This window comes from Ochotona princeps, chromosome 17 (genome assembly GCF_030435755.1).
Source record: "Ochotona princeps isolate mOchPri1 chromosome 17, mOchPri1.hap1, whole genome shotgun sequence".
In the NCBI taxonomy this organism is placed as follows: Eukaryota; Metazoa; Chordata; class Mammalia; order Lagomorpha; family Ochotonidae; genus Ochotona; species Ochotona princeps.
Window position 1 is genome coordinate 21,048,200 of NC_080848.1, and position 61,437 is coordinate 21,109,636.

A 61,437-nucleotide genomic window follows, 5' to 3' on the forward strand; every position below is an offset into this window, starting at 1 on the left:
AGCTGGGTCACCTTTGGTGGGATGGCAGGGCTAGGACTGCGGGTGGCTGGGTACAGTCGTTGAGCTCTCCTCTCCAGAGTTGGGGCAGGAGCCCCCCCCCCCACCAGATGTCACCAGGAAGTCCCCCAAATTGCCCAGCAGACCGGCAGGGCTGGAGCCACCACCTCCTGGGCGGGCACCTGCCAGCTCAGGTTGGTGAGGTAGCCAAGGGATGCTGTGGAACCAGTGCCACCCACCAGGCCTCACCTGGGCCAACAAGATGAGCAGGTGCCAGCCAGCCAGAGATGTGGCCCTAGATGAGCAGGGAACCTGTGCTGGGGCCTGGGAGAGGCTGATGGAAGAGGCCATTCTGGCAGATGTTCCAATCACCATCTGTTTCCTACTTTGTTTTTGGCACCAAGCAAAAGTACCCTGTTAAAGCAAGCTATTCCCTGTGGGCAGGTATCATGCCACCTGGGTACTGTGTGAGGGGATGGGCTCTGCAAGGAGGGCTGCGCTGGCCTCGGCTTCCGCCTTGGCTGAGGAGCTGGCGCCATCTCGTGGCCGGTATGAGGAAGCCGCATTCCCCTCCACTGGGGAAGGCCAGGGCCCATATGCCCAGAGGTATATCTTTAATATTTATTCATCCTAGTTTTATTTATTTGGAAGGCATAGCTCCACAGAGAGAAATACAGAAAAAGAATTACCATGCAGTGATTTGTTACTCAGTGGCCCATCAAAGCTGGGCCAGATCAAAGCCAGGAGCCTTGAACTCTATCCAGGTCTCCCAAGAGGGTGGTAGGGGTCCCAGCACTTGGTCCACCTCCCACTGCTTTCCCAGGTGTGTTAGCAAGGAGTTGGAGACAGACTTAGAAGCAAGGTAGCCATCACCCTACCAGGCCCTCCTGGGATGCCCACCTGACAAAGAGCAACTTAATCGTCAACTCTACCTTTTAACTTCTAATTTCCATACATTCAAGTTGCAGCTATTTATTTTCTTTTTAAAAGACTTATTTATCTGTATTGGAAAAGCAGATCTACAGAGAGAAGGAGAGACAGAGTGAAAGATCTTCTGTCCACTGGTGTACTCCCCAAGTGGTTGCAACAGTTGGAGCTGAGCCAATCTAAAGCCAGGAGCCAGGAGCTTCTTCCAGGTCTCCCATGCAGGTGCAGAGGCCCAAACACTTGATCCATCTTCTGCTGTTTTTTAAGGCCACAAGCAGAGAGCTGGTTGGGAAGTAGATCAGCCAGAGTATGAACTGGCACTACAAGGCAAAGGACTAGCCAGCTGAGCCATCGTGCTTGCCCCTAAAAGGCAGATTTATCGAGCTAGAAGGAGAGACAGGGAGAGAGGTTTTAATGGATTAGAGTGGTCGCTGGGCCTCTGCCCTCCTATTGGGACGAGGCACAGGCGTGCCTAAGGAAGGACTCCCAACCTGTCTCCCGGCATTGATTGCCGCAGCCACAGCACTTGGAAGGCTTAAGGCACTGATGAAACCCCTCTCCCTTCCCCCCTCCCAGCTGCAGAATGGTACACCAGCTGGGGAGTCATTTAGCAGCCACCTGATTTTAAAATCTCGTCTGGACATGGGCCACATCAGATGACAATAAGATGTCATGTCTTTCCTGGTCCTCAGCTCTGCCCATTCAGCCCTAGTGCCACCTTAAGTAGGCTTGAATTCAGCTGAACCACTCTTTTAGCACCAAAGAGAAAGAAATTCTTCACCAAGCAACCAACCAGCCAATGAGTCCTCTCCCAGACCCAATGCAAGTCCTCTTCGTGGAGGGACTGAGGGAGAAGACGGAATCACATCTCCCGTCACGGCACCCACAGGAACTAAAGTGACTTTAGCTAGGGCCAAAAGGCACAGAGGCCACACAGTGAAGAGGGAGAATTCCCAGCACGCACCGGACCCACGGACCCACTCTCGCAGCCCAGCGGCTCCTTACCCAAAGAGGAGAAAGCAAAGAACCATGTCCCCTCACACCAACAGGCAGCTGGTGCCACAGCAGGGGGATGAGAGACAGTCACCAAGATCCAGTGCCCTTGCAGCTGCTGGGATGTCCCTGAGCCAGCAGCACAAACAGTTCTGAGCTGAGGTTCAGGTGGCTGCTGCCTTTCCCTGATAGTGGGAGAGGGCTGGGGCGCTTGAAGAATATGCCCCGTAGCCCCCTTGTGTTGGCTGGTTTGGTTCCCAGACGATAAGCAGGCCGTGCTCTGGCCTCTCTGAAGAGCCCACTGACCATGAATTTATTTCGAGAAGCCGGCCCCACAAAGAGAAACGTGCTGTTTCCTTTTGATGCTTAGTTCTGAGTTTGAAGGGTCTAGTGTGATAGCTAAATCCTTACCTTGCAACCACTGGGATCCCGTATGGGCGCCAGTTAGTGTTCTGGCTACTCCACTTCCCACCCAGCCCTCTGTTAGTGGCCTGGGAAAGCAATAGAGGATGCCAAAAGTCATGGGACCCTGCATTTGTGTGGAAGACCTGGAAGAAGTTCCTGGCTCCTGGCTTCAGATTGACTCAGCTTAGGCTGTTGCGATCACTTGGGGAGTGAACCAGTGAATAGAAGATCTTTCTGTCTCTCCTCTCTACAAAACATGCCTTTCCAATAAAAATAAATCTTTAAAAAGAAAGGAAGGAAGGAAAGGAGATCACACATTGGTCGTCCATGAGTTCAATTTCCAACTGCCTGGGGTTGGGCCAGGCTGGAGCCAGAAGGCTGGAACTCCAGCCCATCCTCTCACAGGGGCAGCAGGAGACCACTGCCTCCTTGAAGGCACATTAGCAGAAAGCAGGATGGAAGTGGGGTAGTTAGAGGGTGCACTGGCATTGATACAGGATATGGATGTGGGTGGCTTCCCTGCTGCACCACGGTGCCTGCCTCCTCTTACTGTAGGAACCCCCGTCCACCCGCACCAGTGGCGACACTCTGGCTGCCACCCTGTCCCACCCATCCTTGTCCAGAAGTGGTTCCTTGCTCGAGCATGAGCCAGGAGCCTCTTCTAGGTCTCCCACGTGGGTGCAGGGTCCCAAAATTTTGAGCCATCCTGGACTGCTTTCCCAGGCCACAAGCAGGGAGCTGGATGGGAAGTGGAGCAACCAGGACATGAACCGTGCCCACATGGGATTCCTGTGCATGCAAGGCAAGGATCCAGCCACTGAGCCGTCATGCTGGACCCCCTGGCTGCTCCACTTTCAACCCAGCTCCCTGCTAATATGCCTGGAAAGGCAACAGAGGATGGCCCAGCCCCTCTCACCCACCTGGGAGAACTGGATGGATCTCGGGGCTCCTGTCTTCAGCCTGGCCCTGTCCCAGCTGAAGAATAAATTACCAAAATGCAACAAATGGAGGATATTCATTCTCTCTCTTTCTCTCTCTTGGCTACCCATGCAGAGGATCCACATTGAATTCTGCTTTGGTTCCTGGTTTGGCTGTTGTGGACATTTGAGGAATGACTCAGTAGGTGGAAGACCTCTTACCCTCTCTCTGCTTCATTGTTTTTCAAATGCAATAAAAACGAATAAACGAAACACTCATGTTCAAAGAAGATACTTCCCCAGCTGCTTGTGCCTTCAGCTCAACTGGGAGCTGGCTGGTCCCAGCATGATCTGTTGGTTCCAGGCTCTCGGGTCTGTAAACGCAGCACAGGAGCCAGGGGCTGCAGATGTACACAGTAAATCAGCAAACCACCTGTGCGGGTTGAGGGTGGGAGGGATGGTCCAGAGGGAGAGGGGAACATAGCCCAAGGGCAGGGCAGCAGGGGCGAGGTGCATGGCAACAGCTGCGAGAGGGTGGGCAACGGTGCAGAGCTAGCAGGTATGGGGAGAGACGCAAGGAGGCCGGATCTGGCTGTGCAGGTGGGTGGACGTTATGAGGACCAAGAGGTTTTCACTGGTTGATGGTAAGAGGGGAAGGTGGGAGGAGGGCCCTGCAGGCTGCGAACAGGCTGAGGGGTGAGTGGGAGTGGAGGAAACGGAGAAAACAGGCGTGGGCGAGGTCAGAAGGCAGTGAAGTGAAGCGGGAGCCAGAGGGGATTTGGCACAGTCGCTGGGGGGGTGAGTGTCATTGGGCGCTGGGCTGTTTGGATGTGGGGTACATGGGCCCATTAAGTGGGCTGTGACCAACAGCTCCACCTGCAGGAGGAAGGAGGGCAAGGATCCGGAAACTCAAGCATCAGCCTTCCAGGGCACCAGAGTCGGTGAACCCAGAACAAGGTGTACCCCGCTGCTGAAGGCCTCTCTGGGCGCAGAGGGGCTCCTGCGCTGCTCCCTGCCATTTCTCTTTCCTGCGTTTTGACACAGCAGGAAATCGAGGCAGTGGGAGGCAAGTGGTAGATTCTAGGTCTGCAACCAGAGGAGGGGGTGCTGCTCACTAGGCCCCCACCTGCACTCCTGGCTAGGGGAGGTTTGGGTGGAGGCTGCAGAGGAAAAGCACCCGGTCCCTCAGGTTAGGTGGCACCCTCACTGGGGGCGTTTCTCTCCAGTGGAGCCCAGGACCCTGTGCTGGGCAAGGGACCTGGCCTGGGCGGAGGCTGGCATGGCAGCTGGGAGGGAAGATGTTCATGAGGGGTGATCAGGGGGCTTCTGGGGAAGTGCGTGGTTCAAGAGACTTCCAGGCTCGAAGTCTCAGGAAGGCAGAGGGAGGCAGATGGGGGGTGGGTGGCAGCAGGGAGGGTTCAGAGTGGGAGAGGCTCAGGGTTCTGACCAGCACTGGATGTGGCCCGAGGTGGGTTCCCTGAAGCCTATGGGCCTGGACAGAGCTGACGAGTTGGCCCTAAAGATATTTGGGCTATAACATTCTGATGCAGTTAATAAAATAAAATCTAGATACAGAGAGAGAGAGAGAGAGAGTGCTTCCTGGCTCATGAACAGTAAGACTTAATATTGGCGGGCCCGGCGGCGTGGCCTAGCGGCTAAAGTCCTCACCTTGAAAGCCCCAGGATCCCATATGGGTGCCGGTTCTAATCCCGGCAGCTCCACTTCCCATCCAGCTCCCTGCTTGTGGCCTGGGAAAGCAGTCGAGGACGGCCCAATGCATTGGGACCCTGCACCCATATGGGAGACCCGGAAGAGGTTCCAGGTTCCCGGCTTCGGATCGGCGCGCATCGGCCCGTTGCGGCTCACCTGGGGAGTGAATCATCGGACAGAAGATCTTCCTCTCTGTGTCTCCTCCTTTGTGTATATCTGGCTGTAATAAAATGAATAAATCTTTTTAAAAAAAGACTTAATATTGGCTTGTTTTTTATATTTATATATTTGAAAAACAGAGTAACACACATACTGGGGGGAGGTAGAGACAGAAAGAGATCTTCTATCCATTGGTTCACTCTCCAAACAGTGGGTTCAGGGCCAAGCTTAAGCCAGGAGTCTGGAACCCAATCAGAATCTCCCCTAAACCCCTCCCCAGGAACATTAAGAATATGTATGTATTTATTTATTTGAAAGGAAGATTTCCAGAGAGAAGGAGAGACCGAGAGAGACATCTTCCATTCACTGGTTCACTCCCCAAATGGCCTCAATGGCTGGAGTGGCCAATCCGAGGCCAGGAGCCAGGTGCTTCTTCTGGGTCTCCCATGTGGGTGCAGGGTCCCAAGGCTTTGGGCCATCCTTGATTACTTTCCCAGGCCACAAGCAAGGAGCTGGATCGGAAGTGGAGCAACCTGGATACGAACTGACATCCACATGGGATGCATGGGTGTGGAGGTGGAGGATTAGCCAGTTGAAGCATCACACCACAGTGGAGCAGCCAGGACTGGAGCCAGCCCTCTGATGCGGGATGTGATGTCGCAAGCAGCAGCTTAACCACACCCGAGTCCTGGGCTCTTAACATTAAGATGTCAGCTTTAAAAAAAAAAAAGAAGTCAGCTTTTCCCAGCTTAACCTGTCCACCCGATGCCACCTCAATCAAAGTGCCAGGGGGTGAACGCACACACTGATTCTGAAGTTTAAAGGCACAAGGACCAGAATATCCAGCGCAAAATCAAAGAAACACAAAGTCTAGGACCAGGACTGCCCTAGTAATCAAGACAGTGTGACACTGGTGACTGAACAGACAGAACAACAGGACTGAATGCAGATCAGCAGGCCTGGAAGCAGCCCCACACTGTGCCAGCCAGTCCAGGGAAGGCAATTCCAGGGGGAAGAATCATTTCACCAACAGAGGGTGCTAGAATAACTGGGGATGGCAAATCAGGAAGCTAGAGCCAGCAGGGGACACCTCTCCCCCAAGTCAGCTCCAAGTATTTAGCCCAGACCTAAATTCCAAAGGTCCAACTATCAGGCTGTGGAAGAGAGCTCAGGAGAGTCTCGGATCCTGAATTTGGCCATTGGCTTGCAGCTGTCACACCAGGGGCACAGCACATACCAGGGAACATCGATGAGCAACTTGTCAAAGGGACAACCTGCTCGACAGAAGCCTCTGTTAGAAGAAAGCACACGGGGTGGGGGGGTGCGGGGAAGGGGAAAGGGGAAGCTCTTCTGGGAGGGAAAGATGGTGTTTGTCACCAAGGCAGCTGGAGGAGGAGGTTTGGCTTCTGTTCCCCCTGCTAAGTGCTGGAGTACCCAGGAGGACCAGGTAAGATTTATTTTTTATTTACAGAGAGGAGAGACAAAGAGAAAGATCTTCCATCCACTGGTTCACTCCCCAAGTGGCCGCAATGTCCAGAGCTGAGCTGATCTGGAGCAAGGAGCCAGGAGCTTCTTCTGAGTCTCTGATGCAGGTACAATATCCCAAGGCTTTGGGCCATCCTAAACTGCTTTCTCAGGCCACAAGCAGGGAGCTGGATGGAAAGTGGGGCAGCCAGGACATGAACCGGTGCCCATAAGGGATCCCAGTGCGTGCAAGGCAAGGATTTAGCTACTAGGCTATTGCAACAGACCCCAGATAAGATTTCCATACAGAAGTGTCAGGAGGTGCTTGCCAGATCCCAGGACCCAGACAGGCGAGAGGAGCCCCATCTGTGCCTCAGTGCCCCCTAGAGCACTCCCCGGGATGGGCTCCAGGTCCTCTACACACAGTAGTTTTTGGAGAAGTCCACAGCCAATGGTCTCCACCAGCTCGGCAGTGTGTAGGCACTGCGCAGTCTGTGCTCAGCATGGAGCCCTCCAGTCAGCAGATGCCTCCATCCTGGGCCTGGACCAGTGGCTGCATTGTGGCGTCCCGAGGCTGCCAGGATGGTGGCTGTAACCAAGAGCGCTCTCTCCCATCACTTTGGGGCCTGCTGGAGCTGTGGGATGCCTCAATGGCCTAACTCCTCCAGAGGCTAGAGAAGGCCTTCTGGGCCAGGTATGTGGGCAGGGTTAAGCAAAGACCCCAAGTCCTTCCTTTGTGCTTCTCTTCGCCTCAGGCTGTGGAGGCAGCCTCACCAGCAGCCTGGTGCAGGAGTCACCGGCTCTGTTGAGAAACGGTCAGGCAAGTCCACACTGTTCTCCTGCCCTGGGGACTCGTGGGAATCTCTCCCACAGCCTCCAGGCCTGAGATGTTGAAAGGACTTTGGATGTTGACATTGGCTTTGGCAGGACCAAAGGCTTGAGGAAGAGCCATGCAAACAACCTTCCACGGTTTTAAAAAAAAATGCAACAGATAAAAACTCAGGGAGACATTTGTTGCGAAAAGAAATCAGATACATCTGCTGTGAAGAATAAAATAAGAATGAAGCAACATGCCACAGACTAGATAAAATATTTGCAAGGGAGAGAGACAAAGCCCGTGCAGTGATTCACTCCCCTCCCCACAGATGTCTGCAACGGTTGGCCCAGGGCCAGGTCAAAGCCAGGAGCCTAGAACTCAGTTTGGGCATTCACTGCTGTGCCAGACACATGCCCACATTTTCCTGTTTCTTTATGGGAGCTTGAGGCAGAAGTACGTAATAGGATTTGTTTGTTTGTTTACTTATTTTACTTTATATAAATGAAGGAGGAAGGCTGGACATGTGCTTACCCAACAGCTAACGCTGTTGCCTGGATAACGCCGCCGGTGGTGGCTTTACCTGCTATGCCACAGCACCAGCCCCTGTCTGTATCTTCATTATACAGTGACATACGCTTGCAGAATTTAAATATCCAATCAAGGGTTACAATCAACTGTTCTGTCAGGACAAAGCCATAAAGTCCTTGTTTTTCTCATGCATATTGTTTAACTCGCTGTACTGTGAATTAGTATTAATTGCCTTTAACCTGTCTTATTGTTCAAACAAAAGCATTGATGACAATATCCAATAACAGGGATTATCGAATAAACACCTGCTCTGTGCTCATTAAAGCAATAACTATGTATTATATAAAATATGTGAACTATTACAGCTGTTTCTATTTTTTGCCTAGGGCGTCAGGCTCTCTAAAAAGCTGGTCCCAAGGGGGCTAGCAGACGGGCAGCCTCTGCCAGCCAGGGCTGGATGGCACTCACGGCTTGGCTTGCGGCTCCGGTGATGTCACCAGGTCCTCTGTTGCTTCCCGCCCCCAGCTCTGACGTCACCCTCGCCACGCTGAGCCTCCGGGGCACCTTGGTGAGGCTCCCATGCACTGCTTCCCTCTACTCCCTGCCCCAGGACCTCATGGTGTCTCCCTAAGGCAAATGCCGAGCCTGGGTGACGAGCCTGGGTGAGCATGCGAAGCGCGGCTGGAGGGAGCCAGCCCAGTGCATCGCTCAGAGAGTGGAGAAGTTGGCCCTGGCTTTACCGTAAGAGGGCAACCCCCTGAGCCAAACAAACACGTATCCATTTCTTTCTTTTTTTTTTTTTTAAAGATTTTATTATTATTGGAAAGCCGGATATACACAGAGGAGGAGAGAAAAAGAGGAAGATCTTCCATCCGATGTTTCACTCCGCAAGTGAGCGCAACGGCCGGTGAGCGCAACGGCCGGTGCGCGCCGGGAACCAAGAACCTCTTCCGGGTCTCCCACGCGGGTGCAGGGTCCCAAAGCTTTGGGCCGTCCTCGACTGCCTTCCCAGGCCACAAGCAGGGAGCTGGATGGGCAGTGGAGCTGCCGGGATTAGAACCGGCACCCATATGGGATCCCGGGGAGTTCAAGGTGAGGACTAGGCCAGGCCGCCAGGCCCAAACACGTACCCATTTCATCACTTCCCGGACTGTGCTGGCTGGTGAGGGAGCTGAGCTAGCGACCAAGGACAACCAGGTGAGCCTCCTGCTGTGTCCCCAGCCCCAGCAGTCATGAGTGTGACAGAGAAGGACTTCATGGACCCCAGAGCCTGCATCTGCAGTGGTCCTCAGCTCCTTGCAGAAACCCCGCACTCCTTTAACTCTCCATTCTGCAGCCCTGGTACCCTCACCCCTGACCCCAGAATACCATGTGCTGGCCACTTCCAGTCACTGAAACTACACGTTTGGCAACCAGGCTCACAGACCTCAGCCCTGAAGCCCCTCCTCCTCTTGCTTCCAACCCAGTTATCAGCTGCACCTCCCTCGCCAAGGCCAGTCCTGCCCAGAGCTCGTTATTTCTGAAGATTGAGAGAATTCACTTGGGGTGGGGTGGAGTGGGAAGGTATCATGTCTGTTGGTTCCCTCCCCAAATGGCCATCCTGGCCAGTGCTGGACAGATGCTAGGAGCCTGGAACCACATCCGGGTCTCTCACACAGGTGCAGGGACCCGAGAACTTGGGGTCATCCCCCACTGCTTTCCCAGGCAGGAAGCTGACTGAAAGCGGAGCAGCTGGAACTCAAGCTAGTGCCTCTAAACTGGCTGTGGCTTAACTTGCTGCCCCACAGTGCTGGCCTTCCTCACTACCTTTAAGTCCCCATCATCTCCACCCCTCCTCCCTCTGCCCCTTCCCTGGGCATCCTGTGCCAAGCCTGCTGCTGTCTACATTCCCAGTAGCAGCTTCACTTCTCCAAGGCAGAACTGGCCACCCAGGCCCCAGTGTGAAGCATCTCCCAGCCTCTTCCACTCCAATCCCTATGCACCCTGCAGAGTGGACCCCACAGCTCTGCCCAGGCTCGGGCTCCCAGCCTGCTGGGATCTGGGTGTTTCCCTAGGAGAACACAACTCCCTTTGTCTCTCCCTGCCCTCAATTGGTAAAAGCCTTCTGGTCTACCTCAGAGTTACTACAACCCCTGTGTTTTTTCTTTGCTGCTTTTCGATACTCTGCATTCGTTCACTCATCCATCCTTTCATTCATTCTCGGGGTAGACCTGGCTTGTGCTCACATGTCTGTGCCTTGCTGTGAGGGAGCCTCATGGAAGGACACAGTGCCTTCACTTACCCATCCGTCACTGCAGAAACCATGGCGTCATTGGAGCAGCCATGGCGGCCCTCAGCCGTGCGGCTCCAGGTTTGTCACTCACCATGTTGGCTCCCAGGGGTCAGAGGAGCAAGTCCGCAAGTCGGTGATGGCAATGCTTGGCCAACTTTGCACAGGCTTAGATAGTGGTGGTTTTGGATTTTGCAGCTCATATGGGATCTGCCCCAGCAAGACAGCAGCCATAGACTAGGTCAAATAAACACCTAGCCTGGACTGCCCCATTTGGGATCAACTCCCAGACACCCACTCTCACCCTCTAATCTTACTCTGCCATGTCCATCCCCTCCTGTGTTTTGCTGCCCCTTTCAGGCTCTGTCAGCTCCTCGAAGGCCTGAACTCAGCTTCCTTCTTGCCTGGAGCTCTCTGGCTGCCATCACTCTACATGGACACAGCGACTGATCTGCACTCCAGGCAGCAGCCAGCAGGTGTTCAACGTGAGTCCTACTTCCCTAGCTGAGCAGGCACACTGCATGGTGGGAAGCGAGTGTAGCTGGGTTCCTTCCACTCTGGCCAACCACTCTATTGCTGCTGTTTCTCTGGAGGACCCTGACTAATAACATTGTCTCTGCATTTGTGCTGGTATTGTGACACAACAAGTTAAGCTACCACTACCTGTGATAATGGTACCACTACCACTACCCCTGCATAGCACAACAGAATGATCATTTGCACACTGGCCACCCTGTTTCTGATCTAGCTCCCGGCAAATGCCCATGGCAAAGCTGCAGATGATGGCCTGAGCTGAGTCTTGTTTTGCAGCCCAGGGACTGATGGCTTTGGGGGAACTGGGAGACAGCTGCCTAGGACGGGCACCGGTGTCCTCCCAGAGTCCCACCAAAGTCCCCTTGAGGGGAAGAGGATGCCTGGAACCTGGTACCTGCTGCTATCAGATGGGCGGGCTGGCAGTTCTAGGACTCCTTCAAGACTTCCAGACAATTTTGCTGCTTCCTGGCACTAGAGAAAGTCCTGTATTTAAAAAGGCAAAGGAGATGGGCCCAGCGAGTGGCCTAGTGGCTAGATCCTTGCCTTGCAACCACCAGGATCCCACATGGGTGCCAGATCATGGTGCAGCTGCTCCACTTTCCATCAGGCTCCCTGTTAGTGGCCTGGGAAAGCATCAGAGGATGGCCTAAAACCTTGGGATCCTGCGTCCATGTGGGAGACTCAGAGGAGACTCACGGCTCCTGGCTTCAGATTGGCTCAACTTCGGCTATTGCGGCCACTTGGGGAGTTGGGGAGTGAACCAGTGGATGGAGGATCTTCTTCTCTGTCTCTCCTTCTCCTTATAAATCTGTTATGCCTTTCCAAGAAAAAAAAAATCACACAGCCATGTCTCCTGTGCCCAGACCAGGTGTTCACCGGTGTCTGTGTTTCTGAGCCTGGCAGGTGCTCTGTGACAGGCAGAACATTGTGTGGCTTGGATTCCCAGTGCCCCACTGGCTGCACGGAATCTGCCCCTCCTGTGCCATCCAGGCGTGTGTCCTTGCAGGAACTGAGACCCGTCCTGACTGGGTGTGCAAGTCAGTGGAGAAGCCTGAAGGAGAGTGGAGAGAGAATTTCTGCCAGTCTGGGTATCGCTGGAGGAACTCTCTCATCCCTCTCTCTTTGCTTGGGAGGTCTGGATATTCTGGAGGATAGGGTGAGGAGGGGGGACAAGGTGGTCCATGAATCCAACCTATCTGCTACTTTTTGGCGTCCACAAGGTGGGCAGGGACCTACCAGCGTCCCCTATCCCCAGCACACCTGCAGTTACCACAGTCGCCACCAGGTGGCAGGATTGCCTACTGCCAAGGACCAAGACCACAGCAGCTCAGGTTGGCTGCTGGGTTTGTTTATTCACTCATCATTGATTTATTCAGTCGTCATTCATTCATGGTTTTATTTCCCAAGTGCCTCTGGCTCCTCCCCCACCTCTAGGTGCCAGCAGGCATGGTGCTAGGTGTGAGGAGGAAATGCACACGACCCAGGCAGGGGTTGTTCTAGGACCCAGCACATATCCCTTCCATCCAGCAGCTGACAGGAATACCTGGTGAGGATCTCTGAGGGTGGCCAGGGGCCCCCGGGTCAAGGGGCTCCCACTGCAGCCACGGGTGACTCTGCCCCCTGCCCTGGCTCCTGCAGTAGTGGTCAGAGAGCCATGGGCCCCGAGCGAGGTTTGAATCAACTCCCGGGACATCTCTGGTCACCCGCAGCGGATCTCAGGTGCAACCACAGGGTTCTCCCTGGGGCTGAGGTTTTCTGCATCTCTGTTCTTCCTTCAACCAGGCCCAACCTCAAACCACTAGTCCGCCTCCCCTCCCTGGCCCCCAGCCCCCTCCCTTCCTCCCATCTTCTGTGTGCATCCGGGCAGCTTTCTCAGAAGTGCCCAGCCAGCAGCAGGACTGGCACTTGGGACAGGCCTGGGGCCCAGGCTGGGTGGGTGGGCCTTCCTCACGTTTTGTTCCTGCCCCTCACCTCCACAGAGCACCGTCTTGGCCGTGGCCCCTGCCCTTGCTTCAGGCACTCAGCTTGTGTGGGGCAGACCCTCCAACATGGGCTGAATCACCCAGGGGAGGTGGGCAGATGCAGAAGGCTACAGGGACTCATGGCAAGGCAGGCGCCAGCCCACGTAACTGCCCTAAGCAGAACCATGGGACCCCTTGGCGCCACCTCACTAGGACCGTGGGAGCCTTGAGCTGCTCTGGAGGGACTTGAACCTCTGCCTGTGCAGAGAGGCGTCCGATGTCTTCCTGGGCCAGCAGCTATGGTACCTGGTCACTGCTCTGCCTGGTTTCCCTCCTCCCCTGGCTTGCCCCAGCTTCCTGTAATCAGGCCCTGTGCTTTCTGAGTCACAGCCTGGCTCAGCTGGAAAACATCTGGCCATGCCCACAGCCCTGGCATCCGGCCAGTTTGCCCCCCATGAAGGGTGCCTCCATGGTTCCTGATCTCCCACCAGGCCCCGCTTTAAGGCTTTGTCCATTGGCATCTTCCTCCCACCTGGAAAATCGCTCTGATAGATGGGGTGAGGTGAGGCACCCTGGCACTGCCCGGGGCCATGCCCAGTGGGGTGGGGTGGAGCGGGAGCTCCAGTCTTATCAGCTCATCACATTCCAAGCATTCCCAGTGGGCAGAGGGGCAGGGCCAGCTGGAGGGGCAGGAATGCTGCTGGGCTCTCAGCCCCTCCTTCCTGCTGCCACAGAACTCAGTGCCCGCCGTTGCCTCCAGGGCCTCGCGCCATGGACACTGTGTCTGGCCTCTCATGCCTGGAGGATGCTTTTTTACATTTTTTTCTTTGAAATTTACTTTTTTCGTTTTATTATTTTATTTTGACAGTGTCAACATAGTTGAGTGTGATGCATGCCCATGTGGGTCTCCGTTAGGCTGGAGAGGGTTAAGGTATGGAAGAAGGTGGGTGGGATAAATGTGTCAAGATGAGATCAGGGCCCAGGCCAGGATATCACCATCCATCCCCACTTTGGTGCACACTTCTGCACTGCCTGGAGGTCTCAGGTAAATAATGGGGTGGGGATCGTGATGCAGTGGGTTAAGCCACCCATGGGACACCCTCAACCCATTTTAGAATGCCAGTGTGAGCCCCAGCTGCTTTGCTTCCAACCCAGTTTTCTGCTAAAGCATCCTGGGAGACAGCAGGTGATAGGCCAAGTGCATGGGCCCCTTCCACCCATGAGGAAGACCCCTGGAGGGAGTTCTGGGCTCAGCCTGGCCCAGCCCTGTCTGCTGTGGTCAGTTGGGAGTGAACCCTTTGCTGGCATTTATATTTTTTTAAAGATTTTTTTTTTTATTTGGAAAGTCAGATATACAGAGAGGAGAAGAGACAGAGAAGAAGATCTGCCGTCTGTTGATTCACTCCCCAGGTGGCCACAATGGCCAGAGCTGAGTTGATCTGAAGCCAGGAGCCAGGAGCTTCTTCTGGGTCCCCCACGCGGGTGCAAGTTCCCAAGGCTTTGGGCCGTCCTAAACTGCTTTCCCAGGCCACAAGCAGGGAGCTGGATGGGAAGTGGGGCAGCCAGGCCATGAACCGATGCCTATAAAGGACCCTGGCACGTGCAAGGTGAGAACTTCAGCTACTACTGCGCCAGGCCCCTTTTTACCATGCCTTCCAAGTAGATGAAGATACATAAGTAGGTTTTCTAAAGATAAAAGTAAGAAAACAGTATCAGTACAATTGTGGAGGAAATAACAAAATTTCCAATATTTAGATGCTCCAATGATACACAGAGGAAAATCTAAAAAAAAAAAAAAAAATAGAAAAGTAGGGCCCAGCACGATGGTCTAGTGGCTAAATCCTTACCTTTTACCTGCCAGGATCCCACATGGGCACCAGTTCATGTCCTGGCTGCTCCACCTCCATTCCAGCTCCCTGCTTGTGGCCTGGGAAGGCAGTAGTGGAGGACACCTGTGTGGGAGATCTGGAGGAAGCTCCTGACTTCAGATTGGCTCATCTCTGGCTGTTGCGGTCCCTTGGGGAGTGAATCAGTGGAAGGAAGATCTTTCTCTATGTATCTTTCTCTCTGTAAATCTTGTTTCCAATAAAAAGAAATATATATATATATTTTTAATGACAGAAAAGTAAATTTACGAAGCTCACCAGAAGTAAGAACAATGTAAGTAATTAAGTGTTATTTGATACACTGCTGATGTGTTATTAGGAAAGGGATGCCACCATTTACACAAATGTGTAATAAATAAATCCAACCAAAAACTACAATGTCCTTTATGACACAGGAAGCCATAGAATGTGATTGAGAAATGGTTTAAAACATCCAAATTCAGCACGGCTTGCTTCCACCGCCCGGCATAGGAGGTGTGCCTGCAGCAGCAAACACTTCCATTCTGTCCTCACCTGCCTGGAGACAGCACCAGACCCCACAGCTTGGGGCTTGGTCCCGGGACGATCCCTCACCATGTTAGATGCACCAGTCCAGGTGGTTGGTTTGCCCAGTGCCTCTGATGCCTGGCTCTAAACAGTGCCCCACCCCCGTACCCCCCGCCCCCCAGTCCTTGGCTCAAGGAATTTTCTTGATCAGCCTGCAGGACTCTGGGCAACACCTACTTCCATTTCCTGGCTTGTGAGAACAGACATGAAAAAGGACAGGGACGGAGAGATGCCCAGTGCCAGGCGGTGCCAGGGGCCCAGGGCGCTCAGATCCTTGTGGATGCCACCTTCTAGGCGCCTCCCCGTGCACAGCCGGGCAGAGGCTCCTCCACGCCCTCTCCTCTGGCTATGTCAGGAGACTTGGCTGCCTGGATGTGAAGCTGACAGAGGAGACGGGAAACCCCTGCAGGGCCTGTCTGTTCAGATTCTTCCCCTCCCCGGGGCTCTCTGTGCAGCATTCCTTCCTCCAGGGCGTGGGGCAGGACTCCTTCCAGTGGGGGGTCTTGTCATCCGGCCTCAGATGAAGCAGGCATGAGCATTCCTCTACTGTTGGCTGTGGGACAGACATGTAGACCAAGAGTTGGTGGCTCATGACTCACCTGAGCCCACTGAAATTTTGAGGTCTTGCCTTGCAGAGGGAGCTGGGAGCTAGGAACTACAAAACAGGGAAATCCATCTTCCATCTATCTATCTAGTAACATCAGAAGCCCCAAAGAAAGCCCTCAGATGTCCCTCTGCAGTGGGATGGATAAAGGAATGGAGGTCTGTTTATGTTTCTTCCTTTTCAAAGATATGTATTTACTTGAAATGCAGAATTAGAGAGAGAGAGATATCTTCTATTCACTGGTTCATTCCCCAAATAGCCACAGTGGCCAGGGCTGGGGCTGGCTAGAGCCAGGAGCCGGGAATTTCTTTAAATAAAATTTTTTAAAGATTTATTTATTTATTACAAAGTCAGATATACACAGAGGAGGAGAGACAGAGAGGAAGATCTTCCGTCCGATGATTCACTCCCCAAGTGAGCCGCAACGGGCTGGTGTGCGCCGATCTGAAGCCGGGAACCTGGAACCTCTTCCGGGTCTCCCATGCGGGTGCAGGGTCCCAATGCATTGGGCCGTCCTCAACTGCTTTCCCAGGCCACAAGCAGGGAGCTGGATGGGAAGTGGAGCTGCCGGGATTAGAACCGGTGTCCATATGGGATCCCGGGGCTTTCAAGGCAAGGACTTTAGCCGCTAGGCCACGCCGCCGGGCCCAGGAGCCGGGAATTTCATCAAGTCTCCCACGTGGGTGACAGGTAGGCTACCCACCGCTGCTTTCCAAGGCCCTTACCAGGGAGTTGGATTGAAAGTGGAGCAGCCGGGACTCGATCTGGCATCCATATGTGATGCTGGCATCTTGGGTAGCAAGTTAACCTGATATGCTGCAACACCAGCCCTATAGTCGTGCATGTCCACGATGATGTACTCTGCAGCAACCCAAAGGAGTCAAGTGCAATTGCAGAAACATGGGTGAATCCCACCAGCTTGATGTCAAGGGGAGAAAAAAAGCCAGACACAAGGAGCATCGACTGTACGACCCCATTCCCAGGCAGGCCAAACACAGACGGGCTGCTGCAGGTGCCGGAAGGCGGGGCGCGGCTGCCTCCACAGGAGTGGACCCAGGCAGACAGCTAGGGATCTGCAGGACACAGGAAATAGTCCATTTCCCAGCCGACCTTCTGGGGGTACAGGTGTGTCAGCTTTGTGAAAAAACCCACTCATCTCCGTTTCCAGGTGATGTGCCAAACAGTCCGATGAAAATAAAATGGCCCATAGAGACTCGTTAACAGGCCTACAATTCCACAGCTCCAACTTGAGAAGTTAGAAGTCCAAAGCTCTTATTCCTGCTTGCACCTGGCTCTCTGAGGCCCTGGGTGAGTCACTTGTCCTTCTGGCTGCTCCTCCTTACCTGTGCCGAGTGCGAGAACACCCCACACCTGCATCTGCTGCCGTGACAGCCAGCACCACCTTCTTCTGGGCCCCTGGGGGGGTGGGGGAAGAGAGAGGGCATGTAGCTGGTAGCCGGGAGAGCACAGGGAAGCACCCAGGAGAGATGGAGAGACAGACAGACAGACTGCAACAAGACAGCAGATTGTAGGCAGCCAGCAGGAGGCAAATGATAGGAGCCCAAGAACCAGTTGGGAAGGGCCCCTCCCACCTCCATCACCCCCACCTCTCAGGAAGGATCCCCTACCCTCGCTGCATGAACATGGTTCTAGGAGGATCCAGAGAGAAGGGGGCTGTGCCCCACACCTGGGCTGGCAAAGGGCAAGTGAAGGGCAGGAGGGAGCAGGGAGGAGGCAACAGAGCAGGGGATCAGAGAGCCCAGAAGCCAAAGCAGGCTGCCCAGACCCTAGGACAGGGCCTTAGCTGCTCCTGTGTGTGTGTGTGTGTGTGTGTGTGTGTGTGTGTAAGAGAGAGAGAGAAAGGTGGGTTTGTGAGTTGGGAGGGCTCAAATCACCCAGTGGACTGGCACAGGCGCTTCATGGAGAAGCTGGGGTGGTGGGCAACCAGATGCTTGTGGGGTGCGCCTTGGGCCCACTCAGCTCAGAGGTTTCCCCCAACTTTCTCCCTGCACTTCTCAGGCCTACGGGTCAGTCCCTAGGGCCAGACACACGCACAAACGCAAGGCAGGTCACAAACACAAGGCAGGTGTCGGTGGAGGAGGCCGTGCTGAGTCCCCTCGCTGGCTTGGGCAGGCTTGGACAGGCAGACCTCACTCCCACCCCCGCCCCAGGGGCATCGGACCTCAGATAAAAGGAGTCTGATCCCTAAAGAAGCAAAGGATTGGTTCCCGGCTTCGGATCGGCGCACATCGACCCGTTGCGGCTCACTTGGGGAGTGAATCATCGGACGGAAGATCTTCCTCTCTGTCTCTCCTCCTCTCTGTATATCTGGTTTTGTAATAAAATAAATAAATCTTTTTTAAAAAAAAAGAAGCAAAGGATTTAAGTGTATGTGGGCCACAGTTCCAAGGCCAGAGTCAAGGGCTGAGCAGCAGCCAGCAGCGTATGTGGGGAAGCAGAGGTTTGCCACAATGTCCCCCTGGCCTCTCATCCCTCAGAGTGGACTCCATCTCTCTGGCACCGTCACCGGCCCAACTCAGGGTCAGCAGGAAAAGCCCAAGAAGGTGAGTGTCACCATCTCTGGGCACAGTGCAGCCCCAGGGCCTCTGCTGCAGTTGGTGCAGTGTTGCCATTATGCTCCCACCAGGGGAGGGAGGCACACAGCTAGGAGGCACCGGCGGCCTGGGTGAGCCGGCAAAAGCGCAATGAATGCGCTTCACTGAATTGACAAGGGGAAGGCGGAAGTCGATATAACCCCCAACCCCCAAGATGGTAGCCTCCTCTTCAAAACCTGTCTTCAGGGGCTGGCACAGTGGCTCAGCCAGTCAAGCCACTGCCTGTGACGCCGACCCATAGAAACGCAGATTCGAGTCTAGGTGGTTCCACTTTCCTGCTGATGCACTGGGAAGCCCTGGAAGGAGAGGCCGAGGCAGAAGCCTGAAGTCTGGGGCTGACACTGTACCTCCTCAGACTGAAGGCCTCCGTCTTGCCCTAGGGACTGATGGGGAAGAGGAAGGTGTGCCCAAGTCCTGCTGCCTACACCTCCCCTGGTGGGAGAGAAAGGCTGTTGTTGCTTCTGGGTTTCCACCGCTCCCAGGGACCAGGTGGGGACAGAGCAGGGAGGGGCTGGGCTGGCCACACTGCAGGTGGCCTAGTACCCAGCTGGCCTCCCATCCCACCTCTTTTGGGCAGGTGGCCCCTGGATTCCTGTCCCAGCCTACATGGGCAGACCTGAGACAAGAACAGTCAGGGACCCCAGGGAGACAAAGAGAGAGAGGAACTGGGCATGGGTGTGTAGGAAACAGAAGCCAGGAGGGAAGAAAGTTCCAGAAAGGACCTGGGAAGGGCTCTGAAATGGGACTGGGTGGCTCCACACAACAGGAAACGGCAAGCTGCCTTCCTGGGATGACCCCAGTCCTGTCCCCCACCCTGCAGGAGGTAGGAGTATGTGCTCTGGCAGCCCTGTGGGACAGTCCCAGCCTGTGGGTCCCAGAGAGCAGCCGCTGAGGACACCACAGGCCTTCGTGCCTGCCCCTGCGATTTTCAAGGACTGCTCTCTGACCCCCCTAAAGCAGACAGCAGCTTGCCTGTGCCCCCTCTCCCTACTTGGTCCTAGGGGAGTCTCCTCTTGCAGAGTGGAGAAGTAGAGCTGGGGTGGGGAGAGAGGCCTGGTGGTCGCTGCCCACTGCTGGCGGCTGCTCCACCTCTATGCTGAGAAGGCCTGAATGAGCGAGAGAGCCAGCAAGGAGCAAGCAAGCAAGAGTATGGTTCCTGCCAGTGGGCTGGGGCGGGGCGGCCGCTACTGTGCTGGGCCCCGGCTGCATCCAGGGCCTGCTGGCCTGAGAGTAATGGACACGGCGCAGGGCCTGACCCGAGGCCTTGGCTGCTGGCCCAGCGCAAGAAACACTGTGCGTAAATATTTGGGGAGTGAACAACGCGCGCTCCTCCCCACGCAGCCTGCTCTTTCTTCCAGCCCAGCAGACTTCTGTGTGGAGGCCGTGGTGGCCATCCCTCTGCCTGCACACTGAGCCAGCAGCCAGGGTCTAGGGGGTCCAGACTGTTGCGCCCACCTCCCACAATTCTCTCAGCCACGACCCTGCCCCATGCCGGCCAGCATTTCCTAGCGTCCAGAGACCCCAAGCCTTCTGTCTTATGTTGTGGAAGCGAAACCCCTGCTGGGCAATGCGCTGTTCCCTTCCTGGAACCCCATTCTTGGTCCAGGGGTGGAAATAAACCTCTATCCTCACGCCCCTACCCTCTGGGTCAATTGCCGTCCTCACCTTGCTCGACTGCGCCCTCTCCTGGACAGTTGTCTGTTGCCTGCCGCCTGTGCGGGTTACAGGGCCCAAGCTCCTCCTGATCCTCCACCTTCTACCCTGAGCGTCCAGGCCAGGGCACAACTCTAACCTTCCCTGCTTCCTCCCTCTCCTGCGGCCTGAATAAAAAAAAAAAAAAAACAAAAAAAAACAAAAAACAAAAAACAAAACAAACAAAAAAAAAACGGTTTCTGAAAGAAGAGTTCATTTTAACACACCCACCTGCTGAAAGAGTCAAGGTACTCCCTGTCCCCACTCCCAAGGCCTCATGGAAGACTGCAGATGCTGGGCTGAGCTGGGCTACAAGATGGCTGTACTCAGCGCATTTCCAACCTTGCAGCTGTGGCTAGAAGTCTGTGCTCATTTTAATTTTGTGAGATTCCTCTGGCCCATTTTGTTTGTTTATTTGTTTCTCGTATTTATTTATATGAAACGCAGAGTCAGAGAGCAAGAATTCTTTCTACTGGTTCATTCCCCAGATGGCTGCAACGACCAATGTCAGGCAGAAGTCAGGAGCTTCGTCCAGGTCTCCCATATGAGTGACGGGCACAAACACGTGGGCCATCTTCTGTTGCTTTTCCCAGGCCATTAGTAGGAAGCTGGATAGGAAGTGAAGGAGCAAACCAGCGCCCATATGGGATGCAGCATTGCTAGCTGAAGCTTAACTCTTTATGTTAAACTGCTGGCCCCTTTTGCTCAGTTTTTGGTCTGTAATACTGAGCAAATTATTCACATCACCTAATACCCCAGTTCCTTATCTGTCCAAAAAGGGGGCTGGTGTGGTAGCCTAGCTGCTAAAGTCCTTGCCTTGCACGTGCCAGGATCCCATATGGGCACTGGTTCATGTCCCAGAGGCCCCAATTCCCATCTAACTCCCTGCTTTTGGCCTGGGAAAGCAGTCAAGGACAGCCCAGAGCCTTGGGATCCTGCACCCACATGGGAGACCTGGAAGAGGTTCTTGGCTCCTGGCTTCAGATCGGCTCAGCTCTGGCCATTGCAGGCGCTTGGGGAGTAAATCAGTGGATGGAAGATCTTCCTCTCTGTCTCTCCTCTTCTCTGTTTATCTGACGTTCCAATAAAAATAATAAATTATTTTTAAAAGTTCATGAAATACATATATTTTAAAAGGGATTAAAAACAGAGAGATCCACACCAAGCATTTAGCATAAGAGAGGGTATATAGTAAGTGCTCAGTTAACCACTGTGAGGCTTTTTAAGACTCTACAGTCAGTTTCTTTTCCCCAAGTTCACTCAGTCCAAAGCTCCAGGAGAGGAAAGAATCTACTTTGGGATGGACAGGGACCCGGGGTCCTCCTGCTCACTCCCGCTGCTGCCCGGTGCCTCTCTCCCAAGGCCACCAGCCCCACCAGGCAAGTGCCCATCCCACTTCCCGGAAAGGGAACATAAACAACATAAACACAAATCGGATGCCCAAGGGCCCAAGCATCCTCTCCGGAAGCAGTGGGCAGCTAGCTGAAGGCTCCAATCTGGGTCAGGGAGGGTGTGGGAATTCTTAGGGCTTGGGTCGGGGATGGGGGTGGAGAGAGAAAAGGCTCCTCTTCGTGGAGGTTGGGGGAGAGAGAGCTGTGGTCTTGAGGATGCTGAAGGAGGCAGCTGCCCCTGCACAGGTGGGGGCCCAGGGCAGGGCAGTGGGAGCCACTGGGAAGACTCCTGCTGCTGACCTGCCCCACCCTAGTGACTGTTGACCTTGAACATCTTAATGTGCTTATTGGTCATCTGGATATTTCCTTGGGAGAAACACCTGCTCACATTCTTCCCCTAATTAAATTTTTTTTAGAATTTTTACTTTTGAGAGACAGAGCGGGAGAGAGTGAGCTCCCACTAGGTGGTTTGCTTCTCCACTGCCTGCAGCATTTGGGGTTGGGCCAGGCAGAAGCAAGAAACTGTGCAGGTAGGTGAGAGGGATTTAACCACTGAAGCCAGCGTCTGCCGCCTCCCAGGGTGCACAGCACAGAAAGCTGGGCTCCGAAGGGAGAGGGGCACGAAGCCAGCCTGCTGCTGTGGGCTCACGTTCCGCAGGCAGCATCTTCACTGCTGTCCCAAGTGTTTGGCCCCCTGCTTATTTTTATGTTGGGTTATTATCTGTCTTTTTACCATTGAATTTCAAGAATTCTTTATATACGCTTAATATAAATCCATTACCAGATATGATTCACAAAATTTTTTTTAAAGATTTATTTATTTTTATTGCAAAGGCAGATATACAGAGAGGAGGAGAGACAGAGAGGAAGATCTTCCGTCTGATGGTTCACTCCCCAAGCAGCTGCAATGGCTGGAGCTGAGCCAATTTGAAGTCAGGAGCCCAGCGCCTCCTCCAGGTCTCCCATGCGGGTGCAGGGTCCCAAGGCCCTGGACAGTTCTCAACTGCCTCCCCAGGCCACAAGCAAGAAGCTGGATGGGAAGCAGGGCCACCAGGATTAGAACTGGTGAGCATAAGGGATCCTGGCGCATTCAAGGCAAGGACTTTCGCAGCTAGGCTACCATGCTGGGCTGAAAAATGTTTTCTTCTGTTTTGTGCCTCTTTTTATTTTCATCTTAGTGTCCTTTGAAACACAAAAGTTTTAATTTTTTTTTTTTTTAGATTTTTTTCATGTTATGGAAAAGTAGATTTACAGAGAGAAGGAGAGACAAAGATCTTCCATTCCACATGTTTGTTCCACAAATGGCTGCAACAGCCTGAACTGAGCTGATTCAAAGCCAGGAGCCAGGAGCTTCTTCTAGGTCTCTCATGCAGGTGCAGGGTCCCAAGGCTTTGGGCCGTCCTCCACTGCTTTTCCAGGCCACAAGCAGGGAGCTGGAAGGGAAGTGGAGCAGCCGGGACATGAACTGGCACCCACTGGAATGCCAACACTTGCAAGGCAGAGGATTAGCCAGTTGAGCCATTGTGTCAGGACCAAAGTTTTAATTTAAAAAAAGAAGATTAATTAATTTATTTAAAAGGCAGAGTGAGAGAGAGAAGGAGAGACAGTAGAAAGCGGTCTTCTTTGCACTGATTTTCCAAACTGCCTCACAGCCAGAATGGCAGCAGTGCAAGTACTTGGGACATCATGTGCCACTTCCCAGGCATGGTAGCAGGAAGTCGGATGGAAAATGCAAAGTAGCTGCATTGAAAGTCTATGATCTGGTGTGTGTGTGTGTGTGTGTGTGTGTGTGTAGGGGGGTGGTCTCCACTTAATTCTTTTGCATGTACACATCTAATCCCAGGCCCCCAGGATGTTTATAAAACCTCAGATAACAGCTTGTGGGACTCTGGAGTGCAGGATGCAGCAGCCGGCAAAGCCATCTTACCAGGTCTTAGGCTGTGGGGTTCAAGGACACTCTCTCTGTGGAATCCTGCTCTGTTCCCAGCCCCTCTGCCCCTGATTCCACCAACATCAAAGCACACTGACAGAGTGCCAACAGGTAATTCACTAAAATAACAAGTTAGTGAGTAAAAGAATGAATAGAACTGCTTCGTCAGAGCTGGCAGGGACCCAAGTGACAGTGCATTCCAGGACGGTAGCTTGATGTGACGATGGCTAGGCCTCCATTGCACCCTCGGGGGGAACAGGGTTGGGTCGAGGCTGTGTTGGAACGCAGGTCTTGGCACCTCCTGCCCGGTGAGCTTGATCCTGTACTGGCTGTCCCTGCACTCAGCACTCGCTCACTGCCACCTTCTCTGTGCCCAGTCAGCGCCCTGGGACCCTGCCCTGTCTCTCTCTGCTCCAGGACGGCAGGGTGCTTAAGCCTGGCACAGCTTCTTCTGGGCTTCCAGGCCCTTCCCCTGCCCCCATAACCTCCTTCCAATACCCATGCAGGGCTACCTCCGGCCTGGGACCCAGCCCTATGTGTTCCCTTGGAGCAAGTGCTGGGAATGGGAGGTGGCAGGTGGCCAGGGGCACAGGGCGGGCCGAGAGGAAGGGCCCCAGGTCCGGTTCACTTCCTGGCACCCTTGTTTGCCGCGTGCCCCTGACTTCTGGTGGCTGTTTCCGCCCCGCCCACAAAGTCCCTGGCGGAGTGGGCAGCTGGCCTGGAATTGGAATTCTTCCACCCTCTTCGGTCTCAGCAGGGCCCTCCCCTTTGGGGCCCAGCAGACGGGTGTGGTGAGGGGGAGGAGAGGAAGAATCCTGTACCCCCTACTGCTGCATGGGCTCAGGCATGTCCCCAACCCAGACTGGGCATTCAGCAAAGGGGACAACATGGCTGACCCCACAGACTTGTTGCGGAGAAGGTCTGAGTTTGGGGTGGGGTGAGGGGGCAAGATGGCCCCTGCCACCTCCCATTCCCAAAACCATTGCCCATTGCTTTTTTTCATGCTGACACAGAGCTATGGTTGTGTACCAGGCCCTGCCCACATCCCTTCACTCTCCATGGTAAATTATTAACTCTGCTTTACAGGTAGGGAAACTGAGGCACAGAGAGCTTGCACGCACAGGTGACCCAATTGTGGCCGATGGAAGCTGAACCCAGCAAGAGGAGGGGCCATGGCGGGTGCCAATCGGCCTGGAAGGGAGAAGAAGAAGGGGCAGCTGGAGCCCTACAGAGGATGCAGCTGAGCAAAAGTCTGGAGGAAGGGATGAGCAGATGCCAGAAGCGTGCAGATGTGATCTGAGGCTTGGGGTTGCGTGGGGAGTAGAAGACCAGGACAAGTACCGAGCACAAGAGGAGGAGAAGCCCAGATACTGAGCTGCGAGCTGGGCTCAGGGCTTGGTTCTGTACATACCCAGGGTGGGTTTTTGGGTGAGGTCAGAGCAGAGGAGAATGAGTGGGCCTTCCAGAATCAGGTGACAGCCATCTCCATTGGGAGAGAAAAGGAAGGGCACCAATGCTGGGCCCCATGCCAGGGGCTTCCCATGCATGATCTCAGCTCATCCCCCTGCCAGAGTCCTTAGCATCAGTTGCCGCCTCCTTGCAAAGAAGGAAACAGGCTCAGGGAGAAGCATCTGGCGCAGCAGCAGAGATGCCCACTGGGACACCTGCCTCCCATGCTGCAGTGCCTGGGTTCGAGTCCCAGCTTCACTTCTGTTTCAGATCCCTGCCAATGGGCATGCACCCTGGGAGGCAGCAGGTGGGGGTTCAAGTCCTTGGGTCCCTGATACCCACATGGGAGACCAGAATGAGTTCTGAGTCCTTGGCTTCAGCCTGGCTGTTGCAGGCATTTGGTGAATAATGAAAGATCTCTCTCTCTCTCTGTCTGTCTTTCAATAAATAAATAAATAAGAAAACACTAGTGCTTAGAGATGAATCCATACCAGTTTGGGGCTCACAGTCCCGGGGTGGGAGGGCCTCAGTGCTCAGCAAAGTGCTAGGGCCCAGGCCCTGCTTGCACACTAATGGGGAGGGTGGGTATACAGCCATGGGACACATGCTTGGGACATTGTTCGTGAGTACAGAACAGAAAGCAAAGCCATCATAGCATGAATAGAATAGAAGCTTCTAGGGCTGCACCCTAAAGGGCTGGACCAGTGGGGGAGGGAAGGAAAGGCAGGGCTAAGCAGCTGGAGCTCAGGGTGCCAGGGCGGGGGGGGAGGCCCACAGATTTGGGGCCTGAGTGCTCTCTTGGCTGAGCTTCTCCTGGGCGCTGGAGCACCACAGCAGATGAGGGTGTTTGGCACAGTGTATGAGATCCTGCTTGGGGTGTCCAATCCCTGCTCAGAGAGCCTGGGTTCCAGAGCTGGCTCTGATTCCTTAATTAAAAACAACAACAACAAACCTGCTTCTCTATCTGTTTGAAAGGTTGATTCCTACATGTATGGCTGCACACACACTCAGGTAGGGAGAGAGAGAAAGATCTCAGCTGTATCATTTGCTGATTCACTCCACAAATGATGACAACAGCCAGGGCCAGGTCAAGCTGAAGTCAGGAACCAAGCCCGGAACCCCATCCTGGTCTCCCATGTGAGTGGCAGGAACTCGAATACTTGAACCCCTACTTGCTGCTTCCCAGGTACATTTAACAAGGAGCTGAGCTGGATAGGAAGGGACTCAACCAGGTACTCCGATATGGGATGTTGGCATCCTGAATGGTAATGTAACCCGCCATGCCACAATACAGTCCCCCTAGTTCTGCTTCTGATCCAGCTTCCTGTTAATGCGCACTCCAGGAGGTGCCATGCAGGAGGCCCAGATGGAGTTACAGGTGTCTTGCTTCAGCTTGGTCCCTGTCCTTGATGTTGTGGACATCTAGGGAGTGAACCAGTGGCTGGAAGATCTCTTTTTCTCTCTGAAATAAACAAAACATATTCATTTTCTTAACAATCATAGAAATACCTATAAGAATTTTCCTCAGCTAAGGGTTTGGGGTGGACCACCTTGGGGTCCTTCCTGGATTCTCGTCCCTAGCCAGACCTACATCTCTGCCTAGGAGGCCCTAGGGACCCCAGAGGCTTGCCAAGTCTCCATGGCTGTTACCCTCCACCAACCCCGCATCCCCTGACTCCCATCTGCTCCCAGCTCCTTCTCACACCTCCCCCAATTGTCTCCATGACTTCTCGTCCCCACCCCTGCTTTGGCTCCAGCCCTGCAGCAGCCCCAGGTGGGTCTCCAGCATCCAAGCAGAGCAAGGCAGTAGGCTCATTCTCGGTGTGAAGCTGCTGAGGTCCTTCGCTACCACACTGAGACCCAAGCCTAGGCAGCGGTGCCTCCTGCGCATGAGCTTCCAGTGGTCCCCTGTGCTACACCACTGCATCCGCTCCTTCTCTGTAGTCCGGAGGGAATCTGTTCACACTTGAACTCTGAGCCACACCTGTAGGAGCCCAGCCCAAAGAAAGTCTGCTGTTCAAGGAGTAACCATGACATCCCCTGGTCCCCAGGACTCCTTTCTCAGAGCACCTGGGATCTAGGACCCTCAGAGGCCAAGCCTGGGGTCGGTCTGGAGGCAGGCGAGGTCTCCTCCATCATTGTTTTGGCCATGTCTGGAACCCCTGCCCACCCCATCTGTCCCACTAAGCCAGTCTTTGTCCCATTCTCCCCAATGCTCCAACCCTTTCCCTCCTTTCTGCCAGCTTGACTCATTCCTGCCCTGGGGCCCCAAGTCTCTGTAGGCGATGCTGTCACGCCCTGGCTTGCCCTGCCCCTGCCAGGTAGGGCTCGCTGTACCCTCAGGAGGCAAGGCCCAGCCTGCAGGGGAGAAGGGCTGCCATACATGCACCCCTTCTCAGGCCAGATCTCCCAGGGCACCCCACCTTCCACATCAGACGTGTGCCTAAGCCCTCAGACTGATGGCTGATTCTTAAGTGCTGCTGAAACTTACAAGCAGAATTCAAACTGGCAGCTCCCCAGCCCTTCCGCAGCTGCCCCTCAGGGGTGAGGTGGCCCACAAGGGTGAGGTCAGCTGCCAGCGCCAGGGGGAGGCTTCAGCCTGCCTTACTGCCTTTTTGGTCCCTCTAGGGCAGGCATGGGGTGGGGGTGGGGAGGAAGTGAGTCAGTGGGTGCAGCAGCTCATGGCTCAAAACTTTCCTTTTCAACACACTGAGCCAAGACGTTTGTCCCAACAGGGTCCTGGGGTGAGGGAGGGAACAGGAGCTAGGAGGATTAAAGAGAGAGAGCTGGCTGGCTCTTTTCTCCAGGGCCATAAAGAGTTGATTGAGTTCAGTTGGACACTCAAGGGTTGGAGACCCACTGTGGTGGGGGCAGGGGATGGGGCTGCCCTGGGGTGGGGAAATGCAGGTGTCATCTACGTGGTGCTAACAGCTGCCACCACTGGACTGTGAGTTTGGTGTCTTTGTGTCCAGTGTATGGAGGAGGCAGCTGAGGCTAAGAGAGGCTAACTTGTCCAAAGTCCAGATTTGTAACCTGCCCATCTGTAACTAAAGCACCAATTCAGGCTGGAAGTCAGTGTGAGACCCAAAAGATTCAAGAATGACTGTGTGTGTGCATGTGGGTGTGTTGGGGTGGGAGTGAGGAAGGGCCAGACTGACAGAGTAGAAACTCACAAAAGAGGCAGCAGAAGGAGTGGAGATTTTCCCAAGAGACATGTGAGTACAGTGTGTTGCAGCCGGGGACCCAGCAGGTGCATAGGAGCAGTGGCAGGAACCAGCTCGGTGTGCTCACGGAATCCTGCTGAGGTTGGGGGCTGGGCACCAACACAGGGCTGCTGGAGGTGGAGTTGGGGTCTGAGGCGCCTACATAGACTGCTGAGGTGACATCAAGGAGTGGAGATGGAACATAGAGGAGAGATCAGCAAGGTCCCTGCTGTCACCCTAGAGGGGTCAGGGTACAAAGCACCAAACCAACCACAGGCTTTGCCCATGGTGGGTGGCTAGTACCCAGTGAGATAGAGGGGGCCGAGCCAGGATGCGATCCCTACTGCAAGGGAAAGTGGACAGGTGACTCCCCATAAAGGCTAGGGTTTCTAAGCCGTGGCCTCCATGGAGAATAGGACGCCCAGAGGTTGGTAGGGCGGGCTTGATGGGGGTGCCCAGCGTAGGGAAGATCAAGCACGATTCTACCAATGGAATGCAAGGAGCTCTGTGTGCCTGGATGTGGGATTGAAACAGGGCGAGGAGATCATGGGGGCAGGGCTTCAGATGAGCTGGGTGTTCTCAAGGAGGGTACTGAGTGCTGTTGGAGCTGCTATGGGGAAACGGAGCCAGAGGTAGGTCTGTGAGGTCCCCACTGTGGTAGGACATAAGGAGAGGGGGAGGCAGAATAGGCGGCAGAAAGCATTGAGAAGAACCTAGAGAAGGGACGGAAACGTTGGGCAAGTTGGTGGGCTTTAAGGAGATGGAGTGAAGGCTACAGCAGTGGGCAAGGCTAGTGGACATGAAGGAGGGAAGGGGGGCAGGAGATGAGCCCTAAGAAGCAGAGCAGGGGTGACTGCGGGGCAGGGGGCAGGTCACTGGTTGTGGGCCACGCTGGAGCACCCAAGGAACCTCCCACCATGGCTTGGCTCCAGCTCTCGACTCTACAAGGTGGACCATTGGAAGGGTGCTGACTAGGAAAGCCAGAAACTCCATTCAGGCTTCCCATGTGGCCAAAGACTTGGGCCATCTTCTGCTGCTTTCTCAGATGCATTAGCAGGAAGCCAGATTGGAAAAGGAGCAGCCGGGACACAAACCAGCTTCCATATGGGATGCCCGTGCCGCAAGCAGTAACTTAACCCATTATGCCCACAAAAAACAAAACAAACAAACAAGCAAACAAAAACACCACTTTGCCTTTCAAGTAGCTAAAAGTGAAGAAGCATTAAAAAGAAAGAGAGAGCGAGGGAGACCAGCCAAGGGGATAACTGTACACAAACATCAGACACAATGGAGACAGCACTTCCACTTTGATATTTTCTGCTTGGTTCTTCCGAAGCAGAGATCTCCAACTCACCTTCTGGATGGCACAGATAATACTATCTCCATCAGAGTCAAGCCATGAAGAAGGCAGCCAAAGCATGCAACTGGTAAACCATGACATCGGCTGCCTCCCGTGGGGCAAGCCTGGACTGGTCAGTCACAGCTATGACTGGACCAGGATTATGCCACATGCAAGCTGGAGCCCACTGATACCTGTCAACCCAGCCACTCCTCTAGGGGGCCTCACTGACCCATTCTCTACCCAGTGGACATATCATAGCCTCCAGGAGAAGGGTTAAGGTTAGGGATGCATACACCTCCCACTCAGGAGGAAAATTCACGACCAGGGGTCAGACACCCTCATGGCATTGTTAAATCATACCTAAAGGCACATACTAGGTATTCAGTAAATACTAGCTTCTGTTCTACATTCATACATAAATGAAACATTCAAAGTCACTCAGCCCCTTAGGCAAACCCATGTGAGTGCATGAGGGACCATGTGCATGCTATAGATCCTCTCAGGGGTCTAAGCTCCCAGCCAGGAGGGGAGCAGACTCTGGAGGTTGGGGCAGCAAGGCCAGGCCTTGAGTAGAAGAAATGACCATGTGGGGCTGCAGGAACCAGAGAGATAGGGGAGGCCAACAGGCAGAGAAGTTTCTGGATACGTGGGGCCTGTTCCCTGTGCCCCTCCCCCAGAAGCCCTGTTCCCTTCTCCTTAGCTCTTTAGTTTATTACTCCCAATGTCATTCCTCCCCTCATCCTTAATGTTCATGTTCAGTAAATAGCCCAGGTCTAGCTCACTCTCCTTCTCTCTGCCTCTGTCTCTCTGTCCAGCTACTTCAGCCTGGGATCCAATGATCCCAGCGACCCCCTTCCACATCCCACTCCCCTTCTCTCCTGGCAATGGCAATGTCACGCTGCAAACAAAATATCTTTTCCCACAGCCGCAGCACCCCACCCCAAGCACCACCCCACAAGGCAACATGGGTGTAGCCTCTGCTGCAATCTGCGGGCCCCAGATTGTGAGGCCAGAATGGCAACCTGGGTTTCCTGAAGAAATCCCCACTCACCTTGGGTGCTCCTGAGGGGGACCTGGGTCTGTGCTGGCACATAGTAGGTGGTCTGTGAATGTTCCAGGCAGTCGGATCTGAGCCAGGGAAGTGGCCTGCACTGGGCCTGCATCTGGGTCGCAGAAGAAGGAAACCTGATAAGCCCATTAGTGCTCACCACCCCAGCCTCCTTCCCCGTGCCTATAATTTGCATTCTCAATTCAAGTCAGAGAGAGAGAGAGAGAGAGAGAGAGAGAGAGAGAGAGAGAGAGAGGAGTCAGGGTTTAATAGCAGATTCCATCCACTTAATCCAACGCTGGATGTTGACTGGGGAATAGGCAGCTTCATCAAGGTGAGGGCCTGTACTCAACCAGGGACTTAACAGCTGCACTGCCTGGCGAGGGCTGTGGTAGCTGTTGCAGGCTGCTCATCTGCATGCTGAGAATTGAGGCTGAGAAGTGCAGTCTTCGAGGGGGTGAGGGGGAAGGGTAGACAGAGAAAGGCTGGTGTGGGCACCTCATGCGCAGGAGTCGCCTTTATAGACTACGTCCTCTTCCTAACTGGGACAGCTTCACCCTAAACCAGGCGCCAACTCTTCTTTCCTCTCTATGCTTTGTCTAGATCTTCTTCCTCCAGGGAGCCTTCCTGAACCTCGGCAGAGCCCGCCTGTGCTTGTTGCTATGAGCACCTGCAGAGATAGGCAGATCTACTCCAAGGTTTGCTTTAGATGCCAGGACTGGTGACGCCGCATGTGTGCACACCCAGAGGGGAAGAAAATGTTTACTGTTTACATGATTGAGGTCTCTGGGAAGAGCAGGGACAGCCTCTCAAACAGGGCCTCTTAAGCAGGTCCCTAATGGCCCAAGAGATCCAGGAAAGGAAGCGGGCCTGGCGGTTTGTGGTTAGGAGGTGAGTGTTCATATAGGAAAGGAAGTGGGGATCTCTCTCTCTTTCTCTCTGGGACACCACGCAGGCTCTCTTGTCCAGATGTAGCTCACTAGGGCCAGGAAGGGGGTAGCGAGGCCTGAAAGCCATTAGCAGGAACCAACACTGTGGTGTAGTGGGTAAAGCCACCACCTGTGACACCAGCATCCCATATGAGTGCTGGTTCAAGTACTAGCTGCTTCACACCCATCCAGCTCCCTGCCAATGATCCTGGGAAGGCAATGGAAGATGGCCCAAATGCTTAGGCCCCTGTACTCCTGTGGGAGACCCAAAGAAAGTGCCTGGCTCTTGACTTCAGACCAGCTCAACTCAGCTCAGCTCAGCTCCAGCCATTGCAGCCATTTGAGGAGAAAACCAGTGGAAGGAAGATCTCTGTGCCTCTCCCTTTCTCTCTCTGCAACTCTGCCTTTCAACTAAATGAATAAATCTTTTTTTTTTTAAGGTCACTAGCAAATATAGAAAGCTGGATGCAGACTCCGCATTCCACATGTCACTCATGTCCTTGTTCCTTTATGTCGGCATTTCTCTAGGTGGGTCCCAGCTCTGTGGGCAAGGGTTGCCACATAAAGTCAACTGAGAGAGAACATAAGGCCTTGAGTGATAATGTCACTAAAACCGGGGATTTCAGACCTCAATTGCATTTCTCTCCTCATCTCTCCAGCTCTGACTCTTGCAGATTCTGTATCTCCCCCATCCCCATTCTCCAGCTCCAGATCTGACACTCCCCCCACATTCCTCAGCCCAGGCCCACCCATAGCGATGGCCCCTGCTCTGGTTCCCACATTCCCTCAGGACACTCCCCCAGAGTGGAAAACCATCCGTCATCCCTTTCCTGCTCCCAGTCCCCGGCTCGGACATGCTGGTCGTTCCTGTTTGGGATGGCCATGGAGATAAGGCCTGGCAAAGACCCATTTGTCGTCACAAGACTTAGGGTGGTTGGGAGGGGGGAGGAATCCCTGCCCACTGTGCAGGGATTCCTAACTCTGGTCCTTATGACTCTGTCTGTGCCTCCATCTGCAGAAGCAAAGTAGAGAATCAGAAGGATGGGGAAAGAAGGGCATTGCCTCTGGTCAACCTCCCCATCTGGGTCCATATCCTGCACCTCAGTTTGGATGTTTCCTTACCCTGGTGTCTGTGGCCCACAAGGCAGAGCATGAGAGAGGCTGAGTGGCTCTGGAAGTCACAGCTCAGGATCAAATGCTGTCTTAAGGGCAGTTGGGGACAAGTGTCCTCTTCCCAGCCACCGCAGAGAAAGCTGTTATCGCAGCTGCTTTTATTTACGCCCTTCTGGTTGTTGACCAATATCTGTCTGCAGTCTTGTCTCTTAAAGACACAGCTGTGACCTGTGGCTTCCATCCAAGCTCGGCCTCCCATAGGCTGTGTGACCTTGGCCGTCCAGGTAGCATCCTGGGCTGTATTTCTTGTAAGTCAGATGGGCAGGATGATCCTGACCCTTCAGGGAAACTTGCTGAATGAAGCTAGTGTGCCCAAGAGATGATTCGTAAACTGTGTAAAGTGGTGGTGATAGGGGATAATCCCAGCTCTGACTCTAAACTTACTCCCTGGACCTGTCAGGAGGATTGTCAAATGTCCATTGTTAGCATATGAAGTCATAAGAAACACTCCAGGTTTGAACACACAGGACTAAAATCCTACAAGGTGTCCTTAGTTACATGGCTGTCCCTCCCCGGACCTCAGGTTGCTCACCTCCAAGCAGCAATAACACCTCCAGGATCGCCAGGAGCCTTTATTAGTAGGTGCAAAGCACCGAGCTCATGCAGCACGTGTGTTTAACAGGTAGCATCTGTCCTGTTGTTGCAAGAAGATAGAAAAGAATGCTCAGGAAAAAAATGGGTGGTGTTTGCACTGCCATCAGACATTGAGTTGGCCTCCAAAAGTACATAGTGAGTTCTTGCTGTTCCTTTTCTGTCGGATTCTAATAGGAATAATGAATCCTCTGGGCCCCACCCACCTACCACCACCTGGCACTACCCACTGCACCCCTGCGAGACATCCTGTCCAGCAACTTCCAATGGCACAGGCTGAGCCTTTGTGGTAGGAACAGATCACTGCGATTCCGTGGGACGGGGTCCTAAGCAGGCGTGGACAAGAAAGAGCTCTTGGTGTTTGGGTCCAGGTCCCTGGCCACACAGTTGGCTAAGGACGGACTCACTTCCGCTGCCGCCAATACCGTCTAGAAGCAGAGGGCCCTAGGGGAAAATGTTATCTTTTTCGCCAATTACAATTAGCGATGTTTGATAATTACCACTGCTAAGTATCTGTCTAGTTTTGCTGTGGAGCCAGTCCCAGCTCGCATCGGGTGGGTGGGGGCGGGTAGATCGTAGAAACAAACCTTCACAAAGGCCGAGAATGGGAAAGCACCCAGAGATAGCCAGCCACCTCTCCAGCGCACACAGCGCTGCGGAGGTGAGCCAAGCCTTCCAGCCAGTCACGCGAGGAAGATGGTTCTCAGATGCGCCAACAGCCGGCCTCTCCAGCCCGGACGACCGAGGTGGCAGCGCCTAGAACGGCCTTGCCAGCGGCGGTGGTTACCGCAGCCAAGCGGCGGGTTAAATCCCACCCCTGGCCCCGCCCGTCCAATCCATCTTGCTCTGAAGGCGACGCTCCTCCAGAGCAGCGAGGGGGCGGGGAGGGCAAAGCCAAGCTTTTAGGGGCTCCCGACAGGTGTCTGGGGAAGAGGGCGGAGCCAGGAAGGAAGGATGAGGCAGGAGGGGCGGTGCTGCCCCTTTAAGAGGCGGCGGCCGCGCGGGGACCTTTTCTCTTTCCCCGGAAGGAAAGCCGAGCCCGGGCTGGGCGCGCAAGGTGGGGAGGTGCGGGGCTGGGCGTGGGGAGGCGGGGCGCGCGCCGGGGGACCCCTCCCTCCCGGCCGCCCTGCGGTCTGCCGGTCTCCCTGCCCAGATCCGCCACCCAGCCGGGATCGAAGGTGGCGACAACGCTGCCGAGGGGGCGCGGTCGGGACAAGCCGGGTGGGGGGGGTGGCTGGGGACCCGACTGCAGGACCCTACTGAATAGACCCGCGGACCTCTGAAGGGGATCGGCGAGCGCGGATCCGGAGCAGTCGTGAAACCGAGCGGTGCTGAGGACAAGAGCCCGATCTGCACTCCGGGGCGCGGCGGGCTCGGGTGACCTCGGGCGGCCAGGGAGCAGGTGAACAGGTCCTCGCTGCAAGCTCCACACTCCCGCGCGCTCTCGCCCCAGGCCCTGCTCTGTTCCAGCTGGCGGCCATGGGCCCGGGCACCCGCCGCGTGCCTGCCGCCCCGCGCCCCATACTTTGCGCACTTGCTTTGATGGTGGCGGCAGGAGGCCGCCTCGCCTCTGCCTTCAACCTGGACACCCGATTCTTGGTGGTAAAGGAGGCCAGGAACCCGAGCAGCCTCTTCGGCTACTCGGTCGCCCTCCACCGGCAGACGGAGCGGCAGCAGCGCTACCTGTAAGTCTAGCTGACAAGGGGCTGGGTTGGGACGGAGTGTACCGGGGTGTGCGGATCCGAAGCTAGGTCGCAGCCCCAGGGCCCTTGCAAGCCCATGTTAAGGGGCCGGATATCCGAGCAGCCTTAGGGCTGCGGGAGCTTGGGCGGGAAGTGAAGGATTGGGTGTGGGATGGGGAGGCAGCTGGCAAGTGCTGACCTGGCCAGAACCTGTCTAGGCGCGACCCCTCCGCCCTTTAGACCTCGGCGAACGGAAGTGGAATCCCTGTTGCCTGAGCCCCCTCCCACGCTGTGAACCGATCACCTAGCGCGGGCCTCTTCTCTCCAGGGCTAGGAGCTGGATAAACAAGATTAACACTCTTAGTGCTCCTTCTCCTCCTCACCCCGCCCCCCAAAACCCACAGCACGTGCATGTTAGCTCCCCCTGCACCTCACACTTAGTCTGCGGCCACGCCGGCCACGCCCTCTGCCGTGCTAGACAAGGGGTAGCTTCCTTGGCGGCCCTGCGGGTGCAGGGGGAGCTGCCTGCCGGGTGAGTCCCGCCGGCTGGCTGCGTGGAGCTGTCCAGAGGTGCCTTAAGACCTCTTGGGGTGGGGGATGGGGGATGGGGATGGGAGAGAGGAGCTGTCCCTGTTGATGCTGCATCTCCTACCGCCCACCCCCCTACGCAGTGGCCGGCTCCCACCAGACCTCATCCCTGCATTCCACAGATTCATGCTGAATCGCAGCCCTGAGTGTGTTTGTTTTGGTTTGAAGAGGGAGATGGTGTTTTCCTTCTGTTCTCCTTCCCCAACAGCTGCAAGGAGGGCTTAGGGGAGGAGGGAAAGAGCGCATCCAGCTGCCTTCCCCCTCACTCCGCAACTACCATCACACCTACCCATGTCCAGGGGTTTCTCTGCTATGAACTTACGGTGCGTTAGATTGGCAGTTGGGGACAGAGGGCACCTGCGGGTGAGTGAGGCTGCCCAGGCTGCGCCAGTGGTTAAGACAGTGGCACACCAGCCAGGCTGTGTTGGCCTCCATGAGCTGAGTGACCTGCCAGATGTCTGCCTTCCACTGGCCCCTGACCCTTCTGAGCGTGCACGGAAACCTCTCCCAGCTCCGTCTGGGGCCTGCAGAAACTTGAGGAAGTTGGGAATGGTCAAAGTCCCAACTCTGTCCCAGCTCTGGCCCCTGCCCTATTGGCCCAGCCCCTATGCTTCCTGCCTACCTGGACTTAGCCTCGACTCCATCTGACGTCCGTGAGGAGGGACACCACACCCTTCCTGGTCTGTCTCCTGCTGCCAACCATTCATCTTTTGAATATCCCAAATTCCCATCAGTGCAAAGTGTATGTGTGTGTGTGTCAGTGCAGGTTTTTGCAGCCCAGTCTGCTTAGATAGACCAGTGTGAAGAGATCGCGTGAGCACAAGGAATGACTCTGCTGCCCCTCCCCCTTTGCCAAGTCTGCCTGACCAAACTTTCTTTCCCTAGGACAATTTTTCCCAAAAAGGGCTTGGAACTGGATCCCTGTCTCCTGCCCAGCTCCTGTGAGCAGAGGCTTGGCATTGTCTGGGGGAAAAGAACTCAGAAGGGCGCCTGCTGTGCACTGTCCTGGGTCTCTCGCTAATACCGGAGGCTTGATTTCCTCTTACGCTAAGACTTTTTACGTGGTCATGTGCGCTGTCGGAATAGGCATGGGGGCTGGTGGTAAAGACACTAGTTACAATTCCCGCAACCCTCATCAGAAGGCTTGGAGCCATCCCCACTCCAGCTCTCTAATGTAAACCCTGGTGGGGTAAGGGCGCGCAGCTCAAATAGTTGAGTCCCTGTTAACCACCTGGGAAACCTGGATTGAATTCTTGGCTTCCAGCTTTAGTGCTCAGTCTGTTAAGGGTATTTGGGGGAGTGAAATAGTGGATGGAAGCTCTGTTTTCTGAAGCTAATTAATTACAATTATTTATAAAAAGTACCCAGCATATATCCACCCTGCCCAGGCGTGGCTGTAGGCTCCTGTCCTGCAGCCAGGACCTGGATATGCCCCCAGCACCTGTGAGTGCCTCCCAAGATAGTCGCACTCCGGGGTTCTGCCTGGGCAGCTCGAGGTGGCTTTCACCTTCTGGGACTGACAGGCCACCTCCAAGAGGTAAATTGTTCAGGGGCTCCCCTGTGGGTATCTTCAATCCTTTTCCAGGAGTGGGGCTGCCTCTAGGCACATCTCCTCACTGATATCTCCACTGCTAGCCCTGTGACAGAGCCAAGTGGGCCAGCTGGGCTTGGCTGCAGGCAGCTGTGTGGCCAGATGTGAACAGCTGCCTGGGTACACTGCTCAGGGGAACCAGCCAGTCAAACTGTGGCTTTGTGCTCTGTTGCTGTGTAAGTCCCTTTGAAAGAAGGGGAACAGGCTTGCAGGCTGTGGTTCAGAGATGGTTTCTAGGAAATGAGGGCTCCTTAAAAGTAGAAGCAAAATACTGAATGTTTGTTCATTGTCCTGGGGGTAGGAGCAAGGGGATAGAGTGGCTTTCCCATTCTCAGAGAAGGTCTTGTTCCAGAAATGGTTTAAATCCCCAAAGTGGACCCTCCCTGCCACCCCATCACCCTCTCCCCAGCCCAGTTGTCCAATGCAGGCCCCAGTCCCCCAGTCTCTGGAAATGAAAGACACAGCAGGAGAAACCAGGGTGCTCTGGCTTCTTGGAGACATGCATGAAGTCTCCTTGGAGGGAGGCAGCACCTGCTCTGTGCTTCCCTCCTGGGAATCCCTGGGAGCCACGAGAGCAGCCTCCATGTGCCTCTGCCTGGAAATAAGCATGTCTGGGAAATGACATCATGGGTCATGGGGCAGGCAGGAGCCCCGCTCACCTGCCTGCTCTCCTAAAGCATCTTCTGGGCAGGGCAGGTGGTTGGAGGCTTAGACAGAGGCACAGCAGCTGTGCCTGCAGGCACACCTGCACCTGGGGTAGCCCTTCCCTGGCTCTCTCCTATGACCAGTGGCAGCCCAGGGGGGTTTAAAGTAGATGGGCACTGGGGGAAGCCTGATCTCATAGAGAAAGCAGCAGCAACTGGGCTTGGTCAGGGCTAAGAATAGGAGGAAGAGGATATCGTTGTGGTAGGAAGGCCTGAAGTTAGGTGACAGCAAGAGTGCCCTCAGGGGTCAAATTCAGGGGGGAAAAATACTAAACAGCCAGAAAAAGGGAAAGGAAAAGAGAGAAAAACAGGCTTTTTTTTTTTTTTTTAAGCTGAGGTTTGCTAGAGGCCTCTAGCTTGTTGCTCTCTTTCTTGGGCTGAGTCACCAGTGGGGGGAGAGGGGGCTGGGTGGGCAGCTGAGGAAGAGGGGGAGGAGGAGGAGGATGTGGCCGGCTGCAGCTTCAGCTACTGCAGGAGCAGCCTCTGGGGAGATGGTTAATTTGGGCAGCAGTGCTGGCACTGAGCTGGGATCCAGCATCTGATAAGTGCCCCCCTTCACCCCCTGGGGATCAGGACTGGAGCAGGCCCTCTCCCCTCCTGCTTCCTGCCTGGAGTTGGTTTGAGTGCTGAATCCCCTGGCCCGCCCTCCCCCCTTACCCCTGGAGCCACCAGGGAAGTTGCATGTTATAGATTTTTTTCTCTAAACATCACCACACCCTGTGTCCCCTGGGGGAGCTTCTCTTTGGGGTGAGCCAACGTGGTGCCTGATCTCTCCAGGGCCCCATTCCTCAGCCTTCTTTGATTCCACTGCTTTCTACTTGACTCTTCCATTAGCTTTGAACTGCCCTGGGAAGAGAGGCTGGGCAGAGGTGAGCAATAGCTTTCCAGAGCTTAGAGCTCAGGGGGCTCCCCAGAGGCCGCTGGGGTGGTCTGCCTGGAGCCAGATGAAAGGGGGAGGAGGCAGCTGTCCAAAAGCTCACCTCCTCCACCCTCTGCCTCTAGGGGGCTCCCTGCTCCCCCACCCCAACCTGATGGCCAGAGCCACCATGTGCCCTCTCCTGGCTTCCGAGTTCCACCAGCTCCATCCCTCCATCCCTCCATCTGGTCTAGTCTTCAAACTGGAGTGGGAGGACAGGTGCGCTGGTGGTTTGGGAGAGGTCAGCTTTTTTTTTTTAAAGATTTATTTATTTTATTACAAAGTCAGATATACAGAGAGGAGAGACAGAGAGGAAGATCTTCCGTCCGATGATTCACTCCCCAAGTGAGCCGCAAAGGGCTGGTGCGCGCCAATCCGATGCCGGGAACCAGGAACCTCTTCCAGGTATCCCACGTGGGTGCAGTGTTCCAATGCATTGGGCCGTCCTTGACTGCTTTCCCAGACCACAAGCAGGGAGCTGGATGGGAAGTGGAGCTGCCGGGATTAGAACCGGTGCCCATATGGGATCCCGGGGCTTTCAAGGCAAGGACTTTAGCCACTAGGCCACGCCGCCGGGCCCGAGAGGTCAGCTTTTAGACTCTCTGCTCTGGACCACACCCAGCAACAGGTAGTTCATTTGTGTAGAAGTTGTATTTTCTTTTTTTTTTTTAAGTGATTTCTTTTTATTTGAAAGATAGACTTACAGAGGAGAGACAAAGAGCTCTTCCATCCACTGGTTCACTCTCCAAATAGTCACAGTGACCAGGACTGGGCCAGGCTGAAGCCTGGAACCTAGAATTCTTTCAGGGTCTTCCATGTGGATACAGGGGCCCAAGCATTTGTACCACATCCGCTGCTTTCCCAGGTGCTTTAGCAGGAAGTTGGTTGGGAAGTGGAGCAGCTGTGACTCAAATTGACATTCATATGGGATGGCAGTGTTACAGGTGGCGGCTTAATCTGCTACACCACCAGAAGTTGTGTTTTCAATTACACGTCAGTAGAGTCCCTTCCATCCTGTGGGTTCTCTAGCCCTGACTGCACACACTTGGCTGTGGCTGGAGGAAGCTGTACCTGACCCTCTGTTCACTGCCTTCCCCCATCCATGCACAGGCCCCTGGCTTTAGACCCATTGGATCCTGGGCCAGGAGCCAAAAAGGCTTTAAGGGGCCTCTGAGCGGGCCAAGCAGGAGCTAAAAATACAGCAGGGAGGAGGTGGAGGGGGTGCTCCCTGTGGAATCTCTGGGGAGGGTGGAGCGTGGGATTTGGAGCTGGGATTAGGGCACTGGCCCTGCCCCTTCTCACCAACAAGCACACAGCTGGTTGGAACTGGAGGGCAGAAGCCAGGAGGGGATTTGCTTCAATCCAGTTGCCATCCTGTCCAGCTCTGCTTCCTCGGGAGGCTCAAAGGAGGGGTCCTGTGGCCTCCTCCCGCTGTGACAAGGGAGCTGAGAGAACACTGAAATCTTGCTCCTCAGCCACCTGTCCCACAGCCCAAGCACACCAGCAGGGCCGCGCTTCCACTACACCACGTGCGGGACTGCAACCTGGCACCCCCTGCCCTGCCCCACTTCTCACTAAGACTTGAACTAGATTCTCATTGTAACCACCCTCCGGCTGACTGTCAGGTCCCATCCGAGGGTGACTGTAGCTGCCAGTGTCCCCACCCCCCATCTCAATCACGGGCTGGCATCCTTAGACCTTTGAAGTCCCGCTTGTATCCTGGTCCCTGCCCCTTCTGGGCAACCACAGCAATTTGTTTTTGATCTGCTATTTCAGGCTCGTGCACCTGGCAAAGCAGAAATTCAGGGTCCCTTGGGAGAGGCCTGGGATCATGCCCGGCCAGTGCTGGTACCACGAGGTTTCTACTGGTTATGGCTTCAATGCCAAGAACAAATCTGTGTGTCCTTCCAGCTACCCCATGGTCATGGTCGGCAGAACTGCTGCTGCTGTCCCCATTTTTCAGACCAGGCTGTCAAGGCCTCAGCGAAAGATTTTTCCCCTTGAGGCAGAACCAGTTCTAGAACCAGACCCTTCACCTCCCAGGCCGCATGGTTCCTTTCCCACAGGCTCATCTGTCAGGCACGCCAGGGAGCGGATGTCCATGGGTGGCCGGGCAGTGGACTCACCAAGGCGCCCTCCCCGGCCCAGACAGAAGGTGACTAACTGGGTTTGGCTGCCATGCTGGCCTCTGGCCAGCTCTCCTGCTTGGGAGCACTGCAGGAGTGAGGTTCCGCCCCCCCTTCCTGGGCACCCCCAGGCAGTGCATTCTTGAGTCCCAGCAGGCGGGCGGAGGCACCCCACAGGCCTCAGCATGCCCAGGCCCTGTCCTGCCCACTCCCTGCCGCCCTCAAGGCGTGTGCACACACATGGGTCCCAGGCAGGGGGTGCTAACTCTGGCAGGAAGTTCAGAGCTGGGAGCTTCTGGGTGGAGTTACAAGTAACAGGGTGGCTGGGGCTGGTGGAAGGGGCATCTTCCAGGGTTTGCAAGATGGCATCCAGTTGCTGTGGGGTGGGCTGAGCTGTGTACATGTCTCACAGATGACCCAAGCGTTTTTGTGGTTGACAAGCCACAGGCGCCATGGTCTCTATGCTCCAGTCACCGACTCTGGCCTGTTGTTCAGGCTGATGAAGTTGGGTTCTGGGGAAGTTGATGGTCCTTGCCCTTCCCCATGAACTCCACCCTAGGGCACATTGTTCAAAATGGGCATTCCTCAGTTCCTTTGGTGCCCGTTTCTGGGTAACAGTAGGGAGACTGGACATGGCCCAGGAGCCCTAAGGGCCCAGGCTTCCTAAATCTAAGACCCTTTCTGTCATGGCTTAAAGAGGTAGGATCCTGGCTTCCATCCTCCCTCCCCACCCTCTGGCAAACCATTCTCCCTTCCCCACTACCCCATGGCCATCGCCCCCACCACCTGGAATAAAACCCAGTGCCAGGATTCCTCCAGTCTCCTCAGAGGTTAGTGGGGTGGACAACGCCCGGCCCACAGACCATACAAGGCCAGCTGCAAAATCATTTGGCTGGCCCTGCCAAGATAATCGCAGGTGGGACTCAAAACTCAATAAATCTATAGCAGGCTAATTTTTAAGTTGATGATTCTGTTTGGCCTGTGAAGGATGTTGTAGAGATAGAAATGGCCCCTGGGCAGAATAAAAAGAAAATCAATCCTTTCCAACAGGGATGGGACCAGACCCCTCCCCTCCCTCAAACCTCTAGGTGGCTCCCTCCAGGCTGCACCCCACTTCTCTCTGTGCCCCGCCCAGAGGTTGCTGGGCTGCATCCGTCCCAAGGGCTTTGCAGAGCCCTGAATGAGTCTCCCTGCTTGCTCATGCTTGCTGGCTCGTGCACATGCCGCACCTTGTCTCAAGCACTCCCCCACCCCTCGTTGACCTGGTGACCCTGACCAGTGTCCTCAGAGTGGCTTCTTCTGCGAGCCTCCCTGCCTGCCCAGCCCCTGCTGTGTGCAGGTGACCCTCCTGTCCTGAGGTGGCACCAATGCCCACTTCCCTACTGCCTTCTCCCAGAGGTAGTGGGATGGGTCCTGTCCTCATAAACAGCAGCTAAGACACTATAAATGCTTGTTGAAAAGTTAAGTTGCTCAAAGCAATATTTGGGAGATCTGAGTTTGGGCCCACCTGCCTCCCTGCCTCCAGGCTCCTGGCTGGTGCCCCCCGGGACCTTGCTGTCCCTGCTGATGGCTACACCAACCGGACCGGTGCTGTGTACTTGTGCCCACTCACTGCCCAAAAGGATGACTGCGAGCGGATGGACATCACGGAGAAAAGTGAGGGGAAGGGACTGGGTCAGCTGGGTGGGGAGCCTGGCAAAGGGGCAGGGGGAGTGTCCTGGGGGACATGTAGGAGCTACTTGGTGTCCAGCTGGGGAGAGGAGGAGCAGGCCACAGGGGGATTGGTGGAGTGCAGAATAATGGGAGTGGGGAAAGCTGCCCTACTGGGGTGGGGCATCCACGAGGGACCCACCTCTGCCTACTGGAGGTTCTGGATACTGCAGTGTGGATGGGCCCAGGCTCACACACTGTCCCATGCCCACAGGTGACCCTGACCATCACATTATTGAGGACATGTGGCTTGGGGTGACTGTGGCCAGCCAGGGCCCTGCAGGAAGAGTTCTGGTAAGTGAACATTCAGTATCAGCTCCTCCCAGTCCTCTCCCCCAGGGGGTTTTGGGGAGGGGGACAAGGGCAGTGTCAGGCTCCTCTGTGCGTGCATGTGCTGGGTGCCTGGTGGTTAGGTGTCTCTGCAACTTCCTGTCCCCCTGGGGAGAAGGGGTGTGACAGTGTCCCGAGGATTCTGTCTGATCTCCCACTTCCTCCCTGCACCCTCTATGGGTACTCACCCTCCATAGAAACCCCAGGGAATTAGGAAGAGGAGAGGGCAGAGAGGGTTCCTGCTGGCTGGCACTGGCTGCCGTGCCTTCCTGGGACCCTGACTCCTGGAAGAGCCACAACCCAGCTGGCCCTGCTCACTCAACCCACTCTGACTCAGGGCCCCTCCCTGCTGGCCGTTGTTACCTCCTGCCCACATTCCTCAGTGCTGGCCGCCGGCCACTAGGCTAGCAATTTCAGAGTTTTAGAAAGACAGGTATTTTTCCTCACTATTATTTAGATTAATGTAAACTTTACGTCCAGTGAAATGGACGAATTTTATGTTTCAACGCATCTTTCACAAACATAGGTAGTTGTGTAACAGATACCCACAAAGCATAGGACTTTGGACATCTTTTCAGAACACTTCCCCGTGTCTCCTTCCAATCAGCCACCACCCCCAAACTCATCACTGTTAGGGTCCCTATCACCTTTGAGCTTGGGGTTTGTGTCAGTTCACTGAACCCCTCTTTGAGAATCGACTGAAAGCGATTCCAGGGGCTCTCTGAATTGACTGGGTCCTTCAGTGGCTGTCCGCCCAGCCAGACAGCAGCTATTGTGCGCCAAGCCCTGTACTACCCCTGTACTAGCCCGAGGAAGGCAGCAGTGACCCAGGCCAAGCTGGGGCACACTGGGCCATCAGGTCTCCCAACTTGAAGGTGATACAGAGTGACTAAACAAGCACTAGGTCTATTTGTGGTGTTTGGCCCCAGGCTGTTTTCAGAGACCCTTCTTCTGATTCATTGATTTGCCCCATGAATACATCTGTACCCTGGGCACCAAGCATGTGCAATGAGTCCTGCCTTTGCGAGGCAGCACAGCCCAGGGGCTGGGGAGTGAAGTCTGTGTAGCCACACAGCCTCGGTTGGAACCATCTCCACCTCTCTCTAGATGTGGCATCTTGAGTAGGTCACTGAGCTCCCTGTGGCTCAGTTTCCTGGTCTGTAAGCTAGAGGGGATAACTTCCTGTACCACTACAGGGATGTTAGCAGGCTTACAAGAGTCAGTAAGCACATGGGCAGAGCTTAAAATTGTGTCTGGCATATAGTAAGTCTGCAGTGAGTGTGCAGTGGCTGCAGCCACTGTTGTTGCTGTTGTTTTAATAATGGTCCTTTTAGTGAAAGGACAGGGTCATCCAGGGTCAGCAGGGAAGCAAACACCTTAATCACTCGGTCAATGGCCTGTTTTAGACTTGAGAACCTGAACCCCACATTCCCTCACCCTGTCCCCCTTTGCATTGGCCAAGTTCTCCAAGCTACACTCCTAAATCCACACCCCCTCCCAAACTTTCTCAAAAGTGTTCCTGCCCTTTAGAGTAGCCTTATGCATTCTGGAAAGGAGATGCAGGTTTTGGGGACACTGTGGGATGGTAGAGGGTCACAGGGCCAAGGGGACACCTGGGTCCCCGCTCTTGGCTAAACCTGAGTGTGTTGGGGTTGGGTTCCCCAGGTCTGCGCCCACCGCTACACTCAGGTGCTGTGGTCAGGATTAGAGGACCAGAGGCGCATGGTTGGCAAGTGCTATGTGCGTGGCAATGACCTCGAGCTGGACCCCAGCGATGACTGGCAGACCTACCACAACGAGATGTGCAACAGCAATACCGACTACTTGGAGACGGGCATGTGCCAGCTGGGTACTAGTGGCGGCTTCACCCAGAACACCGTGTACTTCGGAGCCCCAGGGGCCTACAACTGGAAAGGTGGGGCCTGTGGGGTGGGGCGGGGTGGGAAGAGATCACCCACCCTATAAGCCACTGGGACAGCCAACTCAAACCATCCACAGTAGGGAGCCTTTCGCCCTCTTAATGAATCTTAAAAACTTTTGTGAAAAGAGTCTTACCCTCATTTACAGGAAGGAAAACCAGAGAGGTAAAGTCAGCTAGTTGCTCAAGGCCGAAGTTGTGAAACGTGAATCGGAACGCAGGGCTGACTGACTCCAGATTAACCATCTGAAATATATCTTAGAAAGTACTTGCTTGACAGAACCACCAGGCAGTGCCTTGGGATGTGCTTAAATAAGGAGTAAAAGTACCCCTCCGCTCAGCTCCTCATCTCCTCCCTCTCCCCAATGTGAACAGGACCTTGGGCTGCTTCCAGATTTGTTTTATGATCTGTAGGTTCCTTAAAAACAAAAGAAAACTACAACCAGAAGCATACTTTACATTCTCTTCTATTACTCTTTCTTTCTGTCTTCACTCATCAAAATCTGTCAGCATGGTTCATGTCAACACACAGGATCCTGCTCTCAGGGGCCACAGGGTAGTCCCTTATATAAGACCCCATGTGTGGGGACAGCATTGTGGCACAGCAAGTTAAGCCCCCAAGTAGGGATGCCTGCGTCCCATATTGAAAACTGGTCTGAGCCCCAGTTATCCCATTTCTTTTTTTTTTTTTTTTTTTTTTTTTTTTTTTTAAAGATTTATTCATTTTATTACAGCCAGATATACACAGAGGAGAGACAGAGAGGAAGATCTTCCGTCCGATGGTTCACTCCCCAAGTGAGCCGCAACAGGCCGATGCGCGCCGATCCGAAGCCGGGAACCAGGAACCTCTTCCGGGTCTCCCACGCGGGTGCAGTGTCCCAATGCATTGGGCCGTCCTCTGCTGCTTCCCCAGGCCACAAGCAGGGAGCTGGATGGGAAGTGGAGCTGCCGGGATTAGAACCGGCGCCCATATGGGATCCCGGGACTTTCAAGGCGAGGACTTTAGCCGCTAGGCCACGCCGCCGGGCCCAGTTATTCCATTTCTGATCCAGCTCCCTGCTAATGCGCCTGGAAAAGCAGTGGAGGGTGACTCAAGTAGTTGGACCTCTGCCATCCATGTGAGAAACCAGGATGGTTTCTTGGCTTTAGTCTCCCCTATTCCTGGCCATTGCTGCTATTTAGGGAGTAAACCTGTAGAATAAACCTGTCTCACTCTGCCTTTACATAAATAAATATTTTTTTAAAGAATAGAAAACTAAAAGACACACACTTTTAACCACCACACTTACCCATTGTCTCCTCGCCAGTTCCCTGCCTCTCTGTCACAAAGATTGTAGCAATAGCAACCCCTTACAGCACCCCTGTGTTAGCAGATTCAACAAGTGGAGAGAACCCTGTAGCCCTTCCTAATAAACAAGTGGTCCAGGTTCTGAGCGTACCTGAGGTTGAGACCCTGCCCTGGCTCCCCCAAACTCACCCAACCCTTGCTTACCACCTGCCACTGATCTTTATGGCCCCTGGCAGGGGCATGGGTACTCTGTCGGCAGCATCCATGTTTGAGGGCAGGAACGGAAGGAGATGCAAGTGTAGAGTCTGATCCTAGTATCTAGAGGGTGGGAAGATACCCATCTTTATCTGATAACAGCTGGGAGTCTGGATGCCAGTAGGTGCGTTCCCCACAACCAGCTCCCATGGGGCTGTGAGCAGGCCAGTCTCTTTCCTTCAGCCTCACTTTTCTCATCCACAAAGTGGGGATTCATCATTGCACCTGGCAGAGTGGTTGATGGCATTTAGCCTGGAGATGAAATAGCTAGTTAAGCTGCCCTGGAGCCACACTGGAGTCCCTGGGTTGACTGGCCTGACTCAGTCCCTAATGCAGACCCTGGGAAGCAGCCCTGATGGTGATGGTAATTGGGTTCCTGCCTGCACTCCCTCCTGCCACCGTCACCCCCCCCTCAGGAGACCTGGATTGCATTCCTACTTCTTGGCTTCAGTCAAAGGGACATTGCGGGCATCCGGGGAGTGAGTCCGAGGATGGGAGCTCTCTTTCTTGTCTGTCTCTCTACTTCTCCTATAAATCAGTTTCCCCCCAAAGATATAAAATAGAGGTAGTGATTTACAAAGGGTCGAGTGACCCTAACTCGTTACTCAGAGGGGTGCTGTTATCCTTATCTTGCAGGGGGTGGGGAGCTGGACATGGTGTAGGGTGGGGGTGGTGACCAATGCTGCTTCTGTTCTTTCCCAAATCCTTGTGAAGGAAACAGCTACATGATCCAGCGGAAGGACTGGGATTTGTCTGAGTACAGTTACAAGGACCCCGAGGACGAGGGGAACTTCTATATTGGTATGTGCAGCTGTGGGTCCCATTTGGTAATGGGGCAGCCCAGACTGTGGCATACTGACCCATTTGCCTTCAGTGCCTGGTGGGAGAGCGAGGGTGGAATGTGGTGGAACCAGTGGCATTCAGTTCGGTGAGCACACACTTAGTAAGCAGTAAGCCTGAGTATGCCAGGCCCTGCTCTAAAGTTACAAATGCAAAGCTCCCAGCACACAGGGAGGACTGGGGACTAGAGGTGGGGGCACATGGCTGCTGGGCATCCAGGGTCCACTTTCTTACCCATATTGGAATAAAGGGTAATAGGGGATAGGCTACTCTATGGGGCCAGAGTAACGGGGGACAAAGCTTCCTTGGGCCTGGATTGAGCTTCTTTCCCTTATCCCAGGGTACACAGTGCAGGTTGGCAGTGCCATCCTGCACCCCACGAACATCACCATTGTAACAGGTGCCCCGCGGCACCGGCATATGGGCGCTGTCTTCTTGCTGAGCCAGGAGGTAGGCGGAGATCTGCGCAGGAGGCAGGTGCTGGAAGGCACCCAGGTGGGCGCCTATTTTGGCAGTGCCATTGCCCTGGCAGACCTGAACAACGATGGGTGAGAATCTGAGGACAACCTCTGGGCCAGGGAGAGAGGTGGGGTGGGGACGGACTTGTGCGAGCCAGCTTAGGGTCTTGGAGGTTTTGCAATTGTGCATTTGTTTGCCCACTGTTTGCAGAGAGTTGTGACTGGAAGTCTGGGTATTTGCGTGTCATTTGCATGACACCTGCATTTGTTTATGCCTGTGCCTAAGGCTCCTTTGGATGTGGGCTGCTTGGGGTGGTCTCTGCCTGCATTGTATTTACCACTTGGGGGAGGAGGTTCTATTAGCCTTGCCATGTTCTCATACCTATGGCTGGGTACTGCTTGCACAGCCACGTGCCTTACCATAATCATGCCTGTTAAACAGAAGTGACGCTGTTCCTTCTCACATTCCTGTTCCTTCTCCTCTCCTGTGCAGGTGGCAGGACCTCTTGGTGGGTGCTCCCTACTACTTCGAGCGGAAGGAGGAGATAGGGGGAGCCATCTATGTCTTCATGAATCAGGCAGGCACTTCCTTCTCTGCCCAGCCTTCTCTCCTTCTTCACGGCCCCAGTCGCTCTGCCTTCGGCTTCTCTGTGGCCAGCATCGGTGACATTAACCAAGATGGATTCCAGGGTAAGAGCCAGTGCCCCTCCCCCAGCCTCCCCACTGACCTAATGCCAGCAGCATTCCAGGATTGACAGGGCTCACAGAGGCAACCGGGCTGCGGAGCCTAGAGCAATGCTAGAGAGGAGGGGATGGAAAGCAGCAGAGGCAAGCCCAGTGTTGTCTGTGGTGCAATTGCAGCAACAATGGTTGGACTTTTTAAGTCTTTTAAAATATTTTATTTGAAAAGCAGAGTGGCAGAAACTGGAGGAGATAGAGAAAAGACATGGGGGTACCATCTGGGTCCCCCATGTGGATGCAGGGGCACAGGCACTACTGGGCCATCCTCTACTGTTTTCCCAGGTGCATTAGCAGGGAGCTGCATCGGAAGTGGAGCTCACTTTGGCATGGCAGTGTCACAGAGGGTGGCTTCTTAGCCGGCTTAAAGTTTTAAGTTTTGACACTGCAAGTCCTCTAAGTGTCACTATTTTAATTCCCACCTTGGTATAAGACAAGACATGCTTAAATATCCTGGACTCATTGGTCATGGGCCTCTGGGTTTTCTGAGTCTGTGTTCTCATCTACAAAGTGGGGACAATACCACACACCCTGCAGCATTCTTGAGGGTGTTAAATGGTTGACAGCATCCTGGCAGAGTCCCCAGCAGGGACTGTATCACCTGGCTGGAAGCTGCCATTAGAAGAGCTAGGATGGGTGTTGGGCGCAGCCATTGGGCTGCTGCTTCTCACGCCCACAACCTGTGTCAGAGTACCTGTGTTCAAGTCCTGGCTCTGCTTCTGATTCCAGCTTCCTGCTAATGTGCACCCTGGGAGACAGTGGATGATGGCTTAGGTACTTGGATCCCTGCCACCAGTGTGGGAGATACAGACTGAGTTTCTAGCTTCAGCCTTTCACTGGACCAGCACCACCAGCTGGGAATTTAGGAAGAGAACCAGCCAATACAAGATCTTGTCTTTGTCTCTCTTCCTTTGCAATAAAAAAATGAAGAGGCTGAGCTAGGGTGTTGGGGGTGGTGGTAAAGGCATTTTGTTTTCTCTGCCTGCCTGGATTACTCAGAATACTGCCTGGCAGGGCGAGGCCAGTGTCAGGCTAAAGGATCGACAGGAGGAGCTGTGAGCCCTCAAGGACCCATGTGACCATCTCCTCTCCTCTTCCCCAGACATTGCTGTGGGAGCTCCGTTCGAGGGCCTGGGCAAAGTATACATTTACCACAGCAGCTCCGGGGGCCTTCTCAGACAGCCCCAACAGGTACGGATGGACAGGAATGCACCTGCTGCCCATTCAGATATCCCCTCCCTCACCCCATCCTTGTTGTCCCTGGGCCTCCCCCACCACTTTCCCTTGCCCTCCACCACAGGTAATCGATGGAGAGAAGCTGGGACTGCCTGGCCTGTCCACCTTTGGCTATTCCCTGAGTGGGCAGATGGATGTGGACGAGAACTTCTACCCCGACCTACTGGTCGGGAGCCTGTCGGACCGCATTGTGCTGCTGCGGTGAGCCTGGGGCTGGTGGACAGGCTCTTTTCTTGCCTCTCCCCCTGTGTGCACAGAGACCTGTGCCTGTCCTTCATGGGTAGCAGGCTCTCGGAAGCCCAGAGCGGTGGCTTTGGGCAGGTGGGAAGTACTGATATCTGTCTGGTTCTGTCATCTGTGCAGGGCCCGGCCTGTTATCAACATCCTCCATCGGACCTTGGTGGCCAGGCCAGCAGTACTGGACCCCACGCTTTGCACAGCAACCTCCTGGTGAGCTCCTTGGGACCCCACTGTGCCCGCTACTCCTCCTCATGTATTGCAGGCTTGGGAAGAGGGCCCAGTTTCCTCAAAACTTGCCTTTTGCGGTGTGGTTCTGAGGTCAGCCTAGCTTCCCCTTGCTAAAAAGTAAATTTTTTTTTGTAGGAGGCAGCAGATGAATCGGGGAGGGGGACAGGCAGGCAGTAGGGTATGGTGGTTGGGGTGGGCGCTGTGGGCTACCCAGTCCAAGTCCCAGCTGTACCATTGCAGGCACAGCACTGGACTGTGGGTTGTGAGGTCCTGGAGGAAGAGGGACTAGGGGAACACTAAGGTGGCTGGATGTGAGGAAGGCAGGAGAGTCACCTTGGGCAACTTATTGGCCTCTGAGTCTCAGATTTCCTTGCCTGTAAAGCAAAGTTCATGACTAATTTACAGGGCCGCTGACATAATTAAATGAGATTATTTACCAAAAGTCCTTCAAACGGCACCCCAAACACCCCACCTGCTCAGAAATGTTAGTGGCTCAGAAAATAATCATATTGACAGCTGTGACCCCAATGGGGCTGTACTGAGATGAGGATGCAGGGGCAAAAGGCAAATAGAGCTGGGGGCAAAGCAGCAGGGGGTAGAGAGTAGCAAGAGACCCAGGGCTCCAGAGTGGGCAGGGCCACGAGCCTCCTGATGGCTCCAGACAAGGCCCTCTGCTCGTTGGGCCTCAGTTTCCCCTTTGTGACCTCTCACCCTGCTTCCCACCCTCCTGTACACCCCATCCCCTCCCCCTCCCAGTGTGCAGGTGGAGCTGTGCTTTGCTTACAACCAGAGTGCGGGAAACCCCAACTATAGACGAAACATCAGTGAGTTCTGGGGTGCAGGGAGAGGGGGAGCGCGTGCACCCAGCTGCCCGCTGACCACTACCCTGTGTGCCTGCAGCCCTGGCCTACACGCTGGAGGCTGACCGTGACCGCCGCCCGCCCCGCCTCCGCTTTGCGCGCAGCCAGTCAGCCGTCTTCCACGGTTTCTTCTCCATGCCAGAGATGCGCTGCCAAACGTTGGAGCTGCTCCTGATGGTGAGGCAGGAGAGTGGGGGCTGGAGCGGACTTCTGGATTCCCTAGGGCGGGGAGAGGGGTCTCTGCAGTCGCAGAAGCGAGGGACATTGGTGTGGAAGGATGCAGTGTCTGCATCTCTCAGGGAAGGTGAGGGAACTCCTAACTCAGTTCTGGGAGAAGCGGGGGCCACCAGGCCTGAAGGGGAGAGAGCTCTGCCTGGGGACTCCTTAGGACCACTAGGGACAACTGAGGAAAAGGAGTCCCGGCTCCATTTTGGGGAATGGCATCTAGAGATCAGGGGGTTTCAGTCACACCAGGAGACAGATTTGGCGGGCAGCTCCTTCATGGGACACGGGTGGTGTGGGGACCCCTCTCGGGCTCAGCGAGACCTCCCTCCCCAGGACAACGTCCGTGACAAACTCCGCCCCATCGTCATCTCCATGAACTACTCTTTACCCCTGCGCTTGCCCGAGCGCCCCCGCTTGGGGCTGCGATCTCTGGACGCCTACCCGGTCCTCAACCAGGCGCAAGCTTTGGAGAACCACACGGAGGTGCGCAGGGGCCCGCCCTGGCTTGGGAGAAGGGGCGCTGTGCGGGGCGTTAAGGATGAGGCCGTATGCTTCCCTTCACGCCCCCGGCCACTCCCAGGTCCAGTTCCAGAAGGAGTGCGGGCCGGACAACAAGTGCGACAGCAACCTGCAGATGCGGGCGGCCTTCGTTTCCGAGCAGGGGCAGCAGCTGAGCAGGTGGGGCCTCACGGATTGGCTAAGAGCGGGATGGGGCCTCGTTGGCCAACAAGGCTTGGGGGACGGGGCTTGCCAGCTCAGAGAGGCCTTAGGGCCGCTAAGGTGGATGACCACAAAGGTGATTTTCTTTAGACAAGAGGGCAGGGCCTAGCCCGTGCAGGCCCAGGAGGTTTTCCTCCCCGGGGTTGGGGTGATGAGTGAGTCTACTCCCTCTGGTCGGCCCGGGGAGTGGGGCCTCGAGAGCTGGGGTGGACAGGAGGCGGGGCGCTGGGCTGAGGCAGGGTCCCCTCCCTTCAGGCTCCAGTACAGCAGAGACGTCCGCAGATTGCTCCTGAGCATCAACGTGACCAACATCCCCAGCCGGGAGCGCGCCGGGGAGGACGCACACGAGGCCTTGCTCACTCTGGAAGTGCCACCTGCCCTGTTGCTGTCCTCAGTGCGCCCGGTGAGCACTCATACTCGCACCCCCTTATATGCATGCCCTTTGTGGCTCTCCTTGGCCAGGGGCCACCCAGCCCTGGGCTGTGCCTCTTGGTTTGCTGTAGCTTCTCAAGTCTCGGTGCGGGGTGGGGGTAGTAAGGGGTAAGGGGGTTGAGCCCTGCATGGGTAGTAAGGGGTAAGGGGGTTGAGCCCTGCATCCCGTGAAGACCGAAGACAGCCCCTAACCCGAGCCCACTTCTTTTCTTTCCTCAGGCGGGGACCTGTCAAGCTAATGAGACCATCCTTTGCGAGCTGGGGAACCCCTTCAAGCGCAACCAGAGGGTAAGCCGGGGCCACATCCTCCCAACCCAGGCTGGCTGCCAAGCTGCTACTCCGTATCACTTCCAGTCCTTGTTCCTGTCCCACCTGCTTCGCAGACTTCCTTGAAGCCAAGAGCCTTAGTGTGACACAGAGCCCCCTCCCTTCCCCTACCCCCATGCGGGTGGAGACCCAAAAGGAGGCAGGAAGAGACTCTAGGTCTGAGATAAAAACAAGCAGCTGGCGAACTGTGCACACAGCTGCAACAGGTGGAGGGGAGGAAGCCATTGTGGCTGTGCACTTGCCTCAAGCCAGCCCTGGGCAGCCACCTGCCCCAGCCAGCCCTGAACGCCTGCCCCAGCCAGGTGAGCTTGACCTGCTTCTGCTGATTATCTCCCCCTGCATCTGGCCCTGTGACAGATGGAGCTGCTCATTGCCTTCGAAGTTATCGGGGTGACATTACACACAAGGGACCTCGAGATCCAGCTGCAGCTCTCCACGTGAGTGACCCAAAGAAGCAAGACTGGGGGCTGGGCTGCGGGGTCCTGGGCCTCCTGCCTAGCTCCTGCCTTCCTTCCCCAGGTCAAGTCACCAGGACAACCTGCAGCCTGTGACCTTGAGTCTGCTGGTGGACTACACACTCCAGGCCTCACTCAGCATGTGGGTACTGCTCCCCTGTGTCCACTCCCAGCCTGCTGGCCCAGGCCAGACTCTCCTGGTCCCCAGAGTGTCCCCTCAGCTCCTCTGCCCCTTCTCTTGGTCTGATACCCTCTGTTTGCTGTTAGAGGGGGCTTCAGTGAGCCAGACTTGGCACCTGCCCCGCCGGCCTCTGCCCAGCCTCCTGTGCCCTGTGACTCTTGCATTTCTCTTATTAGGGTGAATCACCGGCTACAAAGCTTCTTTGGGGGGACAGTGATGGGAGAGGCTGCCATGAAAACCACGGAGGATGTGGGAAGCCCCCTCAAGTATGAATTTCAGGTACGGGAGCCTTTAGGGTTCTGGTCTGGGGACCCCTGGGGAAGTCAAGGGGAGAGGGGTTCCTTTGGAGGCTGGAGCTTGAAGGAGAGCGGGCTACAGAGATGGAAGTGGTTTGCAGGGTGATAATGACCATATTTCTTGTGCCAACAGGTGGGCCCCATGGGAGAGGGCCTGGCTGCCCTGGGGACCCTCATTCTAGGTCTGGAGTGGCCCTATGAAGTTGCCAATGGCAAGTGGCTGCTGTACCCTGCCGAGATCACCATCCATGGCAATGGGTCATGGCCCTGCCAACCACCTGGGGACCTTGTTAATCCTCTGAATCTCACTCTCTCTGTAAGTTCACCATCAGGGTCTTCCCTTTGCATCTCATTTGCATCGCATCTCATTTGCATTACATGTACTTGGCGGGCTGCAGGACAGAAAGGCCCCTCTCTCCCCTCACAGCCCCTACCCCACCCCTAGAAGCTGACAACTGTCTGTCCCGCCCCTTCTCCCTGCCCCCTCTCCTTTTCTTCCTCTGCCTTCCCAGCAAAAATCTCTTCCCCCTTCAGGACCCTGGGGACAAGCCACCATCCCCACAGCGCAGACGGCGCCAGCTGGACCCAGGGGGAGATCAGAGCCTGCCGCCTGTCACTCTTGCTGCTGCCAAAAAAGCGAAGTCTGAGACTGTGCTGGTGAGAGGATGGCACCCTCCTGTCCTGGGGTATGGGGCACCAAGGGACGTGTAGAGTAGGGCAGAGAGGGCCCCCGTTCAAAAGAGCCCCAGCGGATGAGGCCACATGGACCCCTGCCCTTGGGAGCTTCCAGAGAGAGAGATGTACCTCCTGCCCTTAGAGGGCACCCCACTCTGATGGGGACCCAAAGGAGGAGATACTGGCTGCAGCCCAGGGGCCCCAACTGTTGGGAGCCACAGGGCTGCTCAGAGTCTGGGACTTGTGGGTTGGGGAGGTGGCAGAGCAGGATAGGACAAGGAGGAGGAGGCCTGGTAGGGGATGGGGGGAAGCTGAGGCTCACCATGGGAGGGGCTTGGAAAGAGGATGGGTATCAGGGTCTGGTTGATGCAAGCAAGGACTAGACTTTATTCGATCCATGTTCCTGGCATGCTAGGAGCTTGCCCTGAAGAATGTATAAACCTGTAAGTGTGAGGATCAGGGCAGTGTGAAGGAATGAGGGCTGACCCCCTGCGGGGTACCCCTGTGGGGCGCCACCTGGCAGGGGTGGAAGGTGAGGGCAGATCTGTGAGGTGAGGCCCACACTGTGTCATGCCCTGTGTTCCCCCTCCCTGCTTGCCTCAGACCTGTGCCAATGGCCATGCCCGCTGTGTGTGGCTGGAGTGCCACATTCCCGATGCCCCCTCTATCACCAATGTGACTGTGAGGGCACGTGTGTGGAACAGCACCTTCATTGAGGTCAGTGGCTGGATCTGGGCATTCCCGCTGCCGCCTGACTGGGTGGGGTGGCCAACAGGAAGCGGGTGAGGTCAGGGTCACAGCATGGTCCCATGGGTGTGTGGGTGTGTGACAGCATCGGGTTGCATGCACAGGTGTATGGCTGTTACTGTCCCTGTGGCAGTGTTGGGTTGGTGTGTCTGGCTGTGGACACATCCTTGATGTTTGTCTCCAGCCAACTCCAGTGTCCTCCACATGTCCATGTTTGGTCCTTGTGTCTATTACTTTCAGTCTCTGGACCTTGGCCTATGTGGCGCCTCCCGCCGGGGCCATCTGGGTCTCTTCTGTTGTGTCTGTGTGTAGACCCCTCTCCCACCCTCTAGGTCTCCGTCAGCTCCTGCACCCAACACCCATGCGATCTTTTCTGACTTAGCCACGTGCAGATGACCTCACTTCCTTGAACACCCACAAAAATCTCTCAGGAGCGTCTACCCTGCTTATCACCTGTGCCTTGGGGTACAGTGGCTCAGAGCCAGACTTCCCAGGGCACTGAGACCAAATGTTTTCTGTGACAGATCCTTGTGGCTCCGTGGGCCATAGGGCTTCTGTTGTAACTGCGCAGTACCCAAGCCACCATGGACACACAAATGGATATGCCTGTGCTCCCCAAATACTTGGCACAATAAGCAGGTGCTAGATCAGATTTGGCCCATAAGCCTGACCTTGACCCTGACCTTCACTGTGTCTTCTAGGACCTGACACACAAAGGAATATACAGTGTATGTGTGTACATACGTGTGTACATATATGTACACATGTGCATATATGTGCTGTACTGTTTGTATATGCATGTGTTTGGATGCAGGATGGACCTGGCTGATAAGCTAAGGTGATAAGCTTGAGAGTGCTGCCCTGTGCAAAGGGAGCTTATGGTCAGAAGGGTGGCTCCAAGGGCCTTCAGCTGTCACTTTATACCTGGCCTCCCCCTCCAGGATTACAGAGACTTTGACCGGGTCAGGGTAGATGGCTGGGCCACCCTGTTCCTGCGAACTAGTGTCCCTTCCATCAACATGGACAACAGGACAACATGGGTAAGTGAGCCTGCAGGAGCCCACAGCCTGCTTGGGGCACCCTGACCTGAAGTGTCTGTGTGGTTCTCGATTTTGACAACATTTGGGATCTTGTGGGGGACATCTGGTGTCTGGACCATACCGCAAGCCCCTGGCAGTGGTATGTTGAGTACTCCAGGGGGCACAGATGTGTGCCCAGGGTGGAAAGCTGCTGCTGTGGCTTCCCCTGTCTACACAACAGCTCTGTGAAGGGCAGAGCTGTGGCTAACTCTGTTTTCTAGGCTAGGAAAACTGAGGCCAGAAAAATGGAGCAACCTGGCCAAAGGAGCCCAACACCTCCTGACCACAGGCTATAATGAATGAGGAGCTGAATACTCAGGCACAAGTGGGGGTCCAGTCATGAGACCCCCCACATTTACAGGTGAAGTGGTTGCCTATACAACAGAGAAGACAAGGGCCCTCAAAAAAACCCTGCAGAAGTGGGAAAGTTCAGGAAGGTTAGACCCTGCAGAAGTGGGAAAGTTCAGGAGCTTCAAGCTTGAAGAAGATGCTGAAATTCCCGGGTTTCCTGTATGCTAACAACAGCTAATCCAGCTGTGGTTGATACATCACCAGGAGAAGTATTTAGGAGTAAACATTTAGGAGTAAACATTTCAACAATGTGCCCCAACAAGTGGGTGAAAAAAAATGTCAGTCTCATCAAGTTGTCCCAGCTCTCTTTTTAAAAAGATTTGTCTTATTTATTTAAAAAGGCAGAGTTGCACAGAGAAAACAAGAGAGATTTTCTGTGTGCTAGCTCATTCCCAAAATGACCAAAATGGCTGGGTCCGGGCAGGGTCCCACGGAATTTGGCCCCCTTCTGCTGCGTTTCGAGGTGCATTAGCAGGGAACTAGATTGGAAGTGGAGCAGCCAGGGCTTTAATGAGCACTCATATGAGATGCTGGTGCCACAGGTGGTGGCTTCACTGGCTGCACCACCACACCAGCCCCAGATTGTCACATCTTCCCAAGTATTTCCAGGCCTGGTAGGAATTAAGCTTCTACAGGAAGCTTAAACAAAACTTGCTTCCAAGCTAGATCTGGAAGAATAAGCCTGACAAAATTGCTGATAATATTTGGAAATGATATAACTAGGGATAATGGTAGATGATGAAGGGTTTCTTGGTTAGGTACCCTTTTGGAACATTTTCTAAGATAAACGCATGAGTAAGAAGAGATGAGACAAGGGCCCAAAAGGCCAATGAAACAGAGTGGGAATGCAGTGAGTGATACGAATCTTCAATCAGTGGAGAAAGGTAGATTGACGATAGAAGATGCAGACCCATCTCTACCTCACGCTATAAACAAAGGTAGCTTTGAATCAGGTGAAATAGTTAAATGGGGAGTTAAAACCTAATGTGCCAAGATAAAATGCAGAGCACAATTGAGTAGTAATGTTTAATTGTGGAAGAGTGAGCAATGTTATTAAACCCAGGAGTCACAGAGGGGAATTTCCACACATTGGACTCTATGAAAACTGAACGAGTGCCTATGGTGAATGAACTAGCAAGGAAACAGAAAGCTACATAGTCTGACAAGTCTGTAGCACGTATTACAAAGCCTTGATCCACATTAATTCATCAAGCTACAACGTGTAAGCAGGCGGTGTACCAAGGCTGAAATGCTCATGGCCAACATTCTCAAAAACAAGATACCAGAAATTCAATTTTGTGTTGCCTGTCGGATTGGAAAATACTAAAAAGAATAAGGCTGGCTGGTGCTGATGAAGTGGAGAGAACTGCCATTGATCGGAGCACACATTGGTGGATTCTTTTGGAAGATGAATTGGTCAATGGCTATTAAAATTTAAAAAGCCCATTTCTTTGGATCCAGCCCCTAGAGGAGGTAACAGGACAGGCATGGCAAGGCAGGGCTGGGAGGATGTGTTAGAGCGTCAGAAACAGCCTAAATGCCTCTCAATAGGAGATGCTTCCAATCATTGGGTGCATTTCCGGTGGTGACGGTGCAGTCCTCAGAGGGGATGGAGGCCTGTTTGTCACCGAACACGGAAAGACAATGACCCAGAGTGGAAAAAGAAGCCGGGTGCAGTGGAGGGTGACTGGAGTGAGCCCATCTGTGTGCTTGCTTGATGAGAAAAATGCTGGAAGAGGCTCACCAGAGCGCCCCGGCAGAGCTATTTCCAGACATTCAAACCGCTGAGGGGCTCTCATTGTCACCATAACCTCTGCAATTAAAACATCATCGGGATCATTTTAAAAGACACAAAATGATGCGTAGTCAGAGAAAAACTCAGATACAAAGACACTTCAAAGGGTTCGCGGAAAATGGGATTAAAAGCTAAGTCTGTTTTGAAGCTCCAATGTTTTGAATCCATGCATCGCTCTTTTGTAATTTTCATTTTTCAGGAGTTGCTTGAAGACTTGTCATAGGCATGGATTTCAAATTTTTGTGTCAGAATAAGCTTACATTTGAATTTGGTTTTCAAAGAACTTCTTGAAGTATCCTCATGCACACAAGGAGGGCTTCAAAGCATTCATGAGAAACACACGTTATGAGAAAACTATGCATGGATTAAAATTCTTTGCACCCAAACTCATAATTGCTTCTCCGTGAACATCCTGAAGTAACTTTGTATACACACACACACACACTGTAGGAAAGGAGAATGGACAGTCCTCCATATTGTGCATTCTTCTTGGGGATAGGTGTTTATGGAGTTGTTCAGCAGGTGTGGCTTTCTGTGGTTAATTCATATTAAATGCCTCTAACCTTCCCCAGCCATCCGTGAAGTAGGTGTTCTTGGAGTTCCCTTTCAACACGCCAGCCACAGACAGGTGAAGCAACTGGCGCCAGGTCACACAGCCCTTGAATTGTTCAACTAGACTCAAACTCTGGCACCAAAACCCATGCTTTTGGCCGCTGTGCCTATGAGGTGGGCATTGTGACCCCGTTATCGGAGAGTAACTAGGACCCAGATAGGTCAAATTATTCGCCCTAGGCCACAAGGCTTGGCTTGAAGGGAATGGAGCTAGCACTCAGTCCCGGAGGTGTCAGCCCAGCCTTCCAGGGTCAGGTGTCCGAGGGGTTGGGATGTGGGGTGGGGCGGGCGGCGGCCTTTCCCAGTCCCCGGCTGCCCTCTAGTGGCAGCAGGTCAAACAGCAGGGTCCTAGGCCCTGAGCTGAGTTCGGGTCTCCCCGCGACCCCCGCAGTTCTCCGTGGACATCGACTCGGAGCTGGTGGAAGAGCTGCCGGCCGAGATCGAACTGTGGCTGGTGCTTGTGGCCGTGGGCGCGGGGCTGCTCCTGCTCGGACTGATCATCTTGTTACTGTGGAAGGTTCGGACCCCAGCCCAGCACCTGACCCTTCCCCCTGTCCCCACCCTCCCTCATCCCACCGTACTCCTCCACATCCCCATCTCACCGCACCCCTCCCCAAGGCCCGCCCCGCTGCTCCCAGGCTGCCAGTCGCACCCGCTGCAGAGGCTGGGACCCAGGCATCCAAGCTCCCCTGTGTCCCCACCAGCCTTGAGTCCCCGGCCCCAGCGCGCCCCTGATGGCCCCTCCCGCCTCCTCCCTGCAGTGCGGCTTCTTCAAGCGAGCCCGCACTCGCGCCCTGTATGAAGCTAAGAGTCAGAAGGCGGAGATGAAGAGCCAGCCGTCAGAGACGGAGAGGCTGACTGACGACTACTGAGGGGGCATCCCCCGCCCCCGGCCCACCCGGGTAACGCGGCTCGCCTCCCTCCTCCCCGAGCCCCACAGCGGGCCGGGGCCTCTCGCTGTCTTCTTTCTGTACTTTCTCCTTTTGGGGGGCGGCCTCCACACTCGGCCTGGCTCCCTTGCCGGCCTCTATCCTCCTCACGGAGCCCTTAAGGCACTTGGTATCCCCCTGAGCAAAGATCACTGCCAAGGCCAAGTCCCTATCGCGGTATGCTACAGCACCAGCCCAGATAATTCTATACCCCCTTTGCTTCTCCCCACCTCCCAGGCCTGTTGAGAACCAGCAGTCTCCATCCTACGCGCCCTCTGGTTCCTGGGCGGACACCCACCTACCCCCCACTTGCTGGCCATTCCATCAGCAACCCCAGCAGCTAACCTCCACCCCCACTTCCATTCTCCATCTGCCTCCACCTTTCCTCTCTGCCTTCCTCAACTCCTCCTCCTTCCTCTGGGTCTGGGGTGAGGAAGCTCGTCCTTCCTGTCCGGGTGCAGGGAGATGCGGTGTGTGAGTTGGGGGTCGTGGGCTCATCCTCCCCCCCACCTCCGAAGGCTGCCAGCTGACTCCCCGTGTCTTCCCCGCTCACCCTCAGTGTGACTTCTTCAAGCGGACGCGCTACTACCGGATCATGCCCAAGTACCACGCTGTGCGTATTCCGGAGGAGGAGCGCTACCCGCCCCCAGGAAGCACCCTGCCCACCAAGAAGCACTGGGTGACCAGCTGGCAGACCCGGGACCGATACTACTGACAAACTCTCCGGCCCCAACCTCCTCCCCAGGGCCCTTACCCTCCTATTTATCGTAAGTTATGCCTCTGCGGGTGCGCAGGCTCAGGCACCTCCACAGGCGCTGGCCTGGGCTGTTTGTGGCCGTGGCCATCTCTCCCGCAGGAAGATTGAGCCATGGGGACCCTGCAACCGCAAGCAGGCTGCAGCCCGGCGCCCTGGACACCCATGGACGGTGTCTGTGTGCCCCACAGTGTGCGCTGAGCACCAGCGAGGACCAAACTATGGCGCGTAGGGCAAGAAAGGTCCCTCTTCCCCGTACACACTGGATCCACCCTGAGCCATGGTCACTGGAGGGACTCCACTGTCCAGAGGAAGACTACTGAGAGGAACCTGCCCACTGGGATCCGCTGCCAGAGGTGGCTGGGGACACCCGCAGGACCTACCATTGCTCAGACTCGAGCAAGGGAACTAGGGGCTAGCCTTATCTCCCAGCCACACGATGGACTAGCCAGGGAGGCGGACCAGGACCACGCTGCTGTGCCAGGATCTCCCGGAGGGCCACAGGCCAGCAAGAGGACAGAAGAGATGCCACTTGTGACCCTGCAGTCCAGTCCCAGGCACACATGACCCAGAGAGACCCTACAATCCTTTAGGGAAGAAACAATGCCTGGTATAGAACAGGGCCAGGGCCTGAACCCACTGTGTTGTCTCCCTCCCCGCTGATGACAACAGCCATGTTCCTGGCTGCCCTTGGCCGTCAGAGCCAACCTGACTCTGCCTCAGTGGGCTGCAGCCCAAGGCCTATTCCCAAAGTTGAGGCTGGGAAATCTCCCGCCCTCTGCCCATGGGCAGGCACCCACCCAGCCCCTCTCCCAGTCCACGGTACTGTAGCAGGGGAGCTGCTCCCCCATCCTCGTGCCTTCTTTGTACAGAGGCTTCTCATGGCAACCAATAAAAAGCTCCCAGTTTATACACGTGGCCTCTGCCTCTCCCAGCTGGCCTACGTGGACAGCTGATGCTAGGTGTGTGTGTGGGGAGGGGGGGTGCGGAGAGGTGCTAGAGGGCTCTATAATTAAAACCCAGAACTTAATGACAGAGGAGACTAACAGGGGTGTGGAGCAATTGGTGCTG

The 61,437-nt window shown here is 54.9% G+C and overlaps 1 protein-coding gene across 1 annotated transcript; it reads left to right on the forward strand.

Moving 5' to 3' along the window:
* Positions 1-34,314: 34,314 nt before the first annotated feature.
* On the forward strand, positions 34,315-60,588 carry ITGA3 (integrin subunit alpha 3). Its single transcript, XM_004591067.2, has 26 exons — positions 34,315-34,765; positions 42,213-42,343; positions 42,612-42,691; positions 44,393-44,642; positions 46,903-46,989; positions 47,369-47,576; positions 47,980-48,176; positions 49,327-49,415; positions 49,525-49,661; positions 49,824-49,910; positions 50,685-50,752; positions 50,829-50,965; positions 51,347-51,496; positions 51,594-51,691; positions 51,989-52,136; positions 52,385-52,453; positions 52,850-52,929; positions 53,012-53,089; positions 53,305-53,407; positions 53,558-53,740; positions 53,959-54,081; positions 54,703-54,816; positions 55,788-55,886; positions 59,075-59,200; positions 59,445-59,585; positions 60,172-60,588. The coding sequence occupies exons 1-25, from the start codon at positions 34,560-34,562 to the stop codon at positions 59,553-59,555; spliced, it is 3,159 nt and encodes a 1,052-aa protein (XP_004591124.2). The 5' UTR covers positions 34,315-34,559; the 3' UTR covers positions 59,556-59,585; positions 60,172-60,588.
* The last annotated feature ends 849 nt before the right edge of the window (positions 60,589-61,437 follow it).

Coding starts and splice junctions, on each gene's coding strand:
- ITGA3 (XM_004591067.2), top strand. CDS start 34,560: ATGGGCCCGGGCACCCGCCGCGTGCCTGCCGCCCCGCGCCCCATACTT. Junction 44,643..46,902: donor AGGGGCCTACAACTGGAAAG/GTGGGGCCTGTG, acceptor ATCCTTGTGAAG/GAAACAGCTACATGATCCAG. Junction 49,662..49,823: donor GACCGCATTGTGCTGCTGCG/GTGAGCCTGGGG, acceptor TCATCTGTGCAG/GGCCCGGCCTGTTATCAACA.